The sequence below is a fragment of the Labrus bergylta genome, chromosome 4, assembly GCF_963930695.1.
Source record: "Labrus bergylta chromosome 4, fLabBer1.1, whole genome shotgun sequence".
Classification (NCBI taxonomy): Eukaryota; Metazoa; Chordata; class Actinopteri; order Labriformes; family Labridae; genus Labrus; species Labrus bergylta.
Window position 1 is genome coordinate 9,452,268 of NC_089198.1, and position 69,318 is coordinate 9,521,585.

The 69,318-nt window shown below is 40.4% G+C and overlaps 2 protein-coding genes across 8 annotated transcripts in view; both read right to left on the reverse strand.

Moving 5' to 3' along the window:
• Positions 1-2,564: 2,564 nt before the first annotated feature.
• Positions 2,565-59,831, reverse strand: LOC109989881 (rho GTPase-activating protein 12-like). Of its 7 annotated transcripts, XM_020641795.3 has the most exons (19): positions 59,633-59,831; positions 51,360-52,048; positions 18,116-18,385; positions 16,119-16,325; positions 15,533-15,613; positions 14,445-14,573; positions 14,162-14,224; positions 13,594-13,668; positions 12,803-12,864; positions 11,720-11,801; positions 10,261-10,362; positions 9,827-9,925; positions 9,134-9,236; positions 8,664-8,783; positions 7,947-8,045; positions 7,693-7,770; positions 5,902-6,036; positions 5,167-5,272; positions 2,565-3,956 (listed from the first exon to the last, which is right to left on the reverse strand). In XM_020641795.3, the coding sequence occupies exons 2-19, from the start codon at positions 51,978-51,980 to the stop codon at positions 3,782-3,784; spliced, it is 2,607 nt and encodes an 868-aa protein (XP_020497451.2). In that variant the 5' UTR covers positions 51,981-52,048; positions 59,633-59,831; the 3' UTR covers positions 2,565-3,781. The 7 variants fall into 7 exon arrangements, with proteins under 7 accessions (XP_020497451.2, XP_065809720.1, XP_065809717.1 ...); XM_065953648.1 differs by lacking the exon at positions 16,119-16,325; XM_065953645.1 differs by lacking the exon at positions 14,162-14,224.
• A 2,725-nt stretch (positions 59,832-62,556) lies between these two features.
• The window catches only part of LOC109989880 (kinesin-1 heavy chain), a 22,138-nt gene continuing 15,376 nt past the window's right edge, over positions 62,557-69,318 (reverse strand). The window contains 11 exon segments of the mRNA XM_065953651.1: positions 62,557-65,538; positions 66,829-66,964; positions 67,213-67,429; positions 67,574-67,678; positions 67,824-67,895; positions 68,257-68,274; positions 68,276-68,318; positions 68,472-68,509; positions 68,511-68,554; positions 68,557-68,573; positions 68,725-68,834. Coding sequence (XP_065809723.1) covers positions 65,535-65,538; positions 66,829-66,964; positions 67,213-67,429; positions 67,574-67,678; positions 67,824-67,895; positions 68,257-68,274; positions 68,276-68,318; positions 68,472-68,509; positions 68,511-68,554; positions 68,557-68,573; positions 68,725-68,834 — 804 coding nt within the window. The 3' untranslated portion in view covers positions 62,557-65,534.

Below are 69,318 nucleotides of genomic sequence, written 5' to 3' on the forward strand. Positions count from 1 at the left end.
AGTATTTAGATGTCAGCGCCTCTTTCTTTAGATATTTAGATGACAACAAAAGTAATCATAATAAAGACATTTACTGTTCAAAATGCTACAAGTTTTCTCTTTCCTGGACCTTTTTTTCTTGTAATAGTCTTTAGTAAAAGCATTGCATTAACTTGTCTGAAATGCACAGATTTGACATCATTCATCATCAACACCACTTTTTTATATTATTTATTCATTTGAACGCCATTTCACTATTATTCAACTTCTCCAGATATCTCCAATGAGAAAAACCTATCAGAATATGGTGCCTCCGATTTGCATAATAGTCAAATCTGAATCTTTGCTGCCCATCTGAGTGCTCAGTTTGATCCACATAAACAAACTTTGGCTGAAATATGCTTGTTTATTAATCATTTTAAGTACACAAAGACTGAAGTTTTTAATTTAATCTTCACAAAGGAAAAGTTCACTGCAGGAAATCTGTTTTTAAGTTAAAAGTGAAGTAGCCAGTTCATTGACAAATAAAGCAGCCTGAAACTATTATAATATCTCACTATAACAGCAGGCTAACTAGCATTGGCTTTGCTGTATCCCAATCCTGATCAGTCATGTTGATACATATCCAAAATGCGTCCACAACAAACCTTTCTGCAGCATAATATATTTACCCGTCGCACCTTAGTACGCTAATAAAAACAAGTCTGTATAATATTAAAATTAATCAAAATCTAGCAAACAAATGGCTTCTGCAGTTAAATTTAACTACTTATATTTGAAACAACGACTTAATTAAGGTTTATTATTATTGGCCAAACTACCCACTTTAATGTAAGGTCACTGCTCATTAGAATAGTCTACCTCCAGATACAACATTCAATTTTTTTGTTTATTGTTATCAAGATAAACTAAACTAACTAACTATCCGAACACCCTCTTGACCTCTTGACCCTCTTGACCTCTTGACCCCTCTTGACAAGTAACATGTCATATCTCCTCCTCTTCCTCGCTTCAAATATGGAAGGATGAGGAACAGGAGTTTGTCTCTCAGTTGTAAATTGTGTTTCTGCCCATTTTAGACTCTTTCCTGCATTAAACTTCTTACTTCAAAAATCATATCTGATTAGCAGGCTATTAACAAGTATATCTTTAACCTTATAGCTTTCTTTTTAGTTCATTCTCTTCACGTTTAAGGGCCCTCCTGTGCATACTAACGCACCAGTTTTGACTTTTTGTTTTCAGTTTAGTGTTATGTAGTTTGTAGTCTAATGCTGGTTTGTTAGTTTAGTTTTTATTTTGGGAAAATGCTTGGTTGCGGTATTAGTTTCATTTTTTTTTCTCTCTGTTATCATAAGCGGTTCAGAGAAAGATATCACAACTTCTTTAAAAAAAAATACCCCGATAATATTGATTGCAAGGGGAAACGTTTTTAACTCCTGCAGTCAGCAAGCTCAACCAAAATTGAAACTGGCATGCCTGAGACAATTTGTAAGGTTATTAAAGTCTCTTTTCTTTTTGACTTTTACTTGGATGAAAATATTTTTTACACTTCGGTTTTCATGAATTTATTAGTATTTAACGATAATAACTTTGCTCACCAGTATGACCATCTGTGACACCTAAACGAGTCCATTGGTTATGTAATTAATTGCAGCACCCGCTTCTTTTTGGTAACTGCAGGTCAAATGTCACCTGTTTAATCTCTTTTAATGTTTCCTCTGTGGCATGAAAATAGATTTAGGGAGTTAGTGTTGAAATGAAAGTTTTTACTGATACATAAAGGTTATTCACTTTACCCTCAGGCTATCAAAGCTTTATTGCAGCCATTAAAAAGTATGGAGGAGTTCTGAGAAGCACAGAGACCAAACTGAAACATAACCATCAAAGATAAGTCCACCACTGCTTCCATGTTTTTATTCTGATGTGGGGGGGTTCATGTTTTTCTTTATATTGAATCCCCAGACAAAATCAAGACCTATTGGCAACTTTAATTATTAACTGGTTTAAAAAATAATGACAAAACATACAGAAACCAAAACAAGCATCTTAAAAACATGACATTTACGAGTAGAGATGTTATGAAAAATATGTTAAATGTTATTTTTTTAAATCCAAATTATCCATTCATTTTCTATACTGCTTTTCCCGTTCAGGGTCGCAGGAGGCTGGAGGCGATCCCAGCTGTCATTGGACGAGAGGCGGGGTACACCCTGGACTGTTCGACCAGCCAATCACACGGCAAGTCCAAGTTATTGCACGGTCAGGATATAATTTATAATTAAGTCAAAATCAATCATAAATGAAGTCAATATGATGCTGAACATTTTGACAGACACGTTTATAATGCAGTTATTCTACCATACAACATAATGAGCTCAAATTAATATATAACCTTTATATTTAAGGTTGTAATTAATCAAAAACTAATTTGAATATTTTTTCATTCATTCATCTTAAATTTGATTCAATTTTATGTTTTCACTTGAAATATCTGTATGATTATGTATGATCAAACCTGCAACTCTGCTGGACCACACGTGTGCAGCTTAAGTTTTAATAATAAATAAAAGGCCATAAAGAATATCTCCATTTGGAAAGTCTCTTATCAGAGGTCTTTATTCCAGTTTTGTTAAAGCCAACAGTTACATTCACAATCTTCCATTTACCTGACACTCAGGTAAACCTCCACATCATTCAGCTCATCACTTTACTCTGCACATCTGTTGGTCACACAAAGCTCACAAAATAGTGATTTCTCCCTCTTTATCATATTTATAACACTATATTTACTATTTGTACAATACATGGTCACTTAATCCAGTCATCCATCCGTCCGCTCCCCTCTCCCCCAAACACATGCACACAAATAAACACTGTACAGATTTATCAATGGAGTCATGTTCGAAGGCCTGAACATGTCATATCCACATGTTAAGGAAGGACACAGTTGAGTACCTTTGTTTTATCAAGTTGATGCTCTCAGCGCTGTGAGATGATTTGTTCTTAAAGCTGAATGCAGAAGGTGGAGTGCTTTAGTATATATATCACAGATTAATAAGACGTGTTCAGAGGACCCCAGCTGGAGAAGTTCAGGACAGAGAAGCAGATTCAGAGAGGAATGGCTAGAATAAAGCATTTAAAAATCTCCTTTTTGTCCTTTGTTCTAAGTATTTCATCTCTTAGTGTCTAAACGTTTAAAGCAAAGCACAGCAGTTTGTTTTCTTCCCAGTGCGTTCTAAAATATCCAGTACAGTATATATACAGCTCCATCTCCACCTCGCCTATACTGACGCCTCCTCTGTAATCAAGGCTGCGGAGGCTCAATCCTCTGCAGCTCCTTTGGTCTCAGTCAGTCTGTGCAGTAGTTAGAAGCTTGTTCAGCCCGTTTCAGAATCAGTTATTTTAGAAATCCAGTGTCGAGACAGGAAGACGTCACCGTTTTGCAGCACAGTGGCACAAACGCAGCTGCAGGAGGAAAAAAACGAGATGACTGAAAAAAGTGCAACAAGTCTAAAACTTTTTTGGTCGCTATTTTTTGTTTTGGTTCGAGTCGTTTTTTTGGGAGTGGCTTTGGTCCGGAGGTTGCACGATTTGGAGAAGCCGGTGACCACAGGGTGGTTTGAGATGATGAAGAAGAAGCAGCAGTTCCCGGGCCGGGCTGGGCCGTGCCAAGCCGGACAACGCCGAGCCAGGATGGGCTGTGTGTGGTTTTTTTTTTAGGCAGGGCCATGCTGGGTTAGGAAGAGCTCTGCATTGAGAGATGAACAAAAAAAACAAAAGAAGCTCATCCTCCAGCGCCTCTCTACCTGCCGAAAATGTTCTCGTACTCCAGAAGTATCAGCTCCACTATCTGGTTCTGGTAGACCATGTGGACCGCCATGTTCAAGGTTTCTGTTTCGGGGCGCAGCAGCGTGGGGCCGAAAACGATGGCTACGCTCTGAGTGGTCATACGGTTCTCCTCTCCGTGGTCGATCACCCTGGAGGGACAGTTACACACAGTGTCCATCACAACACTTCAAAAGATGGGAAAGTAGAAATACAACTTCTTATTTATCCATCAAAAATGTCAAATAGCACTTTTCTAGTCTTCTGACTACTCAAAGCGTTTTTATACCGCAGGTCACACCTACACATTCACACACTGATGGTAGAGGCTGCTATAGAAACTGACCATCAGTATTAACTTTATACCACTGCAAGACAAAGAAGCAGGAGCAACTTGGGGTTAAGTGTCTTGCCCAAGGACACATCGGACATGTGGCTGCAGGAGCTGGGGATCGAACCCCCAAGTTTTCCTGTGGAGAGACAACCGACTCTACCACTGACAACATGTGTTCTTTCCCCGTAATAACTGTATTAACTGAATTAAATTATATAAAATTAAGAGAGTAGTGAAGGAACAACCCCCCCTCCCCCTGCCCCATTCTATTTACGGTTTTATTTTAATTTTTTATTATTATTATTATTATTTTTCTTATTATTAGTATTATTTTTTCTTTCTAAACCTTAATTTAATTATCTTTTTTCTTTTTGTACCTTTTTCTTTTTTTTTGTATTTGTATTTATTTTTCTTTTAGTTCATGTTGTATGTATTCTTATGTATGTTTAAAAAATTATATATAAAAATGTGCCAGGATGAACAAAATGACAACTTGTAATGTAGTAAAACAGCCTGCAATAAAGGAATAACTTTTTTTTTTTTTTTATAAATAACTGTATTGTTGATGTGTCTGACAGACTTTTAGGAGTGTTCTTTACTGCTGGTGGACTGTGTTTTATGTACTGAGTTTGATTTATTTGAGTTTGATTTTATTTATTTTACTTATTTAAAAAAATACTCTTTACAATTAAGGCGGACTGGAATTTTTTTTTAAAGTGCCAAATATTGTCTTATTCCTGCAGATGCTAGACTGTGTTAATTTTCACTATTTATATGGTTGTGAATTGAATATATTTGAAGATTGGACTGAGCTGAACTTAAAAACTCCTGACATTTTGCAAACATAAAAATATAAAATCCAATCACTTGATGAACAATCAATTAAAATAATCATCACTGCAGCCTTTAATGCATTGTTTCCATGTGTGAAGAAGTCCTAGTCCCTGCTTTATTACTTTTTAAGTGTAACCTTCATATTGGACAGGAGAGAAAAAAAGCATCCAAAAGAAACACATAGTGGCTCTTACCTCCTGAGGTGTTTGAAGAGAGTCTGCATGGTGTCGTGGTTGGGTTTGGGCAGCGCTCTCACCAGATCTTTGATGGACTGAACTCGATGTTTGTATTCTGAGAGCTCTGCAGACGAGAAAACAAAACATTCATCAAAGTCAGAACAGAGAGAGAGAACAGTCTGTGTGTAGCTTGATGCATTGATGCTTGATGAAAACATTTGGTCTCTATTTTCTACAGTTTGATAACTTGTTTTTTTCTTATGGAGGCTTTTCCTCTCATGGTATCAAGTTTTATTGTGTGTGGGGGTGTGGGGGGGGGGTTGCTTTTATTTGAAAGGCCAGCTGAAGAGAGACAGGAAATGTTGGGTAGAGAGAGTGAGGGATGACATGCAGCAAAGGGCTGAGGTCAGATTTGGATGCTTCAGCGAGGACTGTAGCCTCCTTACATGGCTATCCAGCACCCCATTGGTATTAACTTTGAATCACTACCTGGACCGTTAACAGGTGTATGTTCAAGGAAACTCAGTCAAAAGCATCAACCACTCCACTTTGGGCTCTTTGGGGGGATATTTACATCAACACTTAGAGAAGAAGAAGAACCCAGAAGAAGAGTTTGTGGTTTGCAGGCAGTAAAGAGACTGATACAATGTTTAGTGATACAGTCAATGCATTCACTTCAGACTGTGAACTACATGATCGAACACAGGAATCTGTTGTGAAGAAATGTGTTGTACAGCTTTGTGTCACACGTACTGATGGAGCTGACAAAGTCATGGAAGAGGGCGTAGGTGAAGAGAGGCTCCGGCAGCTCCCTGAAGTACATCTTCAAAGCTCCAGTGGTCACATGAATGTCCTCCCACTTTGAGTCTACCAGGTTCACCTTCTCATCTGGAGACAAACACACAGACCTTCAGTCAGAGAGATGTTCAGACACGTTTATAATGGCTTCTAGAAACTATAGCTGTGATTTTACTGCAGGGAAGAGGACATTTTCAAGGAACTCTTGGTTTCAACTCCAGGATCAGGGGCTACATAAAGTTCAGGTGACATGGCTTTAACCTTCTATGAAGTCCCAGTTCAGGGGGAATACTTAGCAGAGGATACAGGATCGTTAGTACGATGAGTGTTAGGACCACATCAAAAAGAAAAAAGAGATTTTGAGAATAAAGCTGTGATTTTATGAAGAAAAATAGGAAATATGACCAGAATATAGTCATTAATTTAGGATATGGCCTGTGTGTTATTTTGAAGAGAAGCTAGCCAAGAGTACTCGTGACAAAGGTCCAGAGAGGGACACACACGTTGTGATTTCTTTCTAATAAATTGGTGATGAATAGCTAGAGTAGTGTGCAGGATTTGTTCTCTTTAATGTGAGTAACCATTTTAAAATGTTTAAAAATCTGCAGCCAAGAACTTGTTTGTGTGTGTGTGTGTGTGTGTGTGTGTGTGTGGGGTCATTGAGCTTTATCTCATCAATGGATTTAAATGGGAAGTTCAGGCCAAAATATTTTAACATTTACAAGCATTTCAGTTTAATTATTGTCAACAGCAGCACGACATGAACCACCTCCATGCTACGTTTTGTTGCAGTGACATACAAATACCGTAAAATCTGGACTATAAGTCGCACCCTGTTTTGAAGGTCTCTTAGAGAGAAAAAACAGTTTAAAATATTTTCCTGCACAGCAATTTATATTGTGTTCAGCGATGTCTACAACAGCTGTGCAGCTGTGTCGCTCTTTTAGTTCCGTCTGTTTTCACTTTCGGGAGTTTGCGCTCTTACTAGCTACAGTACGGTAGTTGTGCTCTCAGCGTGCTGCAGGGAAAGTTGTGAGGTACAGACTCCTAGCTTGCGAGCTGCGCTGCCCGACTCCGCTGGTCACTCTTTAACTTTAATATAGGACTCTTTCAATCAAAAGAGAACTCCACAAGGTTTATTTACAGAAAAAATATACCACTGTTTCTGTAAATGCATAATTATGACCTTGTGAGGGAGAAAATATGTGGAAAAAGTTGCGCAGCCAGACTGGTCTGTGTCGCCGTCTTTCCCAGCACAGCGTGCACTCAGCTTTCAATACACAATGAATGGAGATGGGTTTTTAATCAGGTCGCAGTGATAGGGGCTGCTGCCCCACTGTAATGACGCCGTGTGATTCAGTATTTTATACAGGTATATTGGTCGCACCGGTGTATAAAACGCAGCCAACTTTTAAGACGAAAAAATAGGTATTAAAAGTGCGTCTTATACACCAGATTTTACGGTATAATACCTAATTTATGTGGCTCTGTTGTTGTCGTCGTATACAGACACAAAACTATTATGGAAAAATGGTGTTCCTTTTTATACATTACAGACAAAATTGTCTTATCGTTGAGACATCACACTGTGGAAAAGGTGCACACCTCACCAGGGGAAAGGAAACTTTATAGTTGTTTAAAATTAGTTCCTGGGACTAAAGGTTCTGGGTACCTTTGGTGGAAAAGCATCTTTATGTTACTGTCTCTTATATATTAAACATTAAGTTCCAGATCACAGTAACTTACCGTGATTGACGGCGAAGCGTAGTTTCTGGATGACCGCCAGGTTCCCACTAACTCTGTACAGCCCGTCCACACACAGACCTGCAGAGGATGATGGAAGGAGCCATTGACAACAGTTCAGGTTTATCATTGGTTTGTTTTTACTGCACTCTGACATCACGCCTGTTTTATCACTGAGCTGTCAACCCCCACCCTTTGTTTACGACAGCTAGTTTATGAGAAACACTTTAACTTTAGTTTCATGTGTCTGAACCCACCGGTGTTCTCCACGTGGTCGATGCACATCCTGACGAAGCTCGGCACTGTGACGCTCTCCCTGTGACACAAATCGGACAGACTGCAGCCGAACACCTGATCTGAAGGCAGGACAAGAGAAAAGGAAGAAAGTCACAAAACAGTCCAAAGTTCTTGTTTTCTTCTTTTAGTGTGTGTTTTATCTACACCTCCATCTTAAAAATGTCCTGCAAAAGCTCCCTGTGTTTTATTAGTTTCTATTAGAGATAAAAGAAGCGAACATTTTCTTTCTGTTGATGTCATAAAACACATGCAGCGAAAAACTAAAAAGACTTTCATAAAACTTTTTCTCCAGGTTAGATAATATTGAACTTTATAAACCAATAACCTTATCGGATTCCTGCGGGCAAAGTGGCTTGTTTTAGGATGCATTAAATAAGAATAGGATATAATAAACACTATTGATATATCCAAAACACAGAGGACAGATACTGTATAAAGTGAGAAATAAATCAGAGACTATATCTTTTTAATTGAGCTTTCTTAGGTTATAAATGGCCAAAACACATTACCATCTGATACCACAAACGTAGAAGATCAACCCTTTATACTTTCAAGGTTATCTATTAGTATGAGCAACTTTATATCTGTTGATATTCCAAAGAAAATCGTCAAGCTTTCTGAACTTTGCTACCTGTATAATCTTAGACTTAGAAAAAACTCTCTTGTCTCTCTCCTACCTTTGATGTATCCCTTGTCTCTGACGGCCTGCAGGGTCGGCCGGCGGGTCAGGAACTTCTTCAGCTTGTGCCTGGTCTTCTTGTTATCGGGGCCGTCCATGCTGGTGGAGGTCTTCAGGGCTGCATGGGACATATGGAAGACAACCACTCGTCTAAACACACTGTTCGCCATGACGGACCGCTCGATGTTTTGAGAGAGTGATACTAATGTGGTGAAGTTTTACAAGCTGGGCAGCTGAACAGAAACTTTGGACTTTATGCTTTCACTTTCAGGCTCGTGTACTGCGCTGTACTGTACGCACTGAAGACGTTTTGCTGCAATATTAAGAGTTTAATTTTCATCAAAATTCAACTCCTAAAACATCAACTTTGAACGCTTTATTATCAGTTTTACCAAAATTTGTATGTAGTGCTTTAGCAAACGTCTTTCTAAACAGGTTCACTTTGACACTTTTGGACATCACACACACCTCTGCCTTTCTTTGAGTCTCTGTGATCCTTCTCCTTGTCATTTTTCTCCGCACCAGAAAACTCCGGCATGTCCTCTTCAAAGGCCTCATCGGACTCCCAGGCCTGAGATACACAAACATGCACACAAGCATAGGACTTAAATAAGATATAGGACAGGTTGTAAAAACGTCTATCTGCTGCACCTTTGCACTCTCAGGGAAGATAAAAACAAACTTGAGCTGTTGTTTACAAGTGAAGCTTAATTTTCTTCAAGCCACTCAACCTTAAAAAGTGACATCTCAACTTTCAGTGTTATTCTTCAAACAGTTTTTATTTTCTTTAAATAGAAACTGAGCTAAAAAATCTTTGCTGTGTTATGTCCCCGTTCTAGGGGAGCCTGGACACAACATGATGAGTGACCCCTACTCTTCCCACTCCCCAGGAAGCCAGCAACACCACTCACACATGATCAATAAACAAGATGACACAGGGTCACAACAGCTTTTCCACAGATGTGTAGTTTGCATATGATGTCTAGTATTTGGAGGGACATATTTTATAAATGTATTATTGAGGCAGAGTTTAGAAATTGAAGTGCTCCTCTGATTACGTCTTTCCTGTAAGTTTCTAAGTTCTGATTTGGATACTTCTTAAGGTTCAATATGGCGATATAGAGCCAACTTTAAGGGAGCGACTGAAATGTTGGTGCTCACGTGGGTGCTGATGGTCTCCTGCAGCGCTCGGTACCAGTCGTTGACAAAGCTGTCATTTTCTGATTGGATCAGGAGCTCTGTGCCATACCGGGTCTTCACCTGCAAACAGGACCCAAACACAAAAGCAATCAGCACCTGCAGGTAACCATCAAATCTACAGCGTTGGTTTTCATGCTTTTTTCTGGCAGATTTTTTAGATTCATCAAGTAAAAAACTGATTGAGTTATTTATACACAAAGGAAGAAGCTCAATTCATATCAAGTGTTGCAAAATTGACTACTCATATCATAAAAAGGAGTACAAAGGTAAACCAACAAGGTCATTTTTCTGTTACTACACTAAAAGGATCGTATTTGAGACCTTTCTGTGCTGCTTTTATTATAAAAGGAGACGACTACACGCTGAACACAAAAACATTCTGAGCTTTCTCTCACCTCCAGGACGTGCTTCTTGCTGGATTTGTCCTTTGACGCCCATTCCACCGAGCCGCCCCTCAGGTCCACAGTGAACTCTGGTTTGGACTGACCGCCTCCAAACTGGACAAAGATATGAAAAAGTGTCATAGTGACGGAGATTAAAACACAGAGAATAAATCATGCAACAGTGAAATCAACTTCCTAGTAAACTATTCTGCTAACTTTCCAACCTCAAAGAGAGTTGAAACGTCCAGTATTTACCTTTAACGTAAAAAGATCACTGTGATATTTTAGTTGTGTTACTTGTATTTGGATGTACTTGAGTTCTTGATGTTTGACACAAGAGTAAACTAACCAAAACAAACTAAAAGCATGTGTATTTACAATTCTGAAATCCTTTAAAGATTGATCCATTGAGTAATCTAAGACTTGCATTATTTACTTTGTATGCATCCTGGATTAAATCTCATGATTTATAAAAAATGACCTGATTACACAATCACACTTTTTTTTTTACATTCCTGTCACCTTGAAAGCAAATCAACTGCAGGAAAACTACCGTTCAGAAATGTGGGTTCTGCTGTATCAAGATGCAAACATTCGATTTAAAACTGACAGTGATCTCGTCTATGCATCATGCTTCGTAAGGGGAAACATAAAGCTTGAAGGCCCAGAAATCACCTGAACCAGAGACAATACCTCTCTTATTAAACCAGGTGTTTTATGAACGCCAAGTTGCTTTCTAAGCAGAGCATGATCTCAATAGCCTCTGGTGTTAAGTAAATATGCATCTGAAATGTGAAGTCAAGCCACTAGTTGATCCAATTATATAGTAATGATGTAGTACTTTTATTCATGCAGTCACATATAACACACAGAGGGGTTGGGGTCAAAGCATGGCACACAGGAGGAGGATGGCATGCAGAGGAGGAGGAGGAGGAGGACAACGAGGAGAAGGAGGACGAGGACAAGGAGGAGGAGGATGAACACAAGGATGAGGACGAGGAGGAGAAGGAGGAGGGGAGGAGGTAGACGAGGAGGAGAGAGCACACAAAAGGAAAGAGGAAGCACATACAGAGGAGGCTCTGTCGAGCTCAGAGCAGAGGTAGGAGATGGCGGGTCGTTTCTTAGCAGCCGGCCTCCAGCTACTCAACATTGACAGGAGAAACACAGGGAAGGAGCCACTGTGGTAGTATGGCTGCATGGAAAGACGAAGGGGGACGAAGACAAGGGACATGATGGAGGTAGAATGAGGTACAAGATGTAAAAATGGAGGGGAGGAAAAGAAAACATCTAAAAAGAAAGTTTAACCCCAACTCCTTTGCATTTACCTAACAGGCCACGACAATCATCTCTTTAACTTTAAAACATCTCTCCAGTGTTCAGAGATTAAAAACTCTTCCTTACCTAATAGCTTAACTTGAACAACTTTTTTACGTATTTATTTTAAATACTTTGCAGTGTGTCTGTCACTAACCCAGCTGGTCCCGCCTCCTTGGCCTTTGGCAAACAGCAGCGTGAATCCTTGGAGCACAGTCCAGGAAGAAGTCCAGTTCTTCCTGCAACAGATTATTCATGAACTCAGTGAGAGTGCTGCAAGCTAATCTGCAGAAACCTCCAGCATTAGTATGAAACTTAATTATTTTTTAATTATTACAACACCTCCACGAGGGCAAGTATTCAGGGTTGGCCGGGGTTTAATCCTGCTTACTTGTACTTTGATCAGATATTACATAAATGAGTGATGTCTTAGTTATACTGCTTTGTGTTAATAATTTATTACAGAGGTATTAAGAGACATTTGACTAATATCTCCAGGCACACTCCGACACAAGCCGGGCATATCTCAGAAAACACAAAAACCCAACAGCAAAAATGGAGACAGGTTTCAGCCACATATGACTTTCATCAGGGCGTGTTTAGGAAAGAGCAAGATGAAGTGAGGAGGTGAGGTTTGCTTCTTTCAAAAAGCGCCGATAGCCTAGCGGTTATGTCGCGTGCCCCACGTGCAGAGGCTACAGTCCTCGTTGCAGCGGCCAGTGGAGGCCGAATTACCCCAAATATGAATTAACGAAAAATAGACACGATGAGAATTGTTGTATCTAAAAAGTCAAAATGGGAATAATCATGTTCACTTAAAATAGTCGACATAAGCAATGTGTAGCTTTTATTTTTTCACATGAATCACTGAAAATGGCTTTGTCTTCAAAAGGAGGTATATAAAAAATATTGCTTTCTATTGTCGCTAATATTGAGGTATGTTGCTGAAGAAATGAGTGACATCATTGTTTAAGAAATTAAAAGCCATAAAAAAACACATTTTATTTTACAGTGATTGAATAACGTTGACCTTTGTTAATTATTGGGTGAAATCTGTTGCATGAGCGTAAGTCATCATGTCTGAGCACAAGACACAAATAAGATAAAAACAGAACAGGGACCCCATCGTAACACAATAAATAAATAATACAGGAGGAATAAAAAATATTGCATCTTCACAGGGTAACTGTAAAACCAACCGTATGATGCCAACGTTGATCAAGTTTGAGAGTGTGCTTACCGTACTTTCTTGCCCTGCTCAGTTATCTTTGTCACGTTCAGAACGCCACATTTTTCAGACGGCTGGATAGAAAAAAAAGACAGAAAAAAAAACCAGAAACGGGTCATATACACGTCCATCATTTTGATTGACAGCCGCAGCGGGATGAAAGGAGAGAAAGTTGCAGTCAAGAAGAAGAACTGAGGCACTTCATAGTAAAAAAAAAAAAAAAAAGAAGAAGAAAATACCACCACCACCATTGAAGAATCCACAACATGCAAATTCCACACAGAAAGGCACCCACCCAGCCGGGGATTCAAACCAGGTACCTTCATGCTGTGAGGTGACGGGGTTAATCACAACACCACCGTGCAACCAAACAAAAAAAAATGTTCTAGGTAAAACTACTTGTTTCTGCTTTTTTACCAACGATTTTAAACAAACAAGGCCACACAGATGGTGAAAGCACAAAGGAACAAATACATCAATTTATCCAAAATGTTTCCTGTGAAATAAAAAAAAAAAAGAACGAGCCTGTGTGATCTCGTCTCGTTCAAGCAAAACCAACAGCAGTGCCACTCAACAGAGCAACAGGGATCCAACACAGGGTTTTTCCTTTTATGCAACTTTTACTCTGCCGTCTCCTTCAAGGATTACTCAGAGATTTTGTCCACACCTGTGCAGAAACCCCTCAAAAAGCTGCAGCATGAGCCCCTGCTTACCACCAGAAACCAACTTCAACACCTGCAGGAGAGAGATAAGTGAATAGCAAAGAGGCGAGGTGATACAAGGCGAAGGGGGTGAGTACTAACGGAGGTGGGGGTCTTGGGAGATGAAGGGCAGGAGTCAGAGTCGGGTGAGGGGGGCTTGGGGCTCAGAGGAGCGTCCTGGTGAAGAGACAACAAACAGAATGTCACATAGGCTAACAACAGAAGGTTAATGAGAGGATGATGAGAGGTTAAGAAGACGCAGACAGACGATAGAGTGCGATGGTAATTAGCAGTTAAATGATAACGCTGCAAATTGCGTCGAGTGCCTCTGTGATGTTCAGGAGTCGTGAATGGATCATTAATTAGAAGTGGAGGCAGGTATGATTAACAAAGCCCATGCTGCTGCTGCTGCTGCTGCTTGTAATTCCTTTAGTGTCAGAATATTTTCAGATGAATCATCTTTGTCTCATCATGGACAAACTGTCCGAACACAATGATTCATGATTGAATGTTCAGATTAAAATGAGCAGCCTCAATCAACTCAGGGAATCGTGCAATAACAAGTGACATGTGAAACTACTCCTCTTTGTGTGATAATCATCATGCATGCTGATTGGCTGCTTGGATTAAGGAACGCGGCACTGATTGGTGGGCCGGACAGGCTACTGACTTGGTGTTTGTACGGGTGCAGGCGGGTAGAGCCCGAGCGGAAACGCCTGGTTTTTAACAGCCTCTGCAAAGCAACCAGTCTACAACTGAAAACTTGTGTAACAACAGCTTCATCCAACTCATTCTGTACAGGAGACTTTTAGGTCCATGTTCAACAGTTCAATATCTCAATATCTCAAATCTGTGGAGAATTTTTGTTTACAATGTTTCATTTCTTGTGAGTGGTAAATTTATGAATAATGAAATGACAATGGAGCTTGAATCTGCAGGTTTAGGTTTCATACCTTGTCGTTGGGATCTTGAACGTAGGCGCTGTGTCTCCACTTGGTGAGGACGATGGGCTCCACTTGTCTCCTGTCCAAACTGCGACTCTTTGGAGTGTCTCCAGACGGCTGAGGAGGGGAGAGGTTGTACTGGTGGGAGAGTAGGTAAATAGACGTTACAATAAACCTTCTTGAATCCATTAAGATTACCAAATATAAATATAGAAACATGCTTTTTTTTTTTTTTTTTTAGCCTAAACATATTAAGTATTTATCCTGTTATGACTGAATGTGTGTGTGTGTGCCAGATTCTGCCGAGAGAAAACATGATGTTCCAGCTAAACTTTCATCCTGTCAGTCAAAACCACAGGATGACGCTTCAACGAGAATACAGTCAAATATATTCTCCCCCAAATCTGTGGATACAATTTACTGTTTAGTATCTCCTAGAAAATCTCCTGAAATCATTTAACTGATTTTCACAAATACTGTCAACAAATTAAAGAATGAAGTAAAAGTGGGTCGCAGGTGGCCTAGTGGTTAGAGCGCGTCCCATGGCCTGGGTTCAAATCCAACCTCCGGATCCTTTCCCGCATGTCATACCCCAATCATCTCTCCCTGGATTTCTGACTCTTATCTACTTTATCTCTAAAAACGAAGCCAAAAAAAATAAACCTTTAAAAAAAGTAAAGTAATCTTTTCAATTATTTATTCTAACTCACTGTCACTGTCATTTATCTCTTTGTGTTATTAGCCTGATTGTCTGACAAACAAAACTTGAAGACGGGGCTGTGGGGAGTCGTTATTCATTTTTTGGATTTGATTAATGAAGACAATAATGATTCATGTTCAAAGCAGAAACAATAAGTAGCGGTAGTTTAAGCCCTTCTACCCAAACTGGATTTACTTTCTCTTTGCTTTTTTGGATTATTGAGCGTGAATATGCTTTATTTTTTCCACATGTTTCGGGGGGTTATAGAAGTTCAAATGCTCCCTATTTGTTTTGTTTTTTAAGCTTTAAGCGGTTCACTACAAGCATGAACTGTTATTACCTTTAAAACCATGTGAGAGTAAGTGAATTAAAAGTAATGGTTGCTGCAGGGTCTTACCTTTGGAAGCTCCCATTCTGACCTTGAACCATCTGCACTGTAGTAATAGGGTCTCCCCTGATCGTCTGTGTGTTTCAACCACTGGGGGTGCACACACAAGACAAAACAAACGGGAGAAACACAAGACTTTAAAATAACATCAGAACTACAGACTTACAGACAAACCTAGATTTGAGTGTTTTCTCATCAAAGTAATGTTGAAAACGTTTCGTAAACCTGTGGTAAGTTAAAGTCCTGTACCCATGAATATTTCCCTGAATGAGTTCAGCCTAAAGTCACTTTTCTCCTCATTCACTCAAAAGAATTGTTGGGATCTACATATTTAAACATCAACATTTTCAAGATAACGTGGATTTTCTTTGAGTGTTGTACAAGAGAAAGTCTGACTTTTTTTTTGCTCTTTTCTCATGTTACGGTTATCTTATCATGCTGTGGAGCTACAACCTTTTCTATTCAGTGTGAAGGAAACATTTGAAATATGCACTTCTGGCGGAGATTTATGCATTAATCAACATGCACAAACCACATGCAAACCAAGAAATCACCACAGTGAAGAGACAGCAGATCAGCCCCGTGCAGCCGGTACCTTCTCATTAGTATAGTCGCTGACGTACAGCGTGTGGCCGTACTCGTCCATCTCCTCCGACCAGCCGCGCGGCGGGGAGCCGTACTGACTGTCTGACTGGCTAGAGTAGGTGCTGAAGCAGGTGTCCTCCGACGACAGAGGATGGAGGCGACCAATGGAGAGCGAGAGGAAGGGTAGGAAAGACGGCGAGAGCGAGAGAGGAGTAGTCTACCATGAGTGCAAAGAGAGAGAGAGAGAGAGAGAGAGAGAGAGGGAGGGAGACAGAAGAGAAAAGCATCTTTCACCATGGAGTTACAGCGGAGGAAAGCACCCAGAAGCAAGAGATCATCAGAAACCCCCCCGACAGACCATAAATAAACCCCCATCAGAGAGCTTATAATCACACATGTTCATGCTTGATTTTGGACACAGAGGACTAAATCTAAAAGGCTCTGCAGCTGTGTGACTCAGAATAAATGAAGTAACAGTCTGTTGCCTGTAGGTGGCAGTGTGGTATGGACACTCAGGGAAACGGAGGCAGACTCAAAAATCAGAGGTGACTCCCTGATGATTCAGGCAAAATATGACATGTCGCAACGTTTTATGAGAGGGTACTGAGAGAGCTAATCATGAATCATGTGCAGTCATCCACATTTTATCAAGGCTGTAATAATTTCCACAGTCCATAAAGGGTGTGTGTGTTTATTTATTCATACTTTAAAAGTTATTCTGTAATGCATTCTTACATTTTCCAGAACCAAAAAAATTATCTGGGAGTGCTGAGATTTATTCTGCAGATGTCTCACTCTGTCTGCATTTACAGCTGCGGCAATCACAAGGCAGTCACTACATTCAAGAGTCCGTATGTTGTGTTCGTTATCAACTTATCAGTCTCTGATTTAAGGATGCTTTGACAGTGACTCAGTATTTGCCTTTGTGCACGTTCTTGTAATTATATACCCGTGAGAAACCGCTCGAGTATAAAGTATAAACACTCTTCATACAGGTTGACTGTCCTTCACATGTTCACTGGTTGATTCTGGGGTTTTACTTTTAAGTTATCTTGTTACTATTAGGATTCTGAATAATTAAATATTTAACTAGGTTTGATCTTTAAAGTAAAGGTCAAAAGAGCTGCTCAGGAAACAATGATTGTTACTGATCTTGTCTCACATTTTGACAGGAAAGGAGCTCAGCATAATCAGATTTAAACGTGTGTTAATATTTAATTCTGTAGAATGATTTTTGTTTTGTATTTGAACTCAGCCTCACAAACGCACCTCTCTTTTTTGAGGCTCCCTCAGAGGCTGCACTCAAGCATTCCCATGGAAACGACTCCGACAACTTGGTGATATGACAGAAACCCAGATCACTCTGCTGCCCAGGCACGACACGTAAACAATTTGATTTGAGGCAGAGGAAAGCATTTGCCATGCAAGCAATCTTTGATATTTCAGGCATAAGTAGAACTTTTGTCCTTTAAAGTCTGAAAGTGCTGAATGTTAAACTCTCAGTCTCACTTATATCTTTACAGAGGCAGGTTTATTCTTGCCACTGTAGCTTTGCTAGATGTTGTTAAGTGCTGTGCTCATGACGGATGAATGTTGGGTCTTTAGTAACATAACAAAGAGTAACGTCCTATACCTGCTTTTTTTTGGAAGGAGTCTTAAGATAACATTTGTTATGATTTGGCGCTATACAAATGAAGACAGAGTGATTGACTGATAACAAACACTATAAACCCTCTCACACATGGAATACACTCCTAAAGGTTCCTTGACGTTGTCTGGTTGGGTTTATGTGTGAATGTATAAAAAACAGCCAAATCTCTTCAACCCAACTTTATGCTTTTACTGCTGTTTCCTCTTTACTGCTCACTAAAAAAACATCCAGATTCATGTGTCAAAAAGGCTTTTGACAGGTGTTCATGCCATCTTTTAGGGTATTTGCTTTCTTTAATCATTATTATTTTTATGATGTGTGTTTGTGTTTTGTCAAACCCTTCACACATTCAGTACCTCTGCACTCTCTCCCGTGCTGTGGCCCTCTCCTCTGGAACTCCCGAAGCTCGCGTCTCTTGATCGGGGGGGCTTCCACGTCCTCTCCTGGGTCGAGCGGTTGTAGTAGAAGTGCCGGCCGTTCTGGTCCTTGTATGTCTCCCAGTCTCCCAGAGCGTGGATGGGGGAGCCTGAGGGGACGGGGGGCTGGTGGGTCTGGGTGATCTTCAGCTCCTGCAGGTTGGTGTAGACGGGGGACTCGGAGCGGCCGTGGCCTGAAGACGATACCGTCTGTTGGGGGGAGAGAAAGAGATAAAGAGAAGTGTAACTGTCAGTCATCTGGGAGTGGATTAAAGTCTCTTAAATAATCAGTTCCTCGACTGCAATTGATGAGCGGTGACGTCGTAGAGATTCACAGCTTTGAGAGGGGGAATCAACAGCTTCACCTGCAAGCTGGTGGACACCTTTCATCAAAAACACATTCAAACACCTTCTAAGCATACTTCATCCTAACTCACACAATGTTAGCACTTCTTCGCTGCTGGGTTTGTGCTGAAATTGAGTAGCATCAGAGAACAAAGGAACTGGAAATTGTCAAATTATCCATAGTTCTAGCTGACACAGCCACTGTTGGTCACAGAGGATGGAGGAAAGCATGAATGAGCTCGGGGGAGGAGGACGACAGGGGAAGGAAACGCTGGACTTATATAACTTAGCGTGGCAGGGGACTTATGTCAGGTAGAAATAAGGAAGTAAAACTGTAACTTTAAGTCGCATCCTGACCGTAACAACCACAATTTGACCAGACTCGCATCCAGGGAATGTAGAAATCTTTCTGACAGGAAAAACACATTTTGGTTGCACATGGATGGATCCACTTCTTTATGTGTTGAGTTGCATAGTAACTTGATTTTACATTTCTTATTTGGGCGTGACTACTTGAGAGAGTTTTTGGGAATTAAAATGAAAAGTCTGCAGCAAAACATTCCCCAAACTTTAATAAAACTGAGCTTAAACTATAAGCACAGCGTACAGTACGTTACAAACATCATTAAAAAGAAGTAGTAGTAAAACTTTGTTCTTAAAACAACTTTCCCAGATCCAGTTGAGCTGCAACACGTCCTTAGCTCTGGTAGAGCCAGCGTGCAGCCTCCTAATGACAGAGCATCTTTCTTCAAACACCCCAACGCACCACTGATCCAGTCAATGGGCTGCTTGTCATGATTATTTCATGCTGGCGTTACAAAGAGGCAAGAGCGACCGGGCAGAGAGACACTCATAAATTATGCCGGTGCCCCAAGGCCTCCTAACACTGGCTCTGTGATGTTTTTATTGCAGCAGGGATCAATAGGGGATGAAATATGCAGGAGCCAAGCAAACAGCTAGAGGTGCCCGGGAGGATCGAATATTCAGTGGCCTGAGAGCAGGGCTGTTCAATACGGGGTCGGGGTCAGAACAGGACTGCATAAAGGTGGAAAGTACATCATACATGATATATATTACACAACTAGTTATAGATCTTTCTACCTGTTTGGACAGTCCTGACAAATCTGGCAATTTTTCATCACAAGTTTTTTCAAAACAAGTAAAAGACTTCCAATGATGAAAAACTGCTTTGATCAAAAATGCTTTGTAATACTATTCTTAGAAACTGTAGACTGTAAACATTAAATTATTCTCAATAGTTACAAATGCTCAAAACATACCTGTGGAGGTGAACAACTAGTAAACACATCATCCTCTTCAAGTATAGAGTTTGCACGGAAGAAACTTCTCCTCAGACGGACTATAGCCATCGTGTTTGTGTGAGTAAAGGTCTCTCTTACTGCGTGCCTCTGTGGTCTTCCTGTATAATGCTGAGCAAACATATCAGTTAGTGCATGGATTTGTCTAAAGGGGAAGTCCTGGCAAGCCAATCAACCGTTTAAACCGTCAGCGAGTGAGAAGAGCACTTCATTGACGACCATCAAACCGCTTAAGTGCTCCCGAGGCAGCTCAGAAAATTAAACTCAATTTCAGTGGAAGCAAGATTCATAAAATTTACCCCCAAAAACCTGAACTTTCCAGGTCCTAAATCTTTCTACCTTATAAACCAATTTGTTTTAAGAGAGGAGAGGTCGAAGATGACAAAGAGAGAAGGTTAAAACTAAGATTTGAGTGAGGATAAAGACAGGTGCATGTCTTATTTTAGAAGAAAAATTATCAACACAAGACATCAGATATGTGTCTTAAATGTGCGGATAAATGTTAAAGTCTATTTCACAAGGTATACTTGTTATCAGACTGGTTTTCTTAGGTTGTTAGTTTGTTGAAAGCTCTCAGCTCAAAGCCCAAGCAGAGAAGAAAAAAAAAACACTAAAACATGCAGACTGGGGTTCTGATGACACTGGTGGTAAATGCTTTTCCAAATAACAGCACTCATTATGTAACTAAAGGCTGCACCATCAGGTTGGCTCATTAAAGATGCATGGGGGTGTTTCTGGACTTCATTAAAGCTGCAGTATGTTCCTGAGCAGCTGGTGCTGGACATCTGGTGTGAACAGACTGACCACCTAATCAATACTGAGCTCTAAAAAAACCCACAGAGCCACGCTGGGACATGCAGAGTTTGACCTCTTACATTACAGGAGCTGCTCTCTTTGAAAGTGCTTCAGTAGAGGTTGCCAGGTGTACACGTTTTTATCCTGTTTTACAGAGCAGCAAAGGGGTAGCATTCATTTTTATCCAGGGATTAAAGAAGTGGAAGTATTTCTCAGTGCTGGTAAAGAGAGGCAGAAGATAGACATGAAACTATACTGATTCAATGATTACTTTTAAAGACATGGGCACAAGCCAGAGCTGTGAGGGGAAAGACTCTGGTCTGGTGATATGATCATGAAACATGGGTTCAGATTCAAAATATTTAAAAATATCGAACGGAGAAAATCCGTCATCTATATCAGTTGTAAGCCTGTAAAAACTTCAACCAATGTCTGCCACGAGGTCCCAATCTGATGAACCAATCACGCCTCCCTGCTGGCTCTCTACCCCTGGCGTGCACTTGACTAGAAAATGTTGGCGTTTCCTGTTTACCATTTGTCAAACAAAATGTGTATAACATTTAAACAAAACATGCAAGTGGGGAGCAAAGGGAGGATGTGATTTGATCTGACTTATCACAATACTGACCAGTAAGTCTTAAAATCACACCAGAAGTCAGCTGCCACTAGATCAGACGCTGATTGTACCATCTGCAAGAAGCCCTTCACTGCAGCAGCCAGCAGTCCTGATTGCAGCTCATCATCCTCCCTAATTTCCTATTTCAGGCCTGAGCAGGACTTAATGTGTTGAGAATAAGACAGGGCGGAGAGTGATGCTGCCAGCTGCAGATAGGAGACCTGCAGAGTCTTATCTGTGCAGCCCGCAGCTCTGCAGAGGAATAATAATCGACTGGTCCAGTGTTCTTTAGGCCCGAGATAAACGGCATCCAAGCCAGAAAGAAGAAGAGAGGACTCTGCTTCAGGCGCTGAATGCATCAGAGCTAATATTAGACAGAATTGGCTCCAGTTGCTTTGGCATCACATGGGTTTTATTTAGTCTAAGTCTGATATAAGATTCAGAACACTGTGCTCATTTTATGCAAAGTTGTCGTCCTCATTCACATAAAGTTGCTCTAAAAATGCTGGGCTGTTTTTTAAAAATGAAAATGCCTGGTGAAGGCTGCTGGGTTCTTTCAGTGTTTGTTTGAAGTTGTGGTCTCAGGAGTTATTTGGGTGGTTTCCTCCTCTTGTCTTCAGCGTACTTATTTTGTTCAAACCAGAGGTTAAAACTCAAAAGACACTCAACTGAAATTATTTAGAAACACAGAAAAGTTGATAATTAGGTGTAGTTAGTCATGAAAACAATTTCATTTATAAACTAATTACTTTTAACTAATAAGATCATCAAAATGTTTTGATCCTTTGATACTCAAACAATTCAATCTGTGTTGATTTAATGATCCCAAAAGGTACATAAGGTAGATAAAATGAGATCCCATCTTTGGAAGTGAAGACACTGTCTAACCTGCACAAAGTAGTTGGCATAGTTTTGGAAACGATCCATTGGCTCGGGGTGAATTCTCTAGATAATATCCTGCTGCGTTCTCACATCAACCCACTCGTACTTGCGGAAAAAATACTCAGGGTCTGGCAGGATAAACTCAGGGTGAAGGTCGAGCGAAAAATGTTTGCGTTCACACATAAAGCTCCTCCTGGGAATATCAGGAGTTTTTCAGGAGTTTTCTGCAAGTGTGAGAGCCCTGTTAGACATTGTGCACGAGTCAAGAAACTAGAAAAGCTATTCTAGCTCAAGTTAATTTATTATTTAACTCTAATAGCTGATCAATTCATCACTACCTGAAGGTGAGCAAACTCTAAACTCCCTTGAAGTAGTTCTCAGAAACATCAGAGGTGCAGGCATTTAGTGCCCTTTAGGTGGCAGCCTGACAACAAAGTGTAAGAAGTTTGAACAGTGACGGGCCAGAGACACACGAGCAGGTGGAGGTGGGGCTCCACGTGTTCACCTCCTCACTCCTCCCATTTTTCTTTTTTCCAGTTTGACACAGATGAACCTGCTCTGCTGCATACCACAGGGAGCTGAGCCATGCAAACAAAACAGTCACACTTGTAAACATACACACACAGTGAAGTATTTTAACTCTCTCACTTTCAGCCCGGCACCAGATAAACATACAAACACATGTACATGTCCAAATGTGAACAAACATGCCCTCAAATACAAACAAAAGGAACACATATGTTTGCTCTACTTCCTTGTCCTTTCAGTTTTTAGTTTCGTCCGGGCAAAGTGCCTCTGCAGTGCTTTACATGCTCACTGTCATAGTCAGATATATTACATAAGTAGGAAACGTTGCCCAATAAATCCCTCTTTGGCAACACTCCCGATGTAGCTGACAGAGGCAGACTTTCAGACTCTTTCTTTCTTTAGTGAGTTTAGTCAGTTTCTATCTTTGCTCACATTTTTGATGGATTTTGCTTCAGGACAACATTACACAAAAGGGTACAATATGTTGAGCCTGATGAGAGATCCGCCACTAACTAAAGCAGCTTTTTCTAGAGGCTCAAAGCTTAGATTTAGTCCATTTTTTAAGAGTGCTACTGTAGCAAATGTGCATTCAAAGTACCTGTTTTGAAAGTATGAGGAATATGGGAGCACCAATAGCCTAGTGTTATTGTTGCGTTCCCCATGTACAGAGGCTATGGTCCTTGTCGCAGCTACTGTGAGTTCAAATCAGACCTTGGCTTTTTGCTGCACGTCATCTACCTACTCTCTCTTTCCAACACTTCCTGCCTCTCTTCAGCTGTCCTATCCAAGAAAGGCAAAAATGCCCAAAAATAACTGGGAGAAATATAGGAAAAGGCCAGATTTTATGGCATAAATGTGTCAATTTCTTTAGATATTGCTTTAAAATCCCTTCTTCATACCTTCACTATCAGATATGGTTTGGAATGGAAGTAGTCAGTTTTGTATAAGAATGCCAGATGCTGCTCTAGTTTGATGGATGTGTTACAAACGACCAGTTAAACCTGCCACGAGGTGTGACCCAGTGTGATCGAAACAGGAAGAAAGGTGGTTGTACTGAGAAGGACCTGTGTACATGGAAAATAGCCACGCTGTCTTTCCAGGTAAGATAAGATCAAGATAACATAGCAATTTCAGAAAGCCTTACTTTTAAGATAAGCCCGAAAAGCCACATAAAAATAATAAATAAAAAAAACATCAAAAAAGACCCTGAAATCTTTAATGCTTGGAAAATCAGTGTCCGTTACCGCCACGTGCCTCCAACAGTCCGGTTTGTGGTAATCTCACAAAATCAGCTTGAAATGAATAACAGGGAAGGAAAGCAAACCACGGAAACAAATATGCTGCATGTCAACACAAAAAAAGGCCTTGAAACACCGGCACCACCCAAGGCAATTACGCAACTGCACAGCAGTTACATTCAACAGGAGAAAGGAGCAGACAATGCAGGGCAAACACAGCGAGTAGCCTGAGGTGAGTGAGAGACGCAATGACCTTAAGAAAGCTGAGAGCTGCAGTCAGGAAACTCTCAGGCCGCACTGGACGACACTCCAGGGATAGGAGCAGCGATCATCAAGATAAAAAAACAAACTGACTTTACCTACAATAAAAATATACATCTGAATGCCTCTGTTACTTAACAACGGACATTTTTTAACAGCACAGATTAAATGTGAACAACACAAAACAAGACAAAAATTTAAGTTGTGAAATCACAAAAATGTAAGTGTGGATACAATTTATACAGCTCTACAATGAAGTAATTGTTTATTTTATAAATGGTTGAATAAATGCTGATCACAAAGTTTGAGACATGACGGCAGAGCTAAAACCCAGCACAGTTTTTAAATTACCATGATGTAAAAAGCATTGTCAGTTGTGACAGTCGTGGCAGTGTTCACCTTAACCAGCTCGTTGTTTGGTACATCACCCATGAATGAACGCAGCAGAGTGTATTTTGGGAAATGAAAAAAAAATGCCTAAATGTGGTATGAGAATCCACACAGTAAGAAAATCAGAGGGAAGTGATGGACCATGCCCTCGTTTACATAATCCCGCCTCAGCGTAACATCATTGAAGTCTGTCAGAGGGCAGGTCCACAGAGGGATCCTGGTCTGGTTCTGAATCTGACCCTGATCTACTTTTGTCTCCACACAAGCTGCAAATGGGTCAAACGTGACAAAAAAAGGTGTTGGACTGAAAGTAATGAGGAAACTGGTGCAAGAAAGAAGCAGAGTTTTTGGGCCATGTTCACAACTTACATCGTGCCGGACTGTATCTGAGGAACATATTGTCAAAAAACTTTCACAGTGTGAAATGTAGAACATTTCTAAGAATAATATGTCTGCATTACAATTTGGTAAAAGTTGACGATACTTTAAATATTTTCCTTCTTTCAGATGAATGAGGGGTAAGCATTAATCGTGTAGGGCTACAGTTGGTGTATTGTCTTTAAATTATGCAACAGACAGACAAATTCTGAATTTCCTGATGCGATACGTTACATCTCCTGCAGCGTGGGATTCTCTGTAGGGACTGCAAACAGTCGACCGGATAGCATGAGTACACACAGATGACACAGAGAGTAAAAAGTGATTAGTGTTAGCGACTCCCCGGTGAAACAGGAAATTAACTTCCCCAGATGTGTACATGTGGTTTCTTTTTAGACTTGCACAGTATGTGACCATATGTCTGAGCGTCTGGATCAGCAGCTGTCTTGCCCCAGCCCTCAGGGAACGGAGGATAGGCTGTCCCTGCAGGCTGGGGACATGATGCCTCATCCCAGAGTATGAACTTTGAATTCTAATGCAATACTCAATGTTTTTACTGTCAACATTTTCCTCACTTCAATACTTTCTGATACCAAGTGTTTGAAAACAGTTGTGACAATTTTGCAATCCCACACAGACAAATAGGGACGAGACAAACGTCTGTTACGGTATTGTCACACCTTGTATGTTTGAGCGTTGGTACATAAGAAAAAAGATGGTTTGTAATATATCTGTTCTCTTCTACCTTCACTTGGTCCTGTCCCTCAGGTCAAGGTCAAAAAAAAGAGGGTGAAATGAACTCATTCGAATACATGTCTGTGACTGAGAGACAAGTTTAAATCTTGAGTGAAGACAAGTGGCACTTCAGTGTCACTGGACCTGCTGTTGTTGAAGCAGCAGAGAGCCAGACGAGAGGCAGAGGACATTGATTAATAAGGAAGTTAAGTTATGGGGGTGTGAATCTTCAAAGGGATGGGCTCTCTTACCCTGCAAAATGAAATGCAAAGTTGTTTTTCTCAAGATAATTTCATACAGAAATAAGGACGTTTAAGTCTGAATCATGACGAACACAAGACTGAACAAGAAATGTAGACAAAACAGAAGACTGACAATTATATGGCTCAAGGATTTAGAATAATTTCCTTCACACAACAAAACTGTGTACGTTATTTTGATCAAAAAGTATTGACAAGTATCAAATCTTTTGTTTGGCATTTTCAACTAAAAGCAGTGCCTCAAGTGAAACAATAGAGAGAGAGAGAGAGAGAGAGAGAGAGAGAGAGAGAGAGAGAGAGAGAGAGAGAGAGAGAGAGAGAGAGAGGACTGTCCAAATTCCACAAATGTGTAGGCATTGAAACGTTTTGGTACTAAAGCGCTGCTGACATATTTGTGCAATGTAGACAGTATGAAGAGTTTGTTTGCTTTTTTTTGGTCATTAAAAAGGTTACAATATCGGGTGCAGATATATATCTAACAGATATTGATATTGTTTGATTTTACCAGTATTATACTTCAGTTTAAAATTCTGGTATCTTGACAACCCTAATAAACTGATAGTATTGACCAGATATTTAAAAATCATCTGACACAGTGGGGTAGAATCAGCTTTCCTCTCAAGGCTTGACGCATCTCCCATAGTGACAGTTTCTGTATAACATGCTCAGACTTGAGTCAGACATAAATATATGATCAGGGCTGACGTTGTTTTCCGAGAGAGCAGGGGAGAACCAGCTGGAGGGAACGCAGAGCATCGAGGCAGCCGACAGCCTGGACCCAGTGATTAATCCTCTTAGTCTATCTACCTGACTGATCGAAGCTAATGACGCTTATTTTCCAGCAAGGTGGGAGTCTGGAGGGGTCCACTGAGGACAGCTATGTATTTGAATATGAAGTATAAAGTGTGTGTGTGTGTGTGGGTGATTATATAAGAAGGTAGCGGGGGGGGGGGACAGGTGCGGTCACTGCTCAAGACGCATAATGCAATAGGCTATGGCTTGGGAGGAGGTGTAGTGTGAGTAGCCTTTTCCTCCTGAACTTAATGGTATTATATCATGCATGCACATTGAGCATGGCAACCACTCATGGACTGAGTCCGTCCTGATAACTGTGGATGTTTTTTGTCATTTCTGAGACTCCAACAACGACCCTCTTCCTACTTCCACATCATGTACCGTGAGGCTCAGAGGACGATGCGATGGACTTTTGAAAAGACAATAGCCGTTTAGAATTACGTCATATAGCGGTCCATTTCCTTGTTTGAGCACGGTTGCGGTCACATCTCCCGCTGACCGTACTCGAGTACACATGAATCGTGCCGAAGACCATCTCTGGTATGTTTGTGTTCACACTGAACCAGACTTTGGGGTCAATCGACTTGGATCCGGGCCACTTAGGTTGATTGGTTATATGCCAGTTCTTGGCCATCTGCTTGGTGTGTCAGGGCCTTAAGGTGTTCCTACAAGAGGCCGTCCACTGTGCCGGTTTAAACCCAGGAAGTAGGGCAAGATCAGGCCCCCTAACAGGAGCTACAGCCCGGCTATTGGGGGGCGGCTTTTTTACAGCTCAGACACAACAAGTTACACGCATTGTGGGAGTCAACTAAGATTTCTGGTGAAGCGAGGTCTGACCATGTTTCATCTTTTAGTCGGCTAATCCTGCAGAACCCTTAACAAAACAAAAACATAGGGATGAATGAGTGTTAGAGAAATTTAAAATATGTGAGAAAAAGACCCGATCGGCTTAGGTGTTGCGGTTGGAGTGAAGGCTGAATAAGAAATAGTTCTCAAACGTCCAAGCTTAAGACTTAAATCTTTCCACAAAAGTTATAAAAGAATCATCAAAATCAGAAAGATAAGGTTTTCACTTAACAACTGAACACCCCCAGAGTCGGTGGAGATTAGCGTATCTGCTGCCCTTCTGTTGTATCCCTTAGAAATAAAGTGTCTCGCCAAGTAGCAGCTTTCAGACAGAATCTAAAATCACCACTGATGGATGTTTACATTTCGACTCCTGTTTATGGCAACACAGCTGAGGAGGATTAAGATATGAAGCAGAGATATGCAGCATATCGGTCCTGCTCCGCCGTTAAATACCAGGCTCAGACTTAAACACCCTCCCGGAGACCCTGTGCACCTGTTATCTGAGTCTGTTTATCCTGTGCCACACCGGGCGAATTCAACAGACAGCTTTATGAAAGTCTGGAGCAGAAACACTCAATTTTATCTGTGTCTTTATTTGGAAAGCATCTATTTATCTAGGGATGGTGACACTCACCACAGCAGCAGCTCCTTTTTTCTGCAGCTCCGTCTTTAAAGCTTGTTAGGTTTAACACTTTTCATGGGAACAGAGTGAAAAACTGAATATCTGACATACCTACATACACACGTACGTAAGTAATGAAAAGCTTACTTACATACCTAAGTAATGAAAAGCTACTCTTACGTTGTAGAGCCAGAAAAGTGAGAAAAAAAACTTAAACAAACAATAACATTTACTCCTTGTCGTCAGCTGACGAGGGTATTTGAAGAACAGCACATACAGCATGCCAAACATTCCCCACTGAATGAGAAAAGGGAAAATGTGGGTTTGAGTGACAGAGGACACCTGCAGCCTGATCTACCTGCCCAGTCCACTTCTTCTTCTCTCACAAACACTTTTACTTACTTTTTCTGGAACAGTTCACCCTGAGTGTGTGCTCAACAGTGTGAAGCCATTTTGAAGCCTCATGTTCTCCATCATTCTCGCCTGGCAGAGTCTGACCTTTGTGGCTAATTTGATTCACCAGACCTCTGATTTGATTTCAAAGTGGTGAGGCAGATGGCTGGATATGTGTGTGTGTGTGTGTGTGTGTGTGTGTGTGTGTGTGTGTGTGTGTGTGTGTGTGTGTGTGTGTGTGTGTGTGTGTGTGTGTGTGTGTGTGTGTGTGTGTGTGTGTGTGTGTGTGTGTGTGTGTGTGTGTGTGTGTGTGTGTCAAAGTGTGAGGGTGTTGTAATCCCTCTGTGGCCGCATACAGGGCACATTCAGTTCATTTCACATTCAGCAGCACATTAAGAACACAAGCAGGACACAGCCTGGTTTCCACTGGAGTCTACTTTAAAGAGCATCACAACAAACTCTGACTTTTAAAACAACTATTTATGTGCTTTCCTCAGTTCCATGTATCACACCGTACGGTATTTCAACAAAAGTTTGATAAGTCGGGGGTTGCCACGAGCCTAGTGGTTAGTGTGCGCCCCATAGACTTGTATAAATCAGTGGTCTTCTAGTGATGAAAGATACAACAGAAAACTCAAAAAAGTCATTTTCGAGTCTGAAAAATAAAAACACCAACCAGAATTTACATTGGCTATAGTCCTCCAAGCGGGCAGCCTGGGTTAGAATCCGACCTGTGGCTACTTTCCCACATGTCATTCACCACTCTCTCTCTCTTCCTAATTTCTGACTCTTTCCACCGTCTTATCTCTATATAAAAAGGCATAAAGGACGAACAATGAACCTTTAAAAAAAACAGTTAGATTACAACCCAGTGAGTAAAATATTTTGAGTTTTGGCCAGAAGATTTAAAGTTTGCTTCAGTTTTTGGCTTTAATTGCACTTTCATTAAAATGGCTTTTTGACAGCTTTCATATTATTCTGGTATGTTTTTTTTTATGTACAGTATAAATCCTTCAGAAAATTACTGTTTTTCTTCTAACTGAAGAAGGTTCTTGCCATAGAGATTGAATGAATTGTTTTAAGATTTATTTTTGGGGGGTTTTATGCCTTTATTAGAGCGACAGGACAGTGGATAGAGTCTGAAATCAGGGAGACAAAGAATGACATGCGGCTAGAAGAGCCACAGGTCGGATTTGATCCTGCACTGCCCGCTCTGAGGACTGTAGTCTCCACATGTGAGGCGCACAAACTTTACCACTATGCCACCGGCACGCCTTCTTCAAGGGTAAAAGGGGAAGTTAGGGGCAACTCAGGTGGAAGTTGTAACCGAACTGCAAAAACTCAAAACAAAGAAACTTCAGTTTTATTTTTGTTTCCATTTTCCAGGAAATTTAATTTGGATTTAGAAGAAAACTGTCTTAGACGGCGTCTTTTGAACCATACAACTGAGGCAAATCAAAGTCCTTCACTTTCAATTCTACATGAAAAAGCCCAGAAGCCTTAATTTGGTTGTTATCTAATAGCTGTTGTAAAACAAAAATGACAAAGGCTGGGTTTATCGAAGAGGCCATTGTTCATTGTTCATTACCAACAATCGGTCTGTAGGGAACCTTCTTTGTGACATTGCTAAAAAAAACAAAAAACTTTCTGGCTTTCTGGCTACCACCAAAGACGGTATTTGTGAGTAAAACACATCAGTTTCCTCCCCTGCTCGTCCTGTCCGATCACATTACAAAAAGACACAGCCTCTCTGTTTAGCAGAGCGACCCAGCTGGACTGACTCAATGAGTTAAGACAAAGTCATTGAGGGGAAAAAAGAACTGAGTATTATTCCATGAAAAATAGACACAGGTCCTTTAAGGTCATCAGTTTCAATGTCTGCGATGTCCATTCATGGGAATAAATGATGCTATATAATCATTAACCCGGCAAACAGGAACCCAACACAACCATGAAGCACTGAGCTCTACACAGTCAATTTGACAAAGATGAAGTGACTGAAAGGGGCGCAGCGATGATGAAAAGCAGACATCATTCACTCAATGCCAAATGAAAGCCTTGAATGGGGCCACCAGCTGAAATACACACCGTCAAGAAACATCCTTAGACATGGTGTGTTGGCCTTCCTCATTAGGACAAATCATCGCAGGACCTTGACCACTGCGAGTCAAAGTCACAAATAGTGTAAAAGGAGAAAAAGTGCAGCTATCATAAAATCATTTATAGGAAGTCTGTCAAGGTCTGTGGCATAAAAGCAGCGACAAGCATCAAATTGAATTCTGAGTCACCTTTTGCTTGTTCAGCTTTGTCGTCTGTAAAGTGGAACTTTCCAAAGTTTAGTCACCATATCCATACCGCAAATCTTGTTACCTGATTTGAGAATTGTGTTATTGTTGATACAGACCCAAAACAGTGTCCAATCACAAGGATTTTCATTGTTTTCACAGTGAGTCACCTGTTTTTATATCATTTTTTCTCCAATGTGCAGCACGCTCTTTAAGCATTAGACAACTACTTTCAGACACGTTACTGACAATAACGGTAACAACAAAAAACAGTAGATAAACAAAGAAATGAAGTCACTGGAGAGACAAACTGCTGATGCAAATATATGTTAGATTCAGCCTTAGGGCACTTAGATCCAACACACACAACTTCCTTTTAGAGGAAACAAAGGGTGAAATCAACCTAAAACACAGGCTTATGAAAAGAAAAACACTCTGTCAATCAAATATATCGTATCCTCAAGTGATTTCAAGGCTAAAACAGTGATGGAGTATGGTTGAAATGTTGCAAAAAAGGGAAAGGTCCGCACACTGATCTGCTCAGATCCACAGGATCGTCTTCCAAATGGTTGAAAATGTGTCAGAACATTATTGTATTGTACTTTTTTACTTTTCTGTTCCTTGTACAAAGGGGCAGGTTTATACGTTTTTCTTTTTCCTACACCATATTGTTTTTTTTGTAAAGGTCAAAGTGAAAAGAGAGGATGCCTCTGCTTAACCAGAATAAAATAAAACAAATTACATGAAAATGTATCCACTGTTTTTGCGAAACAAAACTTGAGAGGACTTCTTTATTTGTCGGCTGTCAATGCAGCTACAGATCATACACTACATAAAGTTTTGGAGCTCTAAGATCTGCCATTCCCCTGAAAGGAATAAAGCAGTTTTCATCACACATCTGGAGACTTCCTGGAACAATAAAGCTCAGACCTGCAGCGGTAATTACAAACACCATGCCTCCATCAGTCTTATAGCTTTAGTTTAATGCCCACCAGTTCCCTCCCACCTCAGGGCCCATGAAAAGCTGTATTCTTTTCCTCCATGCATTAATGATGGCTGCGAGGTCAAATGTGGGGGTGACGAGTCAAATGCCAACGGGGCTGATGACCGAAGCAGTTAAAGAGACGGTCGGTACATCAAGCGCAGCTGTTTGGTGACTCAATGGTGCCCATAAATGTATAAAGGAGAACAATTGACAAACATAGGATGAATGAAATACATCTTTACAAACTGGGATGAAAGATTGGAGGACTGAAGGCGCTGTGGGAAGTTAACGATTTTCTGTAAAATCAGTCAAAGCTCTGACATCATGAGAGAGAAGAGAGCTTTAGATGATTTTACAAATAATGGAAACACTTCACGTCATTCATTCAAGGCACAGACGCAACAAGTGGACCTCACACATGAGTGGGCACTGGAAAAGAGTGAGTCACGCCTGAGACATGGCACAAGCGGCCTTTTTCACAGACACCACACTAATCGTGACAGAACCCAGAAACGACAGGATTACTGTAAACTCGGAAGAATGTGTTACCTCAGAGGGAGAGTTATGGTGCAATAACAACAAACCCTGATGTCATTTTGGATTGAAGGTGTCTTCCCTCTTTCTCTCAAACTCGACTTGAGCCACAAATAGACTATACACACACACACACACACACACACACACACACACACACACACACACACACAGATTTGTATTGGAAAATGGTTTTCCGGCCAAAGAAATTGATAAATCACAAAATTCATCACCTACACAACCATACATCTTTTCTGCATCGACTCCCATCTGTTACACTGGTGAATTAAAGCTGCGGTAGATTTAAACCAACATTCATTAGCCCAAAACACATTTTATATAGAGCTGCCAAAGCCCATTTAGTGAGCTGCAAACACTTCTGCTCAGTGCTCACATCTATTTCTATCACTCAGGCTCAGTGCAGTTAAGAGGTCAGCGCAGCACTGGCCTGATTAGGTTAACCAGGATGACATTCAAAGAGGACATTGTTGCTGATAGACTCCGTGGTTTTCATAAATATATATATTTTTGGGCTTTTTGTAGCTTTATTGGAGAGACAGGACAGTGGACAGAGTTGGAAACCAGGGAGAGAGAGAGAGAGTAGGGAATGACATGCGGGAAAGGAGCCACAGGTCGGATTTGAACCTGGGCCTTTGAACCTGAGATTTTGTTTATATTTTATATAGAATAGGGACAGATTGTTGTAAGTGCTGAAAACAAAGATTACAGACCCACGTTATGTGGTTCTAACAACATGAGTATCTTTGGGTTTAAGACAGTTGGATGGACTAAACAAGACATCTGAATTTAATTATGTTCAGATATTTTTAGGATTGTTTGAATCTAAAATGTAAGTGATTATCAGTGGCAGAGCCGATGACACACAACATAGAGTGAAAAGGAAACAAGAAAACCCCGGAAGAACACTTCATGCCTGCAGGTCCAAAATGCCCGTTAAACACAGAGTTTTACAACGAGGCGGTTAATTGCGATGCTGAGCAGCAGCACACAACGACAAAATGACACAGCAATTAGAAAAGCTCAGAGTGTAATTAAGCTTGACAATGTGCCCAAATATTCCCTGCAAAGTCTTTTCACAAGGTCAACAACAGTGCAAAATAATTGCTGCTCAGTAATGAGCAAATAATGAACAACTAGAGTCAATCAGTGCAACAAGATACGGGCAAACAAGATGCAGAATCCCCCTCCTCAACTCGAGCTAACTGTTAGGGGACAAAGACTCATGATTAAAACTCCTCCTGCAATGCGTGCCTTAAGTTTCAGTGTTGTTTTCTGTTGTGCTGTGCTAGAGCTGAATAAATCTGCATCTCTCTCAGTCCATGTAGGTTAGCCTGCTGTGTGTCCTGCCAGAGCCTCATTGATCATCATGTATCCCAGTTAAAGCACGAGACGCTGCAGAGAGCTGCCTCAGGAAAACAGGCCAGCACTACTGGATGTCCTATTAGAGATTAAATAACACCACACAGATCATTAAGCCACAGCAGGTGTTTTTTTTTATGTTTGTTCAGCAATAATACATAAATGCCAACGTCAAATGTGCCGTTGTTGGATCATCTTTTCAGGCGTTTTGGTAGCTTTGTACACCAAGCAATCATGTAGCAACCTGTCCATGCACCTCTGCACACCTTAAGGAATGTGGGGAAGAGATGGAGGATAAAAAAAAAAAGTGCTCTCAAATACTTTTCACCTCCTCCAGCTGCAGAGAAGAGGCCACGTGTCCCATTTTTCTTACAGACGCATGCCTTGACAGCTCACCTCTTTATAGAGGAGGACGAGAGTTAAAGAACAGGTATGTGGAAGACAGAGGGAAGGAAGAGAAATCCTCCTGGCTAAGGATGATCCTTCGTTCAGCCTGTGGCATGTCACAACCTCTACTTTTAAAAATGACTGAACGGGCATGCAAAAGTCAAGCTGAAGCAAAGCACTGCTGTATTCAAGGATTATGTTTCATCGAGTTTCAGTATAATGCACTAAGCACTTCTTCACTTCCACTCTTAATGCTTATTAATCAAACATAAGCTTACTTACAATGACCCTGATTTATCAACAATATCCACTGAATAAAGAGACATTAAGAAGTACCCTGTGGCGCTCCAGACCGATATAGTGTGATGCAGATTTGATTTGTACCCCCAACTTTAGGTGTATGCATAAACGAACATGAGATGTCATACACAGTCCTGCCCGGGGTTTCCTACTGTTTCACTGATCTATGGGTTGCAGTAAGGCAGAAGGCTAGATAATATATGGATGTAAACAAGGCTGGATTAAAACTACTGCAAAAAAATGTGTTCTATGCAGATGTTTACTGAGGAAGAAATGCAATCAAGATGGGGTTTTTTTTTAGCTTCCAAGTATAAAGGATTGATGCAAACACAACTATTAGAGCTATTTAAAAATGCACAGCTCCACTGCACTATATCCATAGAGTTAGTTATGTTGTTTTTTTTGTTGGATAAAAATAGGTGGGCAGCTATGTTATCAACAAAAGACTCTGTGTCTGTACCAAAAATCTATCGGAGCTAACTACATATGGAGCAGTGTGACCCTAAAAAGTACATCACCCGACCTCACCTGACAGAAGTGAACTGTGGGGAATACCAGGAAAGAAGTAAAAAGACAAAAAAGCTGTACGCACAGGCATTGTCAGTTGCTGAGACTTGTCTTTAAATATGACTCCTGGCATTTTTTCCCTCCCCGCTACCTTCCACTCCCCGGATGAAGCAGCGTGCAGCGGTGAGTCTTTGACAGAGACTGCTGGCTGTGATTACTTCAATGACCATGCAAATCCTGCAAGGTCACTCTGATGAGCACGTAGGGAGGCAGAGAGGTAGGAGCACAACTCTGCCGCCCACAACTATAACAATGATTCTGAAAAAAACACTCAAGAGGACTGCAATTTCCCCCAATATGTGTTCCAACCTGAGCTGAAAAAATGAAATGTCCACAAAGCACTCAGGTGTAAGTGTTACTGCATTTTAAGTATGTGGTGCCTTAGTAAAAAAAAAAAAGCCTCAGTAAAAGAAGTGCTAGAGATGCAGCAGAGGTTACTCCTATCGAGAAAAAAAAAGCTGGATTGTTGTTGAATAGTATGCAGAGATATGGGTTTGTTTGTTTTCTTTACAAAGAAGGGGGAGTGACACAAACTGTAGGAACAATCTGATAAGGGCTGGTTTTTTTCCATGAAAAAAACAAGGCCTCATTGGGAACAACCACATGACATCAAACAGCAGAGTTTCAGCTTCCTGTTCTCCTGACTTAGATTATTATGTCACACAAACGGCCATGTTTGGGGGAAAAGACACAACTTGTAAGTCTTTTTTCCACATTTCCCCGGTTTAGTCAGACTTTCAAGTAGATAAAGAATGTTTAAGTTTGCATGAAACACAATATTATATTTATGGATGCTGGACAGCTTGTGTCTAATCTTTTGGCATTTTTTGCCAATATTTCTATCAATAAAGTTGGTGCTGTAATCACTGAAAAAACATCGGAACTTGCTGATTTTACTACCACAGTGTGAGATAGGGCTTTGTGTTACCCAGGAAATTACTCGAGCAGGGTTTAAACCACAAAATAATCTGGACGATTTTTCCAGCAATCCTAAACAAAGTCTTGATATTTGTATGGTTTTATGCCAGAATTTCCTGTGGTGTAAGCTGTGCAAAGACAAGCACTTTAATTATTGGAAATGACCAGAATACAAAGGACAGAAGTCCCAGCACTTATTGTCAACTGACTGACAACAAGAGGTATTGTGGGGTTTGATTTTGATTTACATGGGCTCAAAGAAATCAAACTGGGGGAAGGAGCATTTTCCTTATTCAGAATACCAGTCACTGGGCCTGAACCTGTATTGCTGGTTTAGAATGCTAATGAACAAAAGTCTCCATCAAGTCTCCTGGCTTCTCAGAGCAGAAACCTGAACACTGTGCTCATCTTAAAACCAGTTTAACAAGTCAGGAACTGATATTCTCTGTGGGAATTAAGGACATTAAATAGATACAGTAGATGCACCAGTAACAGCAGAATATTACACAGATAATGTGAAATAATATATTAAATCTGATAAACACTCTTATTGAGCTTTATAGGAGGAAGAGGAGAAGGGAGAGGAACTTAAACAGGCAGGAAAGTCTCCAAGAGCAATCTACTAATCTAATCTGAAATGGAATTATCTCAGGGCACGGTCCATACAGAAAGTTAAAGAGCTTCTATCCTGCAGGAGAGGGGCTGATATTAGAGCTCACGGAGCGCAGCTAATTTCCCAGCATGACTCTGCAGGTCCTCCTCATGCAATAACCTTTGTTATCTCAACAGTTCAATCAGAGTGTTTCAGTCCATTCAGGAGCTAGTTTCTCTACTTTATGAAGTTCAGGTTTTTACAGACAGATGGGTGGAGAGCAGACAGACATTCAACGCTGGCTGGACAGTTGCTTCATTATTGGTTTTGACAAATACATACAAAACCTGTGGAGCTCGGTTTGAACTTGAAACTGTGCAGCAACTCTTAACACAGAGGCCTTGAGCTATGAAGTAAGACACAAGGCTCAGATGAAACCATTCAGTTTGTTCAGACCAGTACGGTGTGGTTTTTATGTATTGTTTCAAATCGGGGTGTGTCAGCTGGCTGTACAGTAGGTTAATCATTCAAGGCAGTGAGTACAAGTTGTGATCTGGCAAGAAGTGAGCCACTTCAGTGAAGGAGTCGTTGTTTGGTGTCCTATGCAGCCACATTATGACAGCTTCTCGATTCAGATGCAGGAGAACAATGGGGAAAAAAACAACATCAAGAAGAACAATATGCTGGTGCAGAATGGTTTTAAAAAAGACTCAAGGTGTTTTCACAACTATAGTTTGTCTCATGTCTCATGACTCATGGGTCATTGTTGCATAATTACCACCAAGTTTGGTCTGTGTTCACATGGGCGCATTTACAAGCAAAACAAAATGTGTGACACAAGAGGAAAATGCTCTCAAAGTAAACAAAGACTAGTTGACTCCTGCCTGGCTGTGGCTGCTCCAAAGACACTTTTAAATAAAGAAAAAATGGACAGCCAACTACACAGATTTATCGGTTTTTGTATTGTTTGCATTTATCACTGTAGTAAAATGATACAGTTTGAAAATTAGGCTAGAAAATCATATGTTGCTGTACACGAGGCACTGGAGGAGCTTATCAAGACAGTTCAGGAGAAGGCGCAAGTTAATCCTCCTGAACCATGACCTGCTCATCCACAGACATCGTGTCTGAAGATCCGTCAGGCATGCCTGTGGTCTTCAGCACAGCACATGTTCAGCAATGATGAATAGAGAGGGCCTATAGTTGTTGGTTCCTGCAGTTGGGTCGGATCAAGGTAGATTCATGTTCTTACTAGAAAAGAACCACACCAGAGTCAGACAAAAAGCAGACCCAGACCAAGCTTTTCAAGCTTTCTCTGTACAGTTGTTTGGTCTGCACCAGGGTTCGATTGACAGTTTTCAAACCAGTGCAAACGAACACACTAAGTTGGCAAACAGCCTTGAGTTCGTATTAATCCAAACCAAAAGGGTTTAGCCCTCAGTCTGGATTACAGAGAGACCGCAAATAACGCTATCATGTTCCCACTTTTGACTTTATTTTGCATTGTTGTGGTATCTTTGAAGATTTGAGGGGGAAACTTTCACTCAAAACTTAAGCCGTTTTTGTTTGTTTTTTCTGCAGACAAGCATGTCCCGTCAAAATATACGTTTAACAAAGAGAAGCCCATTAAGGCTCTCACTTCAAATATCAGGACCAACCCCAAACGAGCATTTCTATAACAATATAATGATAATAACCTATAATAACATGTTAATTAAATGAGGAAATGCCTGATTTGGTCTTCATCGGGGTGAAAGAACATGTTCATATAACATCATCTCCATTCATTATAGGCCAAAATAAGTTGTGAGATCAGGATATTGGATTTGACCAAAAATGCAACATTTTGCATCCTAACATGAGGAATCTGACGTCAATATCCAACTATCACATCACCTAATAGTATCAATGCCATACTACACCTGTAAGCAGGTCTGTTAGCATCAGATAAACACAAAATCACGGGGTTATTTGTAACCTCATGCTTATTATTTATGAGGAACAGAAAGAGAAGCTTTTACAAGCCTGTATGTTGCACACGGCAGATCTAGAACAAAGCTTAAGCTGGGATCATCCTGTCATTGATCCTCAACCAGTTCATATTACTGCCATTTACTCACTGGTTTCTTTATCCTGTGACCCTTGAACTGGGTGTAATAAAAACCAGCCTGAGCTGAACTGAATGACCCACTGACCTTAAACCTTTCATTTCTGACATGAGAAACTCACTGTAAGCTCGGAGGAGAGTGTAGGTCTTCAACTGCCTTACATGTATGACACTCATCACCGAGCTACTTCTTCATGGAAGTGTGTGTGTGTGTGTGTGTGGAGAGACTAAACTCTATCTCTGTTATGAGATGAATCCCCTCTCAGCCAGCATATTCATAAGAGCAGCCACAAAATGACAGTGATTATCGCACCATATAATCTCCAGGTCCAACATAAATAAAAGTTTGCCCATGTGTACTCATTCATGTCTGGCTGATGACAGTGTGAGCCTTCATTTCTCACTTTCTAGTAGAAAGGACCTCTTTGTGTGCACTTCACCCCTGGTGGAGCTCGGAGTCAGAGATTATTAACTCGCCTCGGCAACGTGGGAACATGATTATGTTTGTGTTATGTCTAGCCTAGTTTTCATGTTGAAATGTTTATGAAGACACTGAAGGGAAGAAACGCAACCTTTATATAAAACATCCCTTACTTGTAGCTTTTGTGTGATTGTAGGTATGGAGAAGAAATCGTTTTAAAGGTACAAAGAATGAATTAATTTACTGGTTGATTTACTGGTACAGAAATCCCTCCAGACCCTGTGAGGTTTTCAAAAGAAGTGACTTTTAGCTGAATTTCAAGGATTGTTGGCTTTGGCTACTTTATTCTCTCAGAGCATAAAAACCTAAAAACTACACAGGTTAGATATTTCTTGGGGCCATTTTTGCCTTTATTGGATGGGACAGATGAAGAGAAACAGGACGTGTTGGGAGTAGAGAGTGGAGGATTACATGTGGCAAAGGGGCCGAGGCTGATTTAAACCTATGAGGACTACTGTATAGCCTCTGTACATGGGGTACGACGTGCCTTCAATGCTTTATGAAAGAAGAATTGATACTACGATTGGAGATCAGTGGAAATGCTACCCGAGATTAAAAATGAAATCACTGAAGAAGTAATGTCAGTTTCTAATAGACTCTTATGCAAAACAAAACCTGTAAAGGAACATTGCTTTGCATAAGGATCTTCACATGAAATGAACTGTACATGGCTTGGGGCTCTATTAAGTGGATATTTCAAAACACCTGACATGAAACTGCTAAAAAGTGAAGTTAGCATCAGTCTGGATTGATTGCTAAAAGTTATAAAGCAGTGTTCTTTATATTTTCTCTCAATGATTTAAAAAAAAAAAGATCCAGTTTATCTGAAATAAAATAAATATCACAGAATATTTCGTCCACTCAGCCTCCTCCTCTCTCTCATCATATTCACTGGCCCCCCCCCCCAAAACCCCCCCGAGCTCGTCTCACCAGCCAGCTGTCCAAACAAATGTTACGTAGCCAGCGCTTATGTAATGAAGCATGGCAAGTGCTTAGTGCGTCCTTTTAGCTATCCCGTCTCATGCCGTCATCAGCTCAAACATCTCGCAAGAAACAACTGAACCTCCCGTGTGTTCCTTCTGGCAGGAAAGTAGCCGAGCTTCAAACAATCGATGCTATAGATCACGGTGAGCGCTCACGTTGAACGAATGGATAATAAACACAAGTTTCTGCCCCGAGCTTTGAGCTAAAGCTGCAAGATCAGCTGCTGTGAGAGCCGCAGAGAGAGAGAGAGAGAGAGAAAGAGACCAAGTTGATTCTGTTTTTATGTACTGTCCCAATGTTTGCAAAAGTACATTTTGTGCTTTCTATGCTTTGGCACAGTTGTTCCTGAAACTTTGAAGCCAATGAAGAATTTGAATCGGATTGTCTTGACGCAGAAAAAAGGAGGAAAGACAGGAATACATGTGGGGCTTAAAGCTCTTAAGGCTAACTTTAGAGAGCAACACTCTGTCGCTTGCGTGACAGAGAACACACAATACACTTTAGAGTATGTAGCTACAGTGTATGGTATACTGATTATAATACACCAATATCGTGCAGTACAGCCAGCTCTTCATTTAGACAGAGTGCAACAAACACAGATATCATTCATACATCTGCATGCTTCCTGTGAAAGCTTAATGCTTTATAATGAATTGCATCTTTAAACAATAGTTGCTATGCAGTGCATCACTTTAATACACTGAAATATGCAGAGGGATGTTCTGACTTGGCAAAAACAGTGCATAAGTTGTATGAACAGATCAGAGTGTACGGCATCTGAAGGTTTTGTTTTTTGGTGTTCTGGCTGCCAGCAGACATGCACGCATAAAGAAACTGTCTTACCGTCTCATTCTCATCTGGGTACATGCTGTCCTGTGGCGGGAGCTGCCGCTGCAGAGCAATAAGGCTCGTAGCCGGCGAGTGCTGATGAGGACACCGATGATGCGGAGAAACACAGCAGCCGCTGCCTATTCACAAACTCTCTCCCTGACTGACATCTCACTGTGGCAGACCAGATAATGTCACTCTGGGGGCTGCACACACACACAAATACACACACACACACACACACACAGAGTGTTATTCACTCACACGCCCTTACATAAACAGAAAGAAAGGAGGGGAGAGAGAGTGAGTGAGTACAGAGCTCATTGATGCTCGCTCTCTCCAAGCTGCCACACTGCTTGACCTGCTCTCCCCTAATGCCATAATGCCACTGTGCACGACACACAATGCAGGACGCCCCAGCTGAATACAGGCGCACACACACACACACACACACACACACACACACACAGTTACACAAATATCCAATTGAAGCTCCCAGAGGGATTAAGAAAAGCTCTGTAAAGTGAGGAACACTGTGCCCCCTGCCCCCACTGAGCACACACACACACACATTCTTCTTTGTCTGTAATCAAAGGAGAAGTCCTACAGGGAAGAGTTACAGTTCATACTGGATGATCCCCTATAATCACTATCAAGGGATGTTTTTTTTAAACCGTCCTGATCAACTCAAGCTGAATTTGCATCTCTCAGAGTGATAATTATCCCTCCACCTCTTGGAGGAAATGTTATTCTGTGGTAAAAAGAAAAAACTCTGATGAAATTATCTATTTCTGTCCTCGCATGAAAGCTGTGCATCTTCACATCTTGATGCATAACTCCCACTCTCCTATTCATATGTTAATTAATTCTGATGGACCGGGAAACAACAGATCTTGTTTGGACTGTGTTTTAAATCTTGACAACTATCATTAAGATCCAATCTGAATTATTTCCCTCACATCAGACCGACACTCGCCTTATTCAGTGGATGGGACGTATAAAAACTGATCCACATAATACACAGCTCCTTTGTCGATGTCTTTATGAAATTCAGTTATTCCACTACAGTTATAATTACACAGACACAACAAACAAACCACAGACTCAACAATTTCTGTATAAAATAGATGTATTATTTTTTGAAAAAACATAGAGCTGATACTGGATTTGAATCTGCAGACATCCTGAATTGATGACATTTGAATTTGTTCTGGGACGGACCGTGTCACATCCATTGATCCCTAGATGTTGAATACGACAGTGTTACATTTTTTAACCATTAAAACATGTAAACTGGTGGCGCTGTATAGCCGAGCGGTTACGTTGTGTGCCCCATGTGCAGAGGCTTTTGTCCTCGTAGCAGCGGCAGTGAGTTCGATCCTTTGCTGAATGTCATTCTCCACTCTCTCGTCCCAACATTTCCTGTCGCTCTTCAGCTGTCCTATCTAACAAAATGGCAAAAAAAGCCCCAAAATATAACAAAACATGTAATCTATGTGACACAATCCACAGTGTTTTGAGAATTTTGTTCAAGTTATATGATGGATTGTCTGTTAATTTTATCGTTCTGAATAAATGAAGCAGGTGAGGTTAGCTATTCAACACTGGAGAAAGAGATTTAAACCATTAAGTTTAAAGAAAAAACATAAATGTAGCGCATTATTTAACGTACTGAAAGTCATGTCTGCTGGACACATAGTGGGCAGATGTCATTAGATGATGCACGTGTACTTTTGAGAGGTTCGACCCTTTCCTATAAAATCAATAGTTGTTGCTGCATTGCAGGCAGTGCTGTGAATCGATGAGCAGGACTGCTTTTTGGCAATACTGAATTTACAGCTTTGTTGTCAATGTGATGACATAAGATCTGTGATTTTAGAGACTTTTCTTTTTAACTTATTGATGGAAAAGGCAAAAAAAAAACAGACATTTAAAAGTACTATTTTACCTACAAAAGTATAAGGGCTTTTCAGATTGTTTTTCAGGAAATTAACTGCATAATGTTGTGTGAAGGTATCGCCCCATAAAATAATATCATGCTATTGAATTCTTTACCCATTCTGCACACCCAGAATTCAAAATGTATTTGCCTCCTTCTATAAACTGGACATCTTGGAAGTGTTAAATTCGAGTGAAATAGCAGAGCTTCAAAGGGTTAAGTTGGGCAGTGAGGCTGAAAGAGGAGCAGGTGAATTTTAAATCAAGGTAGACAAAAAAAAAAAAGGAGTGAGACTGAAAAAGAAAGAGAAACAGAGTGAGGATGGAGGACGGTGTCAGACCTGGCCTCCCCCCTGCTCTGTTACACAACAGCCAAACACACTGTGACACGCACAGAGTGGGTCAGCTGCCAGACCGCCTGGAGCTCTGTGTACTGTGTGTGTGTGTGTGTGTGTGTGTGTGTGTGTCCCAGGTGGAGAACATTACACAGCAGTACTATAAACCCCTCAGGACCGCTTCATAACATTGAGAATGAGAACAAAAACTGACATTACCACACTGCACAGGACTCCACTGAGACCTTCCTGCTGATTCCCAAATTAACTGCTGTTTGTTTTCTTTAATCTGTGAATAAATTCAAGGCTCAAATCCAAAAATAGTTCACAATGTAAAACATAAAATAATAATTACAACATAGATTTTGTCACTTTAAATCAGTGCTTTAATTCTTTTCAAGAAAGCAAACTTCAGGGCTGATTCAGAAAATTAATGGGAACAACGTCTCATCTAATCTTTAGACAATATATTTACAAAAATGCTTAAAATATATTGGTTCAAGTTTCTATCATCCTTAGAAGATACTACATTTTCCATTTTTGGCTTTTTCAGTCAAAACAAATGCATTGATGTCGTTCATTTGGGCTCTTTCATGAACCAAACGACGACTTGGTGGAAATATTCTGCAGTTAAGTAATAAGGAAAAAGAATGACTTGACAGTCAACCCTAGTAAACAAAGGACGTCACAGTGCTGCTAAACACAGTCTTCTGGTTTACTGAATGGTGACCCAGATGTGAGACAAATAGGTTTGAGAAAGAAGGTCACTGTTTGTAATCCACAAACAATCCGGCAGGAAACATGGCGGAGTCAGATAAGACGGAGAAAGAAAGAATATAGACCCACAAACTGTGGGTTGTATTGTGTCTTTGATAGCCTATACATTGTGAGCAAATGTCGGGAAAACAGAAAGGGCCCTGACAGGCTATGTCTACTGTCGGCCATTGACCTTTGCTGGGTAAATGGTAAATGAGCTTGTTCTTTTCTAGTCTTCTGACTACTCAAAATGTGCAGGTCACGCCTACTCATTCACACTGATGGCAGAGGTTGACATGTAAAGTGACTATCAGAAATAACTATTCCCATTCATACGCTGCAGAATAAGCAGCAGGAGCAACTTGGGGTTAAGTGTCTTGCCCTAGGTCACATCGTGCATGTGGCTGCAGGAGCCGGGGATCGAAACACTCAACCTTCCGGCTAAGAGACAACCGACTCTACCAACTGAGCCACAGTCGCCCCGAGTGGAGGGTCAGCAAATGAGACCCTATTTTTGCAGTTTTAGCCAAACCATTGTATTCTTGGTTTGAAGTAGCAAGGGTGTGTAAAAAAATATCTAATTGCTGAGCGCGAGTTGAAGGAAGATGTTCAGGTGTAAAATAAAAACAACAGTTGATATACCTGCAGTCAGAGGGATCAGAAGAAGTTGTTCTTCTTTATTTTATAGACTAGTTCCCCCCATTGTTTCTGTTGTCATCTTGTGCCTTATATGTCTTCTTTTTTTTAAGTTATCTGTATTTTAAATCTGTCAACCTTCATTTATACTCAAGGGATCATTGAAGCAGCAACCCTTACTTACAATGATATCATATCAGTTACAGAAGAAATCAAAAGACTACACAGCATTAATAAAAAGCAGAAGAGAGACTGATAGGGACATTAAAGTCACCACGCTGGGAATTACTGTATACTAACAGGGCTGGGAGATATGACTAAAATGTTATCACAATAAAACATTAAATATCCATTGATATCGATAACTATCACGATAAATGTCAAATCATTATTGATTTTAAATTTAAAAGCTGATTTTTCCTGAGTGAAAGTTTTCATTTAGCTTAGAACGTCTATAAGCCTGCCTACCCGTATCCCTGCGACATGATTGGCTGTTCATCGTCTTTTTCTTCTTCTCTTCACTGTCGGATGGCAACTCGCGTTTAAGGGGCATCAGTGCGCCATTTCCTAGTGTTTGGGTGTTGTAATTACAGGTTTAGATCTATCCAACTTTTCTCAAACATTTGTTATATTTATATCAACAAACATTATACTGTGATAATAATCGTTAATTGTTATATCGCTCAGGGCTTGATACTAAACAAAAAGTTTAAATTTGAAGGTTGAAAAAAACCCTTATAATTAGAAAATAAACATTTAAAATTAAAGGTTGTAGACTTGCAATTCTTGGCCAGACACAGGCAACGCCAGTACACGCAAAAGTCTACCTTCATCCCGGCAAGATCTTTGGTATCAGTCTGGTGTGTCTGGAGCTTAAGGGCAGTATAGTAGAAGAAGAGTGGATTGCTTATTCAGTTTCAATGTCACACCCCTTATGTCAACATTTAGCATCAGCGCAGCGGCCCCTTGAGCAAAGACTGCAGGGATGTTTTTCAGGTAGAAAAAGTAAAAAGATGCATTTTTTTAATAAACCGTACAAATGTGACAGGCTTTAAAAAACAATGTTCAGTGGTAATTAATTCATGCTTTATTACAATTCTTAACAAATTGCAACCCTGGGTTTATTATGTTTTCATCTGGGGGTCATCAGCGAGAAAACAATTTGGGATCCCTGAAAGCGAGGATGATTAAACATCCAAATAATCCTGCAGTGAGTTGTGACTCTCCCTGCCAACATGTGATATAATAAGGTTTTTAACGAGGTAGAGGAAGAGAATAAACAGTTACAGCAGATGGCCTGGCTCCCATTATCAGCGCTGTCAGACTGTGTGTGTGTGTATCGCTAACTTTTATAGATCTGTGCGGAAGAAAGAATGAGTGGATTAATAAATTACTTATTCAACTAGCTAGACTTACATTACCATTCATGGGTGTGTTCAGCCACATAATGTACAACAAGGTGTGACAGTGTAAAGACATAGACGTGCCAAATCAACTTCCTGCCTCACAAAGTAATCAAAGAAATGGGGAAGAGCTTCCTCAAATCAATCATCCTGCTGAGAGTCATTAGAGGGTTTTAGTTGATTACAGCTGCTATAAAGAGTGATGGGAGTCAGCGGGGTGGAGAGGCTGTTATTGACTATGACAATCAAAGGTTGGGGGAGTTCCTCGAGGTGCACACTCTGAAGTGCCTCATAGCTTCAAATGTGAGCCGCTAAGCAGACTGCTGACTGACATGCTTGAAATAATCCTCGTTGTTTTTTTAATTACAGACTTTGGAAAGGCCTGAGTTTCTTAATTGAAGACTTTGAAAACTGTCTCAAAAGTTGCAGACACTCTCGAAACGTAGAGTGAAGGGTTGGAAATTAGCACTCGCCACCTTCCAAATGGGTGCTTTACTGCTTTTGTGCAATGTTTGTTCAAGTCACTCTGGCCATGGTGGCGTGTAAATAATAGAAACATAGCAGAGGGATTTGTGACAGGAAACAACGTTAATTCAATCCCAGTCTTCTGCTTGTTCCGCTCTGGCTTTGTTCAGGTTAAAATGGGTTATATAATGCATGCAAAAGATAATTCTTCAACAAGATTGCCCCGATAGGTAAGCATATTGTATCCAATTTATTGTATTGTTATTAAGTCAATGTTCTGGATTCAGAAGAGATAACTGTATTTATTCCCAAGAAGAAGAGCCAGTTTCCTCTAGCTTTATTTTCTAAATATGAAGCTAAAACAAGAAGTAGATGAGGTCCAAATGGCATTTGATGCTGACAATAAAGCTCCTTATTCAGAGATGACCCTGTGTTTCAAATATCCCAAACTCATTTGATTAGATTCTAACATACAGAGCATGCAGTATCTGCTGGTACAGTGCTGTGTGGTTTATTAGGATCCTGGAGTAAGAGGGGAGATGAAAAGTTGAAAAGGATGAGGTGGTGCAGTGAAGCAGCAAATTAAAACACACTGAGACCTTGACAGAGGCTGGAGGGGAACATCTGTTTCACAGGACGCAATGTCCATCCCAACTACATTTTCCAAATAAAGGATCAATGGCATGTCGCATATTAATCAAAATTTTTATAAATTTTAAGACAGGACATGGCATTTTTAAAGCATGGCTGCACCTGTCTTTTCAATACTTTATTATATGATTGTTCAGTGTAGCTGTGTTGCAGCATGTTTCCTCTGCTCTACTGGTCATCTTCTCCGGCTGCAGTGGGTGATAAAAGACGGAGTCGTTCTTAGGGCAATGATGGTTTACACCACAACGTTTCCAGAGTTGATCATAATTTGATTAAATAAAGCGGTAACTTAAATCTTCTAGACTCTCATTATTTCATTAATACATCTTATATCTGTTACAGGAAGTTAAAGTGAGGCATATTCAACCGAAGCTGATTTGAAAACAATATTTGGGACTGGAAAAAATGCCCCCTTTTTCAATTTTGCACCTACTGTATGTCAGTCAATCTAGATCAAGGATGTCTTAATTATCCCCGAGGGGCACCTTGTAATCCAGCCAGCAGTACCACACCAACCATCTCACTCAACTATAGAAATAAATACAGGGAAATGTAGAATCCATCAGGAAAAAAAACACATGAATCAGCTCAGATCAGCTCAGCGTCCGATGTGAAACGCCAGAAGACTAAGACCAATTTGTGAGCATTTCATTTCAAGTTATAATTGATTTACTGGTTTGCCTGACTTTGGAGATTTGAAGAAAAAAATACAAAAACAAATAAGTGTATTTAAACTCTAACTCTTCCTTAACCTTGATAACAAAACTGTAACAGTTCGTTAACTTTCAAGACGGTTTGAGCATGGTGAAGTGTTACCAATGGGCAGTCGTCTCTCAACTGGAAGGTTGAGAGACCAGCTCAGCCACATGCTTGATGTGTCATTGGGCAAGACACTTAACCCCAAGTTCTTCCCGCTGCTCTGGCGGTGCAATGTTTATTGATTAATAGATCATATTTTAAATCATTAGAATGCATTGAACCTGGACATGATGCAGCATTTTTGCACAGGTTGACTCTACTTCTGAGAACAAATTCATAATTCTGGCAGATTCCTTTGAAACAAATTGATTCTGCTAACAAAACTTCATGTTTAAAAAATCTGGCATGACTGAGACTTTAGTTTAAGAGAAATTTACTTCTTCTTAATCAGTCCCTCAGATATCATCAAAATGAGTTCAGCAGCATCTCGCTTATGACAAAGAGATGGATGCTCATTTCAGGACAATGGTCATTTAAAAAAACATCTGAACACTCTGAGATAATGACAAACTGATGATATAATAACAGCCCCACGGTCAAACCACTTTAAAAAACGTCCTACAGGAATGAAGCCTGGAGGATAAAAGAGCAGCAGCTGTTGAAAGCTGACAAGTCACAGAAGTAGTTACCAAGTGTCAGGTCCAGTGTAGCTGATAAGAAGCCTGGAAAAGAAGCTGTGCAGCTCTGCAGACACAGTCATTACTACAGAAGTGTAACATTTATCAAACCGAGCTGGATGAGCTGGCAGTAAGGAACACGGCCTGGAAGATGGAAACACAAACACGCAGATATCCAGCATTTACACAGCTGCTTTGGTCTCGTTTTAAGTCCTCTTTATATCGATTAAAAGCCACTATTTATCTCTCTTAAATAAGCTTATACAGGGAAGGACAGACATCAAAAGTGTAGATATGAGGACAAAGCAAATAGAGCAGGGGAAAGCTGTGCATATTTAAGGAAGTCCTGGCTCACACCTGAGCTGCATGCTGCCAGGACAGAGGAAAAACAAACAAAGTGATCCACTGAAACTGGGAGAGTTTCACATCAGCAGGCTTTTTGTAGGACAGTGTGTATACACCTGACCAAACAACAATCAGTCATGTAAGACAGCACGGTGTTAACAGTTTTGTCATGTACACGTCCCGGTCATTGCCATCGATACAGAACATGTCATAACACCAAGTAATCAAATACTTCCATGATGGTGCATCAAAATCCTCTGTACTGATGCTTTTAGCCCCCATGTTTTTTTTTAAAAACGATTCAATCTCTGTTACCGCGGTATGAAAAAGTAAAGAAACATTACAAACTTCAGATCTTGATTTTCAAACAAAACCAGCTTCAAGCAAAAGAGAGAGAGGACTGTTTAAATTGCATAACTACACTGGCAATATATCGGAGCACCAGTCCACGGGGGGCCTGGATCAGCAATCAGCAATCTCCCTCTTTAATATTGCGAGACTTTGAGTTTGACCTTTCACGAGAGTAACGGGAGCTTAAGGGGCATGCCAAGTACAAAATCTCTGCAGGTATTTACAGTTTTCCACCTCAGAAATGAAGTCATGTGGACTTAACATAAAGGAAGATAAACTTTCTAAAAGTCTGTCTATCTTTACGCTTTATTGAAAAATGATTAAATACAACGACAGAAAGATCTCAGCAAAGTTAATCCGTGCTAGAATGCCAACATTAGCGTATCAAATCTTCATGTAAAGGAGCGATGCACACCCCTAATTCTTTGGTATCTGAGGCAGAAAGCTCAAAACCACATCAACACTGTGACCTTGTTGTAAAACTTGCACTTGCATATCAAATGGCACCACATTCAGAAAAATCACAGAGCATTCACTTTCAGACAAAGCTGTGCTGGTTGTCTACATTACCAAAACAAGCTCGACTACTATTTTGACCTTTCACTCGTGCGGTTTAAATAGCCCTCTGAAATACCGGGGAAGGAAGGAGCTCCATTGTGGTCTGGGCTGCTTTTCAGAGAAAATACAGGGACTTTGAAAATTGTATTTGCTCACTCTCAGATAACCTTTAACAACACATTAAACTGATTCATGGGTCACGCCTTTGTGGGATGAATCACCCTGAAATCGGTGATTCAGGAAGTACAGTTAAGAGTAGAGGGCCAGTGTGACCAAAGGCCAACGGTCACGACTTATTAAGTGGAAGTGAAGCTAAATCTTGGGGCTGTTTAGTAAGATCAGTGACACAAGTACAGTCAATCACTTCAGATTCAGTTTATCCGTGACAGACTGAATGCAATATCTTTATTACTCAATAAAATAACTGACTGTGTGACTCATTCTCAGTCTACTTCAGGAGGCACCATTGAAAAGTGTGTTTCAATGGTGCCTCCTGCATTCGCATGTTCATAAAAGAGGCTCTGAAGATGAACATCATCCCTGATATTTATACTTTATTGCTGTCAAACACGTAAAAAGTAAGGACAGGATTGTAAAAAGCTCAACACAGGGTCGTCAAAAACGGACAAGAGCAAGCTGAGTTGAGTCAACCTGGTTGGTAAAACAGAAAACTGAGCTTGAAGTAGACAGACTAACACGCCCAAATATGGTGATACGGTATAAAAAAAACGTGTAAAAGCTGCAATAGTTGTGCTTGATTATTACTGTTTGCCAAAGGGACAGTCAGAAGGATCGTTATGACATTCTCATATTGGTATTTGGTCAAAAGTCCACAAACTGTAAAAGCACAATACATGTGTAACCTGAAGAAGAAAGAGGTGTCGGTGGTAGCCCAACAGCCAACCCAGACAAGGTTTCCATTTTCTCACTGGCTTTTGTTCAACAGCAGGCCGAGCCGATGGTTTCAGGAACAAACAAGCCCACTGATGGGGCGCACAACTAATCAGCTTCCACATCTCATCGAGCGTCTGAGACTGAAGCTGTATTTGTCTGACTGCACCTCAGTAGATTAAGGTCAACTTTAAGCACTCGCTGTACAGTTGTTAAGCTGCAAATGAGCTCTGAACTATGAAGTAGAATACCACTTCATGAAGGCATCACTGTATACATGAAATTAGTATACATTTATTTTTGAGAACCAGCGTCTTTTTTCAATTGTTTCAATGAGGAGAAAGCGTTTACAGCAACAGTCGTCCACCTGCAGAAAAAGGGCTTCCTCTTTGCTCCACGCATGATCGGAAAAAAATGATCTCAAATAGAAAACGTGCAGTAATAAGCAACAGAGCCGTATCGGTCATACAGTAGTTGTTGTCAACAGACTGTTGTCATAGAAACAGGATGGACACATACGCTTCATGAGAGCGCTGCTGAGCTCACATCCAGTGCTTTTCTGCCCAGAAAAAAAACAACCAGGTGGACATGGGACTTTGAAAACAAAAACAGGGCCCAGGTTATAAAAATTCCCCTTTGAGTCTGGTCTCAGAGACAAAGCGAATGCAAAGTTTCCCATTCGTTAAAAAATTCAACAATAAAAGTTTGATTTAGTAGCACTTTACCTGGAGATGTTCAGTGGAACTGCTGCTCAGCTCGTCTCCTGACTCAGAGTCGTTGGTGCGTCTTTCTTCCCCTGCAGAGTCACAGTGTTGGGTGCTGTCCACGTCCAGCAGCCTTCTGACCATATCAGGGGATCTAGCTCGGTTTCGGGGAAGGGATCCTCCCTTGATGGCGGCCTGGTTGTTACAGTCCCTGCGCTGACTGGGGGGACTAAAGTGCCCAGAAGAGGCAGTTTGTGCGGAGGGTGAACGCCGATTGCTCGACTCGTGCCTGTGAAGATTCTCAGGGGGCCGATCGTGGAGTCCAAGGTCCAGATTGGTCGGCTTCACCCAGAGTGCACTGCCACTCTGCGGAGGTGTGTTTCCGGTGGAAGAAGGAGGGTGAGGCAAGGGTTTAGGGGGAGGCATGAGGGCTTTGCGAACTTCACGGACATACTGAGCAGGTACATAGAAAGCTTTGGTCCCCTCGTCCTTCCTCACCTGCCACCAGTCCTCGTTGGTTTTCTTCACCAGCATGTAACATTCTCCCTGGTGGATGCCAATGACACGGTCCTTGGACTTGTACTCATAGTCATAGTCCACCTCGATGTAGACCTGGCCCGGGGCAATAGGCAGTTCCGCCATGATGCCTCTGACTCTCCACAAGGCAGCTCACCCCAAGATGACGACGTCTATAAGCATGGCTTCCTGAGCTGAAGGGAAAACAACAACGACCTAAAGTTAGTCAACATATACATTTTGCTTTTTTCTCTTTGAATTTTTAGGGTCCACAAATATTTAACAATCATTTCCCAGCCCACAAATAGTGTTTTGACCTAAAAGTTCCAAAGAGTACAAAATCTCTGCAGGTATTTACAGTTTTCCACCTAAGAAATCAAGTCATGTGGACTTAACATAAAGGAAGATAAACTTTCTAAAAGTCTGTCTATCTTTACGCTTTACTGAAAAATGATTAAATACAACGACAGAAAGATCTCAGCAAAGCTAATCCGTGCTAGAATGCCAACATTAACGTATCAAATCTTCATGTAAAGGAGCGATGCACACCCGTAATTCTTTGGTATCTGAGGCACAAAGCTCAAAACCACATCAACACTGTGACCTTGTTGTAAAACTTGCACTTGCATCAAGTATGATGATACAAAGAGTATCATCATCTAAGAGTATTAGATGATGTCACCACTATCCAGATTTCTAATATTTGTCTCGAAAAATTATTTTAGGAAAATACTTTTTCACTATTATGTCCCGTTTGTTCATCCTAGAAATGCATTCCAGTTGTTAGTATCTGCTTCAATATAATACTAAAAGGTACACTAGCACCAGGTTATTCAAACAATTTGATATAACTGGAGTTCAAAAGGTTAATATTAAACAAAATGCCAATTCAGCAATCATTCATTTGGTACATTTTACACAGAAGTTAGGCTGTAACAAACGCTCCCGTTGCACTCCTTCGATTAATGACACAAAATTGAACACTTACTCAATACTTGTATCAGCTCAAAAAAAGTTGTTAAATTTGTTTTAAAAAGTAATATTAAAAATCTAATGCATTGTACTTGTTAAACCAGAAGAGTTGCATCTTCTGTCCTATCTTATCACAGAATAGAAACGCCATCAAACACAGAAAACAAGACCGTCTTTTTAAAGATATTCTCCTAAATTAAAATGAAGACATGAATAAGAAAACCTGAAGAGCTGTAATCCTCTTTAAAGGCAGCACTGCTTCAGAGCAGCAGATAAGGTGAGACAGTAGGTGAGGAGGGCAGACCGAAATATGACTCACATGGTCGTCTTAGACTTATGGTTCTTTCAGTCTAACTCTGTCTTCCTCCCTCTTTGTTCGTCTGTGTGATAACATCAGCTAAGCAGCAACCGAGGTACGTTGCTGCTGAGCGGCGAGATTAATCGAATCACACACATAGTTTCCTGCTGAAGTCACATGCACACTCACACATACACTCTTACAACATTAGACTCCAGCACACCTTGAGCAACGTCAGCTTTGAAGTTTTTATTGCATCGAGCAGGTAATGGAGTCAAAGCTTAGTTTTAAAGGCTCGACTCGTTTCCAGTAAAGTTACAGGGAAAACTTTAGCAAAAACAGAGGCAAAAAAAAGCTAAAAAAAACGTTTCATTACATCTACAATACACGTTTTGTCAATAGGCAGGAGGTTGACAGGATGAGATCTTGTCTTTATACAGCCTCAGGCTACCCCTCTGTATGTGCTGTTTTGACAGATGGAGATGATACCACATTGCTGCTGGTGCTAGATGAAGCCCGAAGAACAGTAAAGGAATGTTGCAGGCACTACAAGGTGAAAGAGTTCAAAGATGTGCGAATTTCCTGAATTGCTCCGTTTCTGAAGAGTTAAGGTGCATTGCAACACGGACTTGTTGAGGAATTGGAATTGTCTTGGAAATGTAACGTCTGCCACTGCTCAATCATTTTAAAATCTCACCATGAGCATCATGTCAGAAAACTTAGAGCAAGCAAACATGCAAGACAACTTGCAATCAGTGCCGATCAAACTCATAGATGTATCATCCCTCCAAGGCTACTTCCATACTAACTACATTAAAGCATTACAACAACAGAAAAAACAGCAATCTGTTGTGAGAAAACAAAACAAATGGGGAAATGGACATTGTTTGGCCTCCTTAAATTGGGTTTTATGTCCATGTGGACCATTCAAAACAAAATCAAATAAGGTCCCAATATTATTGCGCTCTTACAGTTGATTCAAAGTGCGTGGAAATCTGGCTGGGTGTCGTGTATTTTAAATGAAGGGCCAGGATATTGCGGCATCAATGGTGGCAGCTACAGCAGGATGTTACACTGACAGTACCAATGGAAACCCCACTTAGTCATCAGTGGTGCACTGGAAATGACACATTTGCCTTAAAAACCAAGTTTATGTCAAGAATCCAGTACGAGCATTTCATGGGAAGTAGCATAAAACAGCGACACTCTTTGGTAGCCACTGGATTAAAGCTCAACTAAAAAAGTGTTTAAAGTGTTCAATTAAACAGTAAATGTGGGTTAAGCAGCAATAATCCAATCCAAGTGTTTACATCTACCGGCTGTCTGTTAGCCAAATAGAGATCTGCCAACCGATCCTGGATTATTCCCGTTACAGTGACCACATGGATAATATCACCAGGGATTACCTCGATGGTTCAGGCTAACAGGCGTGGAGGAAAATGACTGACTGGCTGCACAGAATGGCCATTAGCCAAATTAAACCAAACACTACCTCTGAGGCCAATTCACAGATTACAGTCACAATACACGGAGCGCAGCAGACTAGAGGAGCATTAGACTGGATGATGGGCGGCTCATGACAAGAACTGGCAGCCTTCTTCATTAACCTGTGACCTACTAATTCAGTTGGCCGCCAGAACAGGGAGAATGCCTATTTCTATCTTAATCCTTGTTTTGAAGACATATAGACAGAGGGACTTTGTCTGCTTTTCCTGAACGCATTAGAACAATCAACGATCAACCAAAACGACAAGATATTGCAGGTTAACCCAAAACTGTGCAGTCAGATTGTTGTGCCTCGAGATATTTTGGTCTCTCCTGACAAAGTCCCCTACTTCTGGTACTTAACAGAAAGTAATAACTCAAAGCCAACAGTAGGTCTGACCTTTTCTCCCTGCTCTACAGCAAATGTCATACCGAGGCTTTAATGGAAGTACGACTTTGTTGGTAAATCGGTCGGTGTGGTCGGGAAAGTAATGGACTTAAGTCCCTGTAGTCAGACATGAGTTAATTTCCTCCCTTCCTGCTGGAACATTTATCCCAGGTTGTTTTCTTTTTACTCTTTCACTCCTCTTTAATATCCTGCCAGTCTGGACTGATGCTGATTCAAGCGGTCACTCAGTCTCAAATATCTCATCTCAAATTGTTTAATGCTTCTAAACAAAGCATTTTTTGTGCCGTTTTAGCAAAGGTTATATGACACTGCAGCGCAACTGTAAACACAACTGCATAAAAATTTGAGGCAAATGTTCTTATTTAGTATTTTAAAGTGTCCAACTAGAATCACATACATATTGTAAGGTGATAAACACAAACTACTAAAGAAAAGTCATGTAAATGTGATTATGCACTGAATTTCTCTCGGTTTTTCAAAGAAGGCACTATTTCATGGTTGTGATATAATTTAAAAAAAACTTCTTTTCTATATTTTCTGAAGTTGGTAAACCAAATGATGATGTTACAATTCACTTAGCAGACGCTTGTATCCAAAGCGACGTACATCAGAGAGTAAGTACAACACTAATCCATTCATACACCGCCACCGAAGCAGCGGGAGCAATGCGGGGTTAAGTGTCTTGCCCAAGGACACATCGGACATGTTACTCAGCTGGGGATCGAACCCTCGACCTTCTGGTTGAGAGGCGACGAACTGAGCCACAGCCACCCATTATATGATTATATATTGACGAAAGATTTTATCATTATAATCAAAGCTTTTAAAAAAATCTATTTTAAAGATTTATTATTGGGCTTTTTCCGGCCTTTATTTTATAGATATGACAGTGGATAGAGTCAGAAATCAGAGAGAAAGAGAGAGAGTGCAGAACGACACCCGGGGAAGGAGCTGCAGGTCAGGTTTGAACCCGGGCCGCCTGCATGGAGGACTTAGCCTCCATATGTGGCTCGTGCACTAGCCACTACACCACCAGCACTCCAAGGTTTGTAAATCTGAATCAGAATCAAAGTATGTATTTCTAAATGATATCATTTATCAATCAAATGGAATGAATTATGCTATCAAAAAGCCCTTTCTAGACTTCAGAAAACACACACATTAGGTAAGACTTTTATTTTGTTCTCATTCTTCAAATTGAAAAGCATTGAGAGTAGGTTAAGCTTCAGGAGACTATTGTCTCTTTCACTAAACCCTATCAAGATTAAGCAGCAGCAGCACTGCGATTAAGTGAACAGCACAAATCTTCTCAGAGTCCAATCAGCAAAATCAGAAGCCACACCTTAATTTGAAGTGATGGTAAGAAGATTCACACTGAGGTGGGGGGTGGGAACGGTGGGGTGCCAAGAAAGAAAGAAAGAAAGCCATCCAGAGCTACAGGACATGATGAAGGTGAAACAAGGTCAGTGTTGGGACTATTTCAACTGATGTGTTTTTGGAAAATTTGCCATTGTCAGCACATGTAGGAAACACACCCTCTCTCGTTTTTCCCACCTCAGCTAAAAGGAAAGCAACATGTTGGAAAGGGTTTTTCAAATGTGGAACGTTTAAAGGGTTACAGGGAAACACTGATGCGTTACATAACAGAGTCACTTCTCTGCATCGTATCATCTCACATGATACTTGTTCGCAGAGTTCAAACGGTTGACGTCTTGAGTCGACCAGGCCAGTGTCATTTCTTTAAAGAAATACATTTCTCTCCAATTATGGAGTTATGTAAAGAGAAGGGACAAGAGGTTGGAGAGAGGGTTACCCAGCTGTCTGAGCTCGTTTTTCCCACGGTGTCTGAACTGAACAAGCAAGGTGTCAACTTTTCAACTTCAAATGAGGTTTTCTTTCCCCTAAAAAAAAAACTCCACATAAGCCACAAACATATCTGTCAACTGTTTTCATGGGAACAAGTTTCTAACAAAGAAATGAAGCCACAGAAAGCAGCTGACAGCGAGGTCTGTTTAGGGTTTTTTTAGCATCAAAGACGATATTGTCTATGCCCGCAGTGATCAACAGTCAAAGCTATTTGACTGTTACTATTTGACAATCATTTTGATAAACTTCTAATCAGTTCTTGTCGTCTTGTTGCCACCAGTGACGAGCACTTTCTAAAGGATAAAAATGGCCAACAAAACATAACATTTAAAAAGAAAATATAAATATTTATTTCAGTCATTGTTAAGCCTACACAAAGTTGATATGACTGATTGTCTTAGGGAGGAATATGATATCGGTTCATACAGACTGCAGGGCCCTGAAGTAAATCAAATCAAAATAGTATCTAGGCATATTTTTGGAAATAAAAAAATACTGTATTATCATAATTCCAATACGTTATGACACTTTTTTATTGACATCCCAGTAATAAGCAATGGGTGACTTGCTGGATTAAACCAATTCTATTCTGTATGAAATGAAAAACAACAAGAATTTAGTTCGGTTTAGTTTGGTTACCAACATTTTTTTGGAAGTTATGAATTCAAAATCTCAGAAGATAAGAATCTCGATTTGAACATCAATCGATTCTTTCACAACCTAATGATCATTATTATGATAAATTCAACAAGATGCATATTGCCAGCAAGTAAAACACTGTTCTACTTCACCTGAAACAACTCCATCCCAGGGGAAACACTGAACCTTTAAAGTGAAATGTAATTAAAAATGTCTAAAATCAAAAAAACTAGCAGACCCAGATCCAGTTTGTGACCTTCACACACATATGCACAACAGATATAGACCCACGTTCCCCTAAACAGCCCAGATTCAGAGCAGGCTGTCCCAGTTAAGACACCTCTCTCACCACGACTTTCCTCGAAACGCAACTCCCAGAGGTGCCCTGCAACTGTCATGACCGTAATCTGTCACGCTATGCAAAAACCACAGCCAGCTGGAACTCATTTAATGTTTGCATCTTCAGACCGGAGAGAAATGTGAAAGCGCTGCATTATAGACAAACTAAAGAGGAAGGTTAAGATGCTGATTGTAGGAATGAGAGCAAGCAACGGGGTCACTCACCATGTGATGAAGACACACTTGCCAAATCCAATTCAGCATGACATCACCTTTTTACTATTCAGTAAATCTTTCTGCTAATCAACAGCTACCGTAGTTGTTGCACCAGGAATATGTGGGGGGGAGGGGGGGGATCCATGATGTGATTTATTGGTGTTAAAAGTTGGAACAAATCCTGAATAGAAAACGTACGCAACTCAAGGCAACTATGATAATCAAACCAAGAGTTGAAACTGATGTTTAATATATTGATTTGGTCTTGCACTGACTAGACTTATTAATAATACTATCGTATAAAAAAAATGCAAAAGATGTCCATCACAATTTTCATCAACAAATTGTTTCATTTATCTTACAAATTCAACAAATTCTGTCATTTTACTGTCAACATTTGCTCAATAAATATCTTAAATTCCTCTCAAAAATTACAAAAAAAATGACATTTCCAGTGAACTGTGCGATAACTTTAGATAACGGTTAAGTAAGTGTATGGGGAGTTTAATTTAGAATATCAACATTTTTCTGATAAAATGATAAGTAATAATTAGTTCAATACTTTAAGGCAGTGTTTCCCAACCTGTGTTGGCTCGTGACATCACTTTGATTTCACAAAACTCTGGGCGACCAGAGTGCTAAAATTATTTTTGTTTTCACTTTCTTCACTCTGTTGTGAGTAAACATTCAGTTTTTTTTGTGGATGTTATTGTGGACAGAGGAAGAAAAGCTGGGATGACATTTCAGCACAATGTGTGACAGACTCTGCAAAGTTTCTTGTTTTGGCATTTTGCGATGATTCACAGTGTTCAATATATTTTAACACACACACACACACACACACACACACATTTCACACAGTTTGGAAAAGCCTGCTGTCACTGACTAAGTGAGGGATTTAGAAATCAGTGCGCAGATCAATCAACAGCATGTCAACATGCTGTGCTGTGATTTACACTGCAGATTTAATACCTCAAAAAAAAAAAAAAAGCACACCTGAGATCTCTAAACCTCTAGCCTTGACGTCATATCTAAAATACGTCATCACGTATCAAACAGACAGGTAAAATGTTAAGGTTTGTTTCACCCTGACATTCATTGTTTTTTTTTTTAACCACTGACAGCCAGACAGAAAAAAACTTTCACAACACATTTTGAATTATTTTCTGTCTCTGTGAGATAAAAGGTTAACTTTGTGGTAAAAAAAAAAAAAAACAGACTTTGAGTTTCTAAAGGTGTGATGATGATGATGATGATGATGATGATGATGAAGATACTACCTCAGCTCGTATTCCTCCAGGGATTAGTCAACTTTACAGTTCCTGATATTTGCACAACATCTCCCCATGACTTACTAACACATCGGAAAACAAAGCAGCAAAGGAGTGAAAGTCAGATTTGAGGTTCATATTTACCATTTCTTTGTCTTAACGCGGACTTGTAGTTTTTCTGTCCGTCTGTTTTGGAGCTAATCTGTCGCTAACGTTAGCTGGCTAATTAGCTTTCAAGCTAAACATTCCTCAGTGTCCCAAACGGTGCCGCAGTGTTACGTACCTTTTGTAGTCCTTCTTAAAGAGAGGAGGGGGGGAGAGGGAGGTAGGGGGGGGCACACTCCTTAAATCCCAGCGCAGGTTAAATTCATATAAACTTTCCTGTCGACCGACCCAGCGTGTGGAAACTACTTGGTTTACTTGTCAGGTCTGACAGATAGCGGCGCTCCCGTCTCTCCTGCTCTGTCCTGGCCGGTGTAATAATCCACACACACACGCACGCAGGCACGCACACACACACACACACACACACGCAGGCTCTGCCCTCACAACTTTGGCAACTACCTTCAGTGCAAAGATCGTCTATTAAGATGATGTCTCACTCGATTAAATTCCGCATCCATAAATCTATGGTAATTATTATCATTAATTTTACATTATTATTAATAATAATTATAATATATTTATTTGTATAGCACATTAGAAAAACAACAGAACAGAGATCAACAGAGAGGGCAAAATTATAAAAAAAAATATTATTATTATGAAAAATTAGTTTAAAATCAATCAGGAGAGAACAAAATTAAAATTGAGGGAGAGTGGGACGACATCACATCACAGGAACACAGAGTGAAGATAAAAAAAGAAGGGATAAACGGGACATTGGTTAAATTAATAAAGCGACAGAGAGCTGAAGAGTTAAACGATAAAAGGAGTAGTAAAATGAATACAGGAAGGGGTAAATTTAAAGGCTAAAACATTTAAAGAGAAAGATAAAAAGGTTAAAAGCAATAAAAAGTAATAAAAGAAATACAATTGCCAAAGCATTTTTGTGGGAAAGAGTCAATAATTCATATTAAAAATAATAATAAGGGTATTATAACAAGTGTAATATGTAAATAAATATCTCCAACATGAAACTAAATAACAAACAAAAATAGCAAAAAAGTTATTCTAATTTTGTTTATGAAAGACTCTTGAATGTTTTATAGAAGACTACATTTGTGTTTTTTTTTTCTTTCCAGGATGGTAACCACTTCTATAGGCTTTAACTGTTACCTCCACTTTACCCCGTAGAGCAGTTGTTCTGAACTCATCTAGCCTCAGGACCCACCACCAACTCCTCAGGGAAAAATCACAACTCAAATTTATGATATTTTTCAACCGATCAATTTTATTTACTGACAAATTGTGCAGCTTGGACCTCAGTCGGAACAACGTCATGTGACAGAACCAAGAAACTGAACAAAGCACAGACTTGTTGACACAGGTTGTTTTTGCCAGTCACACATTCGTGACCCACTGAAAGTGGCTCTGCAACCCACCTTTGGGTCCCGACCCACCAGTTGAGAACCACACCTGAAAGGATCTCCTATAATCTGTGTGAGGAGAGAAATCTGTAGGTTAAAGTGAGTTTGCATAGGCCTAAACTTTAATGTTGCCACAGTGACAACTCTATTAAATAGGCAATTCTAGACCTGATAGGCCCATTTAAAATAAATTAATGTATTTTTATTTGCTTTTTAAGTCAAACTTTATTTCTGCAGCACTTTTAAAACTCTTGGTTGAAACGTGATTCACACAAACATGATAACTACAGACAAACTTTATAGATTAATCTTTTTTAAACAGCTGATGTTTTCAACTTGTGTTTTTACAGAGAAAAAAAAGATCAACTCATAAAAGCGGATAAGAAATATATTCAGAGTGAGAGCTCCTGTTTTGTAGTTTTTGTCTAATGTGCGAGCCCTCAGGTGTACGGGACGCAAACAGGGGAATCAGCGCCACCCCAAGGTTGCATCGTGTAAGTACACTTTGCTGGACACATTGTGGGTTTTTTATCCACCTGCTCGCTTTATGAGAGGTGAGGCTAGCTGAACGGAGCCTGTTTTCTAAGTAGACTGTAAATATTACATAAATACGTACTTATTCATGACCAACAAGGGAAACTGAATGTTGTATCAATACTGCAAATCACTGCCGGCCAGGTAACAGGTTTTAAAAAACACGTTTTTTTCCGTTTTGTTCCGAGACGTTTACGTCACAAAATGACGTAAAAACGTACAGAATGTTGAGTCTACGTCCACCTGTGGTTGCCTAGTAACAGTGCAAAGACCTCCCTTTGGTCTGCTGTTTGATAAACACTTTAAATCATCCACTTATCTACTCAGCTGTGCTTCTTGCTAGAGCAAAAATGCCTTTGTATATTATTGTTTTTATTGATATGCCATCAAAGTGTCGGAGAATGCAGATGAACGTTAAAGTTAATATTGCTCAAACTTAAATACAAATAAAAAATAGACCTACACTTCTTACTGGGAAAAACAATTATGATAACTATCTTATTTAATATTTTTTAGCCTTGAAATGGCTATAAATAAATATTTCTTTCTTTTTAAGTCCTTTTAAAAAAATAAAGTCTGGTACTAAAACTTCTGAAATACAAATAAAAATGGACGTACACTTCTTACTAGGAAAAAAAAACAACTATTATGATAAGTTGCACATCCCAGGAACATTATAAAGTGGAAACAAGAAGGCTTGCCCGAGGCGCTGGTAGCTTGGTGGTTAGTGTGTGCGGCCCGGGTTCAAGTCCAACCTGTGGCTCTTTCCTGCATGTCGTTCCTCCTCTTTTCTCTCCCCAGTTTCAGGATCTCTAAATAAAGGCGTAAAAAAAAAAAGCCCCAAAATAAAACTTGAAGAAAGCGCAGCGTGACTCTATGGATAATTTTGCCACGTTGGAAGCTCAGAACATTTACAAATATCTTTTAGCTGTATTTCATTTAACTGAAACTTATCCCAAACTAAGGGAACGCAGAAAAAAAAAAACATTTCATATGTCGTGCTTGCAAAAACAAAAAAAGTATTATTTCTTTACTGGTTATTTCAGAGAAGTCATCTTTAAGTATGTTATCCCTTCATCACTAAAAGATCTCAACGATGAACCCTAAAATGAGTTTTAAAAAAAAAGGGACAAAGATGCAAACGCTTTCTCATAATTATTTAATCACACATACATTTACATCATGCAATCAATCCAAAACTGTGATCTCATGAACTTCCCATCTCGGTCCACAACAGAGCCCTTTCCATTTGTGCCCCCAGTTCTCCAGGAATGATCCAGTACCTTGTCCACCGATGGATCCTCAAAACTGTCTGTTTTAAAATTGACCAACTATTACACAGTAATAAAAAAAAGTGGCTACACTTTTGTTTTCATTTATAATTAATCAGAATTCAATTTCGGCAATCACCACAAATATTCTTTGCTGTTTTTTTTTTTTTGTTTTTTTTTCTTAAATCATCTATTTGCTGCCCCATTTCATATCCAGTTTCGGTGGAAGGTCAAAGGCTGAACATTTCGAGGTCCATGCTGCAAAAGTCTTAACTAATCTAAGAAGATTACACAGAGGGAATAAACCTTCTCGATAGACACCAAACACTGTCCTGTCATAGATACAGGGGAGCTACTCCTCCCTGCAGCTTGTTGAACGTGAGATTACTAAATTTAAGTGACAACAAAGTTTGATTTACATGGCTTTGGAAACTTCTTTTCCTCCAGTCAAAAACAGCCACCAATGGAGTGTTTTTTTTTTTTTGTGTGAGTGCAGGTTTTGTGAAGAAGTTAAATGTTCCTGTTGCAAGACAACAGGTGTTAGTATGACATCCTATTAGTAGAAAACCAAAATCCTGCCCCCAACTTTTGGAGCTACTTTTGTTTTGCTAATCTGAGCCAAAAAAAAAAAAAAATCCAAAAAATGTTTTTCTTTCATCGTCAATTTCAGAAAAGCTCAAACCACCACACGTGTTGTACTGGAATACAGAGAAGTATAGTTTGACATGGAGAGTTTACAGTCCAGTACAAAAGTGCTTTATATTAGAATTAAGTTTTCAGAAAATGCAATGAAAGAAAATAATTGTAATTTAGAAAGTTAGTTAAACACAAGCTAACAAAGAAGAGGGGCAAGAGTTTGACTCCCATCACAACAAGATTACTGCTTCAGCACACCCTGATCACACCTGCCTGTCGACTGATATACAGTGTATTTTACAGTTTATTGCACTTGCACAAGATGTTAGTGTTCTCACGCTGGGGTTACAATCACAACAAGCTCTTTGCCAATGCTAGGTGACCGGGGCTTCATCACAGGGGGGCGGGGTTAAAAAAAAAACAAAACAAAAGAAATCAAGCCATGTCATGGGAGAATTAAAAAAAACAAAAAAAAACACTAAAAATACGAGCGAGACAACAGAACACAAAATAAATCCTACACCCCTGCTGACTAGATTTAGCTAGATAAACACTTCCTCCAGATGATGACAGAAGATTGTTGTGCAATTTTAAGACCCTGCTCTCCTGATTGGTTGATCAGCAGCAAAGGGTCCGACACCCTCGGCCTGCAGCTCCCACTTCAAATATGCATCTACACCATATATGGAACAATGAGAGATACAGTACATAAAACAAATGAGCAAAAACAAAAAAAAAAAACAGAACTTTTCTGCAAATTTACAATTAAAGGGGCAAAATTAATTACAGTGAGGTCCTAAATCTATAAGAAACAACAAAAAGGGTGTGAGAGGGACGACAAAAAAAAAAAAAATCAAAGCGAGGCACCCTTGAAATCATGATACGACAGGGATCAAACAGCTGACCAGGAGCCTTTTTAAAAAACCCAAAATGGCTCCTGGAGATGAGTGAGTGACAGCGACCCGGCTAAGACAGGACAAGCGTTGTGTGTGCTATCTCGGTCTATGTGCCCCGATGTGCAGACGGATATAAATAGCGTCCCATTAACACGGCATTGTTAACCACTGAGCAAAGAGTAAAAACAGTACATTTAGCTACGTAGCATGGGCTGTGCTAAAAAAAAAAAAAAGGTGGGGGAAGTTTTGTTGCGTTAACCGGATCATTCTCTTTCCTTTCTACATTCTGTAAATCCTTCCCATGAAGTCACCAATAAACGAGTATAGGTTTTTATTTAACTTAATGATAAAAACAATTGGCCTCCACAGGTATTTTGTTAAACACACCTACAGTACACTGTCGCACGCTTTGCCTTCTCGTTCACTTGAATCCTTCTTTTTCTCAGCCGTTTTTTCCCCCCCTCTCGTCTCGTATCGGTCTCTCTGTAGAGAATCATGTGCAGTGTAGTGCCAATTTTTACATCTGTACAATACCGGGACAGAACAGTAGTGCTCAACGCCATCTAGTCAATTCAAAAACCGTACAGTTTGCTTTTTTTTGTCGTTTTTTTTCTTTTAAGAAGCATGTAAAATCTATCCAGAGAAAGTGTGGTTAACAACCAATAATAGTGATGAGGAAATGTACAGAGGTTAGCCTATAGGATCAAGCTATTTCTTGTGGTAGGGGTGTCCTTTTCTTTTCTTTTCTTTTTTTTTTTGGTCTTTTTTTTTTAATTATTAATGGTTGTGATTTTTCTTCTTCTTCTTTTTGGGATCTTTCTACCGTTACATTCAGCTTGGCACAGTGCAGAACTACTCGCACGACGACGACGGATGACAACAGACTGTGCAAAACAAAACAAAAAAACCGAAGCAACACATTTTTTTTTTTTGAGGTGCGCGCGGTTTCGCTCGCCGAGCCTGCGCTCAAGACTGCGTTTGGTTCGGTGGATAAGAATATTATTTTGACTTTTGTACATTACATTTGTTTTTTTTATTATATCCAGTAGGAGAAAAAGAGATAAGTGATGATGAGAATTGGAGGGATGTGGTGGTGGTGGTGGTGGTGGGGGAGGGGGGGGAGGTGAGGGGGGGGGGTTGGAGCTGTACAGGCCAGGAATATTTATATATATATATTTATAATTCAGAAACTCCTTCGTGGCTCCAAGGCAGCGACGAGGAGCCTGTTCGCTGTTATGGAATGACAAGTTGTCGGGGTGGGCGGGGGTGATATTGGCTTCTTCTTCTTCAGTGGTGTCGTCCTTCCATTCTGCTGCTCTTCAGCTGCGAACAAACAAACAGAAAGGATACCATCAGTAAATGTTGTGCTTTCCTCCGTACAGCTGCTACCACACATCGTGTAGTTAGCAGCATAATAATCATGAATCAAGATCATTAGAAAACATTTTCAGATTAACTTAAAAACCTAAACAAAAAACCAAGTCCGGCTGACTTTTGGATCGAGCTTTGAGTTACCATGACCTGGATGACTGAACCTTCACAGACAATTTAAACAGAGGGCAGCAATATGTACATTTATGGATTTAATCTGATAATTTTACATACTCTGTTATTTTAGATGATGTACTTCCTGCTCTGTATTATTTGTTTACCTGCCCAGGGACAACGGATGCAAATGAGCTATTAGCTAACTCTTGTGCAATTACATTTAATTGTGCGCTGCCCCTTTAAACAATGTTTTAAATGCAGACGCTCGTTGATTTGTTTGGCTTTTTTTTTTCAACTGGATGGTTCGCAGTGTGGACGCAGACGATGGAGGGTAAAACGACATGTACTGAGGACCCTCTTAAGGAAAAGAAGTGCCAACACGAGTGAAGAAAAGTCTATATTAGTCACACCTACAGCTCAGAAGCTAAGATGGAATCCATTATACCAGACAGGAAATACATTCATAAATTTACATATTGCTGCCCCCTGCTGTGTTCTTAAGTAGGAAAATAATGATAAGATTTGTCCAACACTGTATTTATTGATTGCATAGATGTAACATGGACATTTGAGAGATTACCTTTTTGACATGTAATAGGTCCATCTTGGTGTTCTTGATTTTTACTTCGCCTGTTATTGTGTTTGTCATTTATTTCTATTTTTGTCTTTTTCTGTTTCGTCTTGGACTTTTTTTTTTTTTTTTATAATTTAATTTGTGTGGATTTTAAATTCATGTTTGTATGAGTGGACCCCAGGACGAGCAGTCGCTACTTCGGTAGTGGCTAAGACCATCACAGATGATTCTTTTGTATCATCTGTAATTTAACTTCCAGACTCTGAAAACAATAGGCTGCATAAACACATCTCCAACAACACAGGTGTTGTGTGTTCATCTATCAGTTCTGTATTCGTTTCCATTGTATGCATATCTCAACTTTTGTTTCTTTTATTTGTGCTACTGAAAGAGAAGTAAATGTCTTGAACTTGCTCTGGAGAATTAAATACTTCAACATGTAGTTTCCTGGTTCTTAACTGTCATTAGAGCTTGTTATGTTTCTGCATCTCTGATACCACACATCACTTTGTTCTCTATCTGAAAAAAGAAAGAGATGATGCTAAACGTACTTCTTTTCTGGCTTGGCGCTGCTTCCTCCCCTGATGGACACCGTCTGGCTGTTCTGGTAGAAGCCTCCTCCGCTGCGGTTGATGTTGGGGTGTGTGGGAGACGCCACTGGCTGCTGCCCGGGCCTAATGGGCTTGGCTGTGAAGAGAAAGGAGGGATGAAGTATAAAAGCAGGCTTGTCATTTCAGGGACTTTTGCACTTCATTTCGTTACATAATCCAGCCTCACTGATGGCTTTAGTAATTATAGAGGCAGTGACTATTCAGTATATAAAGGGGTCTTTATAAAAAGGCTTCAAAACATGAAAGAGATCTCCGTCATTTATTATAACTAGAATTGTCTCCAGCCACTTTGTCATGTCCCAAACTAATCATCCCCTTCCTTACCGATCTGGGCAGAGTGTCCCCTCCTGGCCATGTTCTTGGCCCTCACGGCCTCCTTGATGCGGTCCACCTCCTGCTGGTAGCGCTTGCGGTCACGGGCGGCGTTCTCCTTGGCCTCCTTCAGAGCAGACTCCAGGGCCTTGACCCGCTCAGCTGTAGCGCGAAGACGCTTTTCCAGTTTAGGAAGCTCACAGCGCAGGTCTGCATTATCACGCACCAGCTGTGGGGACAATTCACATCGTTTAACACCACTCGTTTTAAAATCGACCTTTTCCACACAGGTCTATAAGAGGGGAAACACGTGGGGGGGAGGAGGGGGGGGGAGGACTTTTAAAAAAAGATAAAGGAGAAGAAAAGAACGTACCTGTTTGTGAACCTTGGTGAGCTGCTCAAGATTGTTCTCAAGAAAGGAAATTTTCTGTTTCTGAGCTGCACTCCCACCCGTATCGTCTGAGTCCATCTCGGCGCTCTGCATAATTCAAGAAAAGAAAACGTTGCACATAAATAATGCAAAGTGTTGTCACGGAGTATGCCAAAGAAATTCTCCCTATAGCAAACTGAGGAGATTTGTTTTTTTTTTTTCAACCAGAGACTATTTAATCACCGTGGCTTACCTTCTTCACTCTGGTAGCCAGGTCCTGGACAAACAGCTTCCTCAAGTTGTGCAGAGTCTGCAGCTCCTTGGCCTTCACGGGGAAAAGACATGCATGAGGAATAAGAATTAATACAACACTCTGCATGATATGAGACTGAAGATCATGGGTTAAGTCACTGCGTCACAATATGTGGACAGATGTTCCAACAGTTTTAAAACCTCGATGCTGAGGCTCCCTAACTTTAAATAAACATTCATGAGAGACTCATTACTGGAGACTTTTCTCTGATATATTTCCTTTAGGCATTACAACAAGCAGCATGTTTCCTAATAAGCTGTAAAAAACACATCTACTTAACTATACAGTAAATTCTACTCGCAGAAGCTTCATATAACATGAACAAAACCTCCATAACTGCTTTTGACCATCAGTTAATTTAGGACACACTTACCACCGTCTCCTCCAGACCCGTTCAGGTCCTGTCTGGCCTGCTCTCTCCTGTCCTGCATCACCCTGAACAACAAAAACAACAACAGGTGAGGTCTAAAGAAGTACACATGCCACAATGTTGGGTGATAAATGACTAATAATTACTGTTTCTGGCTATAAACCTGAACCATACTGAGTCAAAGGCAATGTGTGTGTGTGCATGAGTGAATTTCCTACGTGAGCTCGTGCAGCTTGCGGCTCTTCTCCTGGTCGGTGGGATTTGAGTTTCTCGTGTTCCACTCTGAGTCTCTCCTGCTCAGTATGATCTTCTGGTTCAGACTGTAAGAGACAAACAGATGTGTTTAAACACCGAGAAATCTCCCGTTTAGAACAACAACTGTGATGAAGATGATTGTTTTTATTTGTCTGTCTAGTATAACATTTATTAATGTTTGCTAGCACAATGACGGGGGACAAAATGGAGTCTTACTCCTGCAGCTCTGTGATGAGTTTCTCCTTGTTGTCCAGCTCGTCTCTCAGGCTGCTGATCTGCTTCTGATGAGCTTCGCGGTGGGAGTGAATCTGCTTCTCCACAGCTTCCTGAAAACACACAAAAACACACAATGCATGCTATTTTTTTTTGGACACATTGGATAATTTCACAAAAACAAAAACCTCAATAACCAGCCAATTAGATGCAAAAGTTAACTATTCCACAACTTAGACCCGGTTTCCACCAAGCGGTCTGTTTCAGTTCACTAAGGTACGTATTTATTGCTGTTTCCACTGTCAGAAGATGGGGAGAGTGACCAAAATAACCAATCTTGCTAACCTTCTGTTAGGGGGCCAAGCGTACCGATCAGACCCTAAAGGATGGAGCTTGACTCACTGCAGTCCATTGATTGGTTGTAAGAGTCATGTTTCACTTCTTGTGCGACACCGGTAATAAAGGACCAACAACAAAACGTGCCATGTTTGAATAGCCCGTGGATTTCTAGTAATTTCAAGGACTTTTTTGCAATTAATGTCAGCGTGTAGCACCGCCCCATTGGACGACAATGGAGGTGCAGATCTCTGCTGGATG

Coding starts and splice junctions, on each gene's coding strand:
- LOC109989881 (XM_020641795.3), bottom strand. CDS start 51,980: ATGGCGGAACTGCCTATTGCCCCGGGCCAGGTCTACATCGAGGTGGAC. Junction 15,614..16,118: donor GCGACTATACTAATGAGAAG/GTACCGGCTGCA, acceptor GTGCACCCCCAG/TGGTTGAAACACACAGACGA. Junction 8,784..9,133: donor AGACTCAAAGAAAGGCAGAG/GTGTGTGTGATG, acceptor TGTCCCATGCAG/CCCTGAAGACCTCCACCAGC.